The 72,089-nt window shown below is 38.4% G+C and overlaps 3 protein-coding genes and 2 pseudogenes across 9 annotated transcripts; 3 read left to right on the plus strand and 2 right to left on the minus strand.

The window, feature by feature from the left end:
• The first annotated feature begins 6,129 nt into the window (after positions 1 to 6,129).
• Positions 6,130 to 21,216, plus strand: LOC143635128 (UV-B-induced protein At3g17800, chloroplastic pseudogene; annotated as a pseudogene). The gene is made up of 3 exons (XR_013153997.1): positions 6,130 to 6,756; positions 20,046 to 20,300; positions 20,373 to 21,216. The product of XR_013153997.1 is annotated as a UV-B-induced protein At3g17800, chloroplastic pseudogene (transcript).
• Positions 21,217 to 21,535: 319 nt separating this feature from the next.
• On the minus strand, positions 21,536 to 23,854 carry LOC143635145 (syntaxin-22-like). Of its 5 annotated transcripts, none has more exons than XM_077103035.1 (7): positions 23,469 to 23,854; positions 23,276 to 23,369; positions 22,551 to 22,690; positions 22,393 to 22,455; positions 22,155 to 22,312; positions 21,981 to 22,065; positions 21,536 to 21,798 (listed from the first exon to the last, which is right to left on the minus strand). In XM_077103035.1, exons 1-7 carry the CDS (start codon positions 23,657 to 23,659, stop codon positions 21,780 to 21,782), a joined length of 750 nt encoding a protein of 249 aa, XP_076959150.1. In that variant the 5' UTR covers positions 23,660 to 23,854; the 3' UTR covers positions 21,536 to 21,779. The 5 variants fall into 5 exon arrangements, with proteins under 5 accessions (XP_076959150.1, XP_076959149.1, XP_076959146.1 ...); XM_077103034.1 differs by having other exon boundaries at positions 21,965 to 22,065; XM_077103031.1 differs by having other exon boundaries at positions 21,981 to 22,312.
• A 7,908-nt stretch (positions 23,855 to 31,762) lies between these two features.
• On the minus strand, positions 31,763 to 33,454 carry LOC143635129 (uncharacterized). The gene is made up of 2 exons (XM_077103016.1): positions 33,001 to 33,454; positions 31,763 to 31,902 (listed from the first exon to the last, which is right to left on the minus strand). The coding sequence occupies exons 1-2, from the start codon at positions 33,452 to 33,454 to the stop codon at positions 31,763 to 31,765; spliced, it is 594 nt and encodes a 197-aa protein (XP_076959131.1).
• Positions 33,455 to 52,507: 19,053 nt separating this feature from the next.
• On the plus strand, positions 52,508 to 54,876 carry LOC143635146 (binding partner of ACD11 1-like; annotated as a pseudogene). Its single transcript, XR_013153998.1, has 5 exons — positions 52,508 to 52,808; positions 53,332 to 53,435; positions 53,527 to 53,602; positions 53,699 to 53,782; positions 53,857 to 54,876. The product of XR_013153998.1 is annotated as a binding partner of ACD11 1-like (transcript).
• Positions 54,877 to 56,138: 1,262 nt separating this feature from the next.
• LOC143635147 (dolichol-phosphate mannose synthase subunit 2-like) lies at positions 56,139 to 57,232 on the plus strand. Its single transcript, XM_077103036.1, has 3 exons — positions 56,139 to 56,204; positions 56,621 to 56,732; positions 56,835 to 57,232. The coding sequence occupies exons 2-3, from the start codon at positions 56,643 to 56,645 to the stop codon at positions 56,985 to 56,987; spliced, it is 243 nt and encodes an 80-aa protein (XP_076959151.1). The 5' UTR covers positions 56,139 to 56,204; positions 56,621 to 56,642; the 3' UTR covers positions 56,988 to 57,232.
• Positions 57,233 to 72,089: the final 14,857 nt, after the last annotated feature.

Genomic DNA, 72,089 nt, shown 5'->3' on the forward strand with positions numbered 1-72,089 from the left:
ATGTTAAAATAATGACTAATTCTTGGTTATCCTTTGATGAAATATTGTGTTTAAACAATTGAAATTAATATACAAGAATTATAAATATTTTGTTAACACAACTATTTTGATATTACACTTGGGTTGAAAATTCATAAATTAAAGGAATACTTGAAGTTTGTCTAATTTAATCAATCATAGGTGGATTAGGTGTTTTTCATGTGATCTTTCCGAACGGTTGTTTGATTTGAGTTTCGTAATTGAATGATAATCTATATCCTTAAATTTCAACATAATGGTTCACTTACAAATGTGATTTGAGGTGATTAGTTTGTATAATTCATACTAGTTTTCCAAAAAATCAAAAGAATAGTTATCTATAACTAGTGACTACTCTTTTCCATAAATAAATTAAAAAAGTGAATTTATCATATATTTGAATTTACCATCATAAGAAGTCAAGTGGATTCTAAAGTTAAGGTGGTAGCTTTTAAATCTTGAATCTTTCCATTATCATATTTTTGCTTGCTTTGTATTATTGTTATAAGTCACTTTAAAAAAACTAAAACTTTTAAAATATGTCTTACGGTTATTTTAAAATGAAAAGATTTAATATTGAAATTTACGTGTCCACGGATTGATACTCGGTTCTTACCGCGACTATATTACTTATACGTTTGGTACACTTGCCATTTGTGAGTGTTTTATTAAGTTTAAGTGAAAACCCATTTTTTAAAACCCGACAAAGTGTGACAAATCTTTAATATATATATATATATATATAGGGGATGGATCTTGCGAGAAGTGATATTGCAGCGAGAAGTGCGAGAAGTGAAGGTGTAACTCCATTTAATCATAATTTCACTCAATTTCATATGATGTTACATACATATATGAATGCTGGTTGTATTTATGTCTTAATTACACATTCAAACCTACTTACAAACATATAAATATACCGAGCCACATTCAAACCTATGTACCTACACACATATAAAGATACATACACATATACAAACATACGTACACATATACAAACATACGTACCTACACACATACATATACACCTACACAACACACCTACACATAAGAAAGGGAGTGAAATTAGGGATTAATGGAGTTACACCTTCACTTCTCGCACTTCTCGCTATAAAAAAACTTCTGAAATGATCCAATACCTATATATATATATATATCTCACACCACATCAAGTTTTTGGCGCCGTTGCCGGGGACACGGTAAAATTTTAATACTAATCTAAGTCTTTATTTTAACCGTTGTTTATAATTGTTAAAAAAAAATTTTAAAAAAAATATATTTCATTTTAGTTTATTTATGTTTTAGTCTAAAAAAGGGTTTATTTATTTCCGCTTTACTTTTAGTTCACTTTTACTTGTTTAGTTTCTTTATATATTTTCTTAAGTAATGAATGTCCACCACGCTCGCACCTGAGCTTGTTTCACCGCTTTCGGAACCCGAACGTCACCTTCACCAAAGGTTACGCAACCACGTGTAGTAGCTGAGACAATAGAAAACGAGGCGTTTGCAGACGTGAAAACCGAAGAAAACATGGCGGAACAAAATAGGCCAGAAAACGAACCTAACATGAACCAATACGGCAAGCCGACCCTCGAAGGTTATGAAAGTGGCGTGGCACCACCGAAAATTACTGTAAACTTCGAAATCAAATCCAACATCATTCATATGGTGGAAAATTCTGTTCAATTTCATGGGCTTCTCGATGAAGATCCCTTGTCTCATATCGCTCGATTCTTACGAATCTGCGGTACTTTCAAAATCCAAAACTGATCTGATGACCAAATTAGGCTCAAGCTTTTTCCATTCTCTCTCCTAGGCCGTGCCTTGGATTGGCTAGAGTCACTGCCATCTAACACCATTACCAATTGGGACCAGATGGTAGAGCAGTTCCTCCTGAAATATTTTCCACCAGACAAAACCGCAAAGTACCGATCCAGCATCACCAGATTCAGAACCGACGAAGACGAGTCACTGGATGCAGCCTGGGAGAGATACAGGGGCTTGCTAAGAAGATGTCCACACCATGGGTTGAACAAATGGCTCCAAGTTCAAACGTTCTTCGATGCCTAATCTAGCCAAAACAAGCAGGCAATTGATCAAATCGCCGGTGGAGATCTCGGAACCAAATCTCCCAACGAAGCATTCGAGGTTCTAGAGAAAGCAGCTAAGAAAAGCTTCGCATACAACCCACCACGATCAACCCCATCACACAAGGGTATGCACCATGTTGACTCCAACACTCTTGTCACTGCACAACTCGAAGCGCTCTCAAAGAAGTTTGAGCAACTACAAACAGAGTTGTGAAAACAAAGATTAAATGCGGAACTTGTGGGGGCGAACACAAAATGAAATATTGCCACCAAAGCATGATGGTTGAAGATGTTGATTTTGTGAGCCGACAGAAAAACACCTTCGGGAACGCATATAACCCTGGTTAGAGGAATCATCCTAATTTTAGTTGGAAGGATGGAGCAAATAATCAAACACCACCTGGGTTTGACAAGCGTCCTTTTAACCAAACTCATCCAGCCCAGCCAAAACCTCAATACCACAGCCTAGGGCCAAGCACCAGTCAACACCCAAACAATGGGGATACTGTGGAGATTCTTTTAACACGACTCTTAGCCAGTACTGAAACTTCAAACAAATTGATCGAAGAAAGGTTCCAGAAGAATGAGGCGGAGTTAAGGAATCAAAAGGCGTCTTTACAAAACATCGAAAATCAAGTGGGTCAACTAGCCCATTTGCTTTCTGAAAGACAACCCAGTGGTCTTCCAAGCAACACAGTAACAAAACCAAATTCTCAAGCTAATGCCATAACATTAAGAAGTGGCAAGACCACTCAAGATGTGGTATCCCCATCATAGCCAGTTGATGATGAGACTGAGATTCCTGACAAGGTGCATGATCGACAAGTCCCAGCAAGTACCGCACAAGTCAGAGAACCAGTAAAACCATATGTCCCACCCATTCCTTACCAAAACCGGCTTAAGAAAGAAAAGATGGAAGCCCAGTATGGAAAATTCCTTGAACTCTTCAAACAATTGCACATCAATCTTCCTTTCATCGAAGCCATCTCACAAATGCCAAAGTATGAAAAGTTCCTGAAAGATGTGTTGACAAACAAGAGAAAGTTGGAAGATCTGTCACATGTAACTCTGAATGAAGAATGCTCTGCTATCCTTCAAAACAAGTTGCCGACAAAGAAGACCGATCCAGGGAGTTTTACCATCCCTTGCTTGATAGGAGATTTATTTGTCAGCAATGCCCTAGCTGATCTAGGAGCTAGCATTAACTTGATGCCTTATGCGGTGTTTCTAAATTAGGACTAGGAGAACCAAAACCAACCCGCATGAGCATCCAGCTAGCCGATCGATCAGTGATGTATCCTAGGGGCATAGTTGAAAACATGTTAGTCAAAATTGATAAATTTGTTTTTCCGGTAGACTTTGTAATCCTCGATGTGGAGGAGGAAAAATCTGTACACCTCATCTTAGGGAGACCATTTCTAGACACCGCTAGGGCTTTCAATGATGTTTGCACAGGCAAACTCACACTAAGGATTGAAGATGAGGAGGTAACATTCGATATAGGCAGATCCATTAAACACCTGCAACACACTGATGATTCAGTTTATTATATTGACGTGTGTAAGTCTATAGTAAGTTGTCATCTTCGCGAAACCATTGAAAAGGAAACATGCAACACTCAGCTGATTGAGAAAAAGGCATACTCCATCATCCATGAGGAGAAATCCACTGAGGATCAGGAGGCAAGTGAACATCAAGAAACGTACGAGACCGTTGACCGCAAATTGGAACCAAAGGCGAAACCCTCCGTTGAAGATCCACCAGTTCTTAAACTTAAGGAACCTCCCTCCCACCTCGAGTACGCCTTTCTAGATGGTGAATCTCAATTGTAGTCATCATCTCTTCCTGTTTATCAAATGAGGAAAAGAAAAGACTGATTGAAGTTATCAAACTCCACAAGAAAGCAATTGCTTGGAAAATCATGGACATCAAAGGAATCAGTCCATCATTTTGCACTCACAAAATCCTGATGGAAGAGGACTTCAAACCAGTCGTGCAGCATCAAAGACGTCTCAATCCAAACATGCAAGACGTTGTAAAGAAAGAAGTCATCAAGCTGCTCGATGTTGGATTGATATACCCAATCTCCGATTCCCCTTGGGTAAGCCCAGTACAGGTGGTACCAAAAAAAGGTGGTATGACTGTTGTAAAAAATGATAAGAATGAATTAATTCCTATGAGAACCGTCACAGGCTGGAGAGTTTGCATTGATTACCGCAAACTAAACGACGCCACAAGAAAAGATCACTTTCCCCTTCCTTTCATTGATCAGATGCTTGAGCGTCTATCAGGGAAGATGCATTATTGTTTTCTTGATGGTTTTTCTGGATACTTCCAAATTCCTATCTCCCCTGAAGATCAGGAGAAAACGACATTCACATGCCCATATGGCACATTTGCCTACCGGTGAATGCCCTTTGGACTGCGTAATGCCCCAGCCACTTTTCAACGTTGTATGGTGGCTATTTTTCATGACATGATCGAGGACTCCATGGAGGTATTTATGGATGATTTCTCTATTTTTGGAGATTCTTTTGATTATTGTCTCGAGAATTTGAGAAAAATGTTAACAAGATGTGAAGAAGCCAATCTTGTATTGAACTGGGAAAAATGTCACTTTATGGTAAAAGAGGGCATTGCCTTGGAACACAAGATATCCCAGGCAGGACTTGAAGTCGATAAAGCAAAAATCGAGACCATTTCAAAGCTCCCGCCACCCACAGCTGTCAAATCCATTCGAAGTTTTCTTGGCCATGCTGGTTTTTATCGTCGCTTCATAAAAGACTTTTCAAAAATAGCTCGGCCAATGACACAACTTCTAGAAAAAGATGCTCCCTTTGTGTTCTCAGAGGAATGTCTAAAATCATTCCAATTTTTAAAGGATAAGCTTGTTGATGCCCCAATCATGGTAGCTCCAGACTGGACACTCCTGTTTGAACTCATGTGTGATGCATGTGATTTCGTAGTTGGGGCAGTGTCGGGTCAAAGAAAAGATAAACACTTTCATCCTATTTACTACGCCAGCAAAACTCTTAATGATGCTCAAGAAAACTACACCACCACTGAGAAGGAGCTGTTAGCAGTAGTATTTGCATTTGATAAGTTTCGTTCTTATCTTATCCTTTCCAAAACTATTGTCTACACAGACCATGCAGCCATTAAATATCTTTTTAGCAAATAAGATGTTAAACCTCGATTAATCCGATGGATTCTGCTTCTTCAAGAATTCGATATTGAAATTAAAGATAAGAAAGGCGCCGAGAATGTAGCAGCCGACCACCTCTCCCGTTTGGAATGCCAAGCTTCACAGGAATTAGTGGGGTCCCATATAAATGACAATTTCCCCCACGAACTTCTTATGTATATCCAAACAAACGAAGAGGAATGTCCATGGCTTGCTGACATTGCCAACTATCTCGCAAGTGGGGTCATGATCAGAGGTTTGACACATCAACAAAGAAGGAAATTCTTTTCCGATGTCAAACATTATTTTTGGGAGGATCCACACTTGTTCAGGATCGGAGCCGATCAAGTCTTCGTCGATGTGTGTTCGGAGATGAAGCAACCAAAATCCTCCAACATTGTCATGAAGGACCCACAAGAGGACATCATGGGGTCACATCCACCGAAAAGAAGGTGTTTAATGTCGGTTTCTTCTGGCCCACCATCTTTCGAGATGCTCATGACCTTGTAAAATCTTCTGATGCTTGCCAACGGGCAAGCAACATTTATGCACGAGATGAAATGCCTCAAAAGGCCATACAAGTTTGTGAAGTGTTCGATGTTTGGGGGATTGACTTTATGGGACCATTCCCGACTTCGTTTGGAAATCGATATATCCTAGTTGCTGTCGATTATGTTTCAAAATGGGTGGAGGCTCAAGCCTTACCCACCAACGATGCTAGGGTAGTTGTCAAATTCCTAAAAAAATTGTTGTCACGCTTTGGTGTCCCAAAAGCACTCATTAGTGACCGTGGAACACATTTCTGCAATGCCAAAATGGAAAAGGTATTGTCTCACTATGGTGTCCACCACCGATTCTCAACATCATACCACCCACAAACCAGTGGGCAAGTTGAAGTCACTAAACGGGGGCATTAAGCGAATTCTTGAGAAAACAGTCGGGAAAAATCGTAAGAATTGGTCTGAAAAGTTAGATGACGCATTATGGGCTTTACGAACTACTCATAAAACTCCTATCGGTACCACACCGTTTAGGTTGATTTATGAAAAAGCTTGTCATCTTCCTGTGGAATTGGAACACCGAGCTTACTGGGCATTAAAAGCCATTAATCATGACTTGGTTTATGCGAGCGAGACTCGGTTCATGCAAATTCATGAGCTGGAAGAATTAAGAAATCAAGCTTATGCGAATTCCACACTCTACAAGGAACTCACTAAGTTGTTACACGATAAGCGGTTGAAAGAACACAAATATTTCAAAACAGGTGATCGTGTTTTGCTTTACAACTCTAGGTTGCGTTTATTTCCCGGAAAACTTAAATCTCGTTGGTCTGGCCCATACTTGGTAAAGAAGGTTTTTGATTATGGAACCGTGGAAATCAAAAATGGAGACAGTCAGTCATTTAAAGTCAATGGTCATCGTTTAAAACTCTACGTCGAAGGACAAATTGGAGCTGTCTCGGAGGTAATGCTCCTCCATTCCAAGAACCCTTGAAAGAAAGTCTCGGGTCTAGCCACGACCCTTAACCAAAAACTTGGCACTTGCACATAGTTTTTGCTTAAAAAAAAAATCTTTTTCAGGAAATGTCTAGAAAATTTTCAGCATATTTGGGGTACTAGTTGTTTCGTGCCCAGTCTAGACGTTATATTATCTTATTTTTTTGTTGTTTGTTTGGATGGTTGCTACTTCTTTCGTTGAAACATCTAGTTGGAAGAGTTGTGTGGATTTCAGATGCAGCCCTACGTCGACGGCATATAGGGGAGTCTCTTTTCATCCTTTCCCTACATTTTGTATTGAATTTTTATATTTCTTTTCACATTGAGGGCAATGTGAGATTCAAGTGTGGGGAGGGGTTTACTTGAACTTTGTTTGTCCAATAATATATTTTCGAAAAATCTCTCCAAATTTTAATTTTTGTGTCAAGTTTTTAAAAAATAGAAAAAGAAAAAAAAATAATTATAAATAAAAGATCGTTAAGCCTTTAATAAATTTTTGACAAAACCATGGGTTAAGGTTGTTTTTCGAAAAGTGCTCGTACAAACCAACCACCGAATCAACTTTATTTTAATGTGAATACTGAAGATATGGTTTGTATTTATTTAGAAAAACTTTATGCAAAATGTGGCGTTTAAACCCAATCCCTCCGTTTCCGTGAGCAAAGCTTCAAGCCTTATTACAATCTATCATCGGTTACGTTTTGGCGGATTGAGTGAGTCTTTGTTTCATGTGAATTAGAACTTGTTTGGGCATACCTTTCGAGATCCGAACAAAATGTTTGTATAAAGATGGAGGTAATATATGACTTACCCAAAAATTTCCTCAAACACCATCACAAACCACATTAACCCTACTCCAAAGAAACATTTCCTTTTACCCAACACAAAATCATCTAACCACATTAACCTCTTCAATTTCAAACACTTTTACGCCATTTTTACTTCAAGATCAAGTTTCAAGAAGACCAAAGGAAGTCAAGAAATATGTTTCAATTGTTGGTCACTATTTTTGTATATAGTTGTATTAAAAAAAAAGATCACCATACACAAAAGGTGATGAAAGGAGCAAATTTTGTGACCTCAAAAAGCATGGAAGATTTATCACAGCTCTCGACCAATTTACATTTGTTGATAAATTACTTTTCTTTTAAACCCATGAACCTTAAGCCAACAAACCTTCCACACTCTATCCAAACTAAACACCCACATATATTACCACCCTGTTTATGCAAACATTTCAATAAGTGGGTGGAGAATGGATCCCTCGACAAGCTTATTTTTCCAAGTTGCATTTTGACAAGAGTGTTCATATACATACAACATTACATGTATGATCAGATATAAAACCGAGTGTGAGTGAACATTGTGAGAACGTGTAATTTTGCATAAAAAGAAACTCATAAATACAAACCATGTTTTCCTATGTCACTACATATATTCATAAGATCTCCGTTGGTTGGGTTGTTCGTGTATCATTCTTCGGGGCCACCTTAAGTTTTTGGGGATGTTATAGCTACGGTCTCGTTATCCTTTGCCTTTTGGAAAATTTTCGTGTTTAGCTTGCTTGAGGATAAGCAAGGTTCAAGTGTGGGGATGTTTGATTTACACAAAATTATACATCTTTTATACATTAAATATGCTCCAATCTATGGTATTTCTTGGGAATTTTAGTTAAGAAATGACACTTAACTTGTTTAATTTGAATTTCCAGGGATAAACGAGCTAATAAAAGAAAAACGAGCAATCTTCTAGAAGAAATGGCGATGAAATGCACTTCTAGCGCTAAGCATACCCCATGCCCAGGAAGACACAACCCAATTCATAGTCAGGCACAGCCATGCGCTCATTCAAGCACAACCTGATGTCTACTATAACAAATAGAAAAGTACAATTTGTCATCTAGCAAGGTCAAGCACAGCCATGCGCCCACTTTGGCACAACCCGATGCCTAACATGATGGAAGCAAAAAAGGACAGTTGTCGGCCAATGAGGGTTCACACAGCCCATGATTGAATTGGCACACCCTATGGTCAAATGTGTGCACATGATTCAAGTACAAGAGATATCCTGTCAGAGATTTGGGGACCAGCATGGGCCGTGCCGAATTTGGCATACCCTGTGCCTCCTGCAGCAGTTTGCCTATAAATTGGCCTTTTGTGTTCTCTTCAAGACACAACGAATTACATACACAAAAACACTCCCTTATCACCATAATTCCAGAAGATTGAAGGCAAGAAGAAGCTCTTGAAGATCCATACAACATCAAGAAGGAGTTCTAGCATTCACATAATCATCTAGCTTGGTTCTTGGGTTAGATTATCTTAAAGTTAATTATGAATGTTATGTTCTTTTACTTTGATGTATATTTCATTATTATCATGAGCTAAACTCTTCATATCACCTTAACTTATGATGAAACTTGATAACTTTTGATGGTTTGAAATAATATATGGTAATTTTATGTTAAAGTAATGACTAATTCTTGGTTATCCTTTGATGAAATATTGTGTTTAAACAATTGAAATTAATATACAAGAATTATAAATGGTATATCTTGTTATGTTGAAAGACTCTTGATTTTATCATTTATTTATAAATGTTGTTCTTGCAACTTTATAACTTTTAATCTAGAAATAGTTAAAATAATTGTTGAATATTAACATGAAAATTGGTTAAACACATATCCTCATGTTTAGATTTGAAAAGATTGAACATTTGTTATGAATTGATATTCTTGTTAAGTAATATTATAAGTATTTTGTTAACACAACTATTTTGATATTACACTTGGGTTGAAAATTCATAAATTAAAGGAATACTTGAAGTTTGTCTAATTTAATCAATCATAGGTGGATTAGGTGTTTTTCATGTGATCTTTCCGAACGGTTGTTAGATTTGAGTTTCGTAATTGAATGATAATCTATATCCTTAAATTTCAACATAATGGTTCACTTACAAATGTGATTTGAGGTGATTAGTTTGTATAATTCATACTAGTTTTCCAAAAAATCAAAAGAATAGTTATCTATAACTAGTGACTACTCTTTTCCATAAATAAATTAAAAAAGTGAATTTATCATATATTTGAATTTACCATCATAAGAAGTCAAGTGGATTCTAAAGTTAAGGTGATAGCTTTTAAATCTTGAATCTTTCCATTATCATATTTTTGCTTGCTTTGTATTATTGTTATAAGTCACTTTAAAAAAAACTAAAACTTTTAAGATATGTCTTACGGTTATTTTAAAATGCAAAGATTTAATATTGAAATTTACGTGTCCACGGATTGATACTCGGTTCTTACCGCGACTAAAAATTACTTACACGATTGGTACACTTGCCATTTGTGTGTGTTTTATTAAGTTTAAGTGAAAACCCATTTTTTAAAACACGACAAAGTGTGACAAATCTTTAATAAAAAAAATATACATATATATATATATATATATATATATATATCTCACACCACATCACCACCGTAGCTTACGGTGGCTTCCAAATGTTCTACGGTAGGTTTAAACTGCCATACGATGGTGGTTTTCTTCAGATACCACTGTAGTTACGGTGGCTACCGTAAGCTACGGTGGCCTTTAACATGCCCTCTTTCTTTTCGTCATAACTTCTTCATTCCAAGTCTGTTTTCTTCACCGTTTTCGCCCACGTTCTCGTAGTTCCATCTTCTATCTTCTCATACCTGCCATTATATGAGTAAATGTAGTGATCTAATTCAACAATATCAACCGATTAAACGCATCAATATTAACGAACTTAAACCACTTAAGGGTTGTCCCATGGACCACCCGTCAATTACGTTAACGACACCTTGCTATAAGGGGATGCCTTATAGTTTCACCAACCAAAAGCGATAAACACATAAGCATATAATCATAGAACACCAAATCGAGCAATTATTCAAGTAAAGTATACAATAACGTTTGTGGTTTAAGATTCAAGTATAAAACATTTAGTTGAATAAGTATGAAATGTCACCCCCCAAAAAAAAGGATGGAAAACGGGGTATGAAAGTACTAACGTTCAAGTAATAAACTTGAAATATGATAATTTGGAGATTTGCCGGAACGACGGGTTTAACGAACAAAGCTTAAAAGAAAGGAAGATTCGAATTTAGAAAGGTTGTCTTGAAAGTCTTTAAGTAAAATAAATGTTGAGAAATGTAAACAATTAAAGTTTCAAGGTTTAAAATGTAACTATTTACAATTTATAATAATAACCCTTTAAAAATGTAAGTTTGCTCGAAACCGGGTTAAAGTATCTAACCTTAATATTTACTCAATTTATGTTAAGTAGTAAGGTGGGTAAATGCATAATGCAAGTCCCTTGGGATAAAGATACTAAAACGGGTTTTAATGAGTGTTCGGGTTGTTGGTTCGGGTCTTGACAATTGGTCAAACCCAAAGTCAACTTTCCAAAATATTAAATGTTATGAGATAACTCATAAAAATTAAGTAAGACTTAACCAAGTATGTAGATCTATTGTTTTAGAACTAACAACGTACGTTAAGCGAGTGTTCGGTTTTGTCAGTCCAAACTTTGTTATGAGATCAAGTTGGATCCAACATTTCCAAGTACTTAGAAAAATAATTAAAATCAGTTTGTAAACTAGTTTTCTAGTTTTAAAGAAATATACAAGTCTTGATAGCTAAAAACACACTTGTGTGTCTTAAGCGAGTAATAGTCGGTTTAGTTCATTTTGGTTCGGTTTCCATCTCACAATAAGTTCATAGATGGTTTCCACATGCCCAATTATCCAAGAACTTGTATAATAATGTACAAATGAAAATAATTAAGTTTTACAACCAAAAAGTTAACAATAAAGTCTTTAAACAAAAGTTCGGTTTATGGTTCGGATCTAGTTTCGGGTTAAGACCGAGTTTAGAGTCTACTAACCCATAACCATGGAACTCATAAAAATGGTTTTATAAACTGAGATCTAACATTAAACATGTTTAAAACAAGTATTTAACTAAAACTAGTAAACAAATTTCGGTTTACGGTATAGAGCTATTTACGGTTAAACCGAAACATAGACCCTCAAACCCATAACCATGGAACTTGTAAATAAATTAAAATGAGCAGAAGTTAAGCATGGTTAGTATGTATAAACAAGTTATATAAGTATATATATATATATATATATATATATATATATCAAGAACACGAAGTTCTTCATGAAGCCTTGCCTTACATGGTCCGAAACCTCACCGATCGGAGCCGGATAAGTAACTACCAAAGGTAACAAGGGGTGTATATTATATATATGTTGTACAACCATAAAAAAGTGTTAGTAAGACTACATAAGTTAATTAGAATGAAAGATTAAACTCAGTTTGACTTTTGGAAGTCAAACCTTCAAGAACACTAAGAAAACAACCTTAAGATCTTTGAATTTTAGAGAGAATTTGGAGTTGTAGCAGGGGAAAATGAAGGGAAATGGTGGTGTATATATAGAGTAAGTTGAAATGGTCAAGCACAAAAGGTTTTGCATGAAAATGAGTTGGTTTAAGTCACATGTTTGCATAAAAACAACAAAAAAACGATTTTGTGCAGACCTCCCTTAGCGCGGCGCTAAGGTCACAAAGGGAAAAATCTGAACTTTCAAAATTGGCAGTTTTGGCCCCCGGAGTTGTTTTTAATCGTTTTAAAGCCATTTTAGGGACCAAAAAGGGTGTTTTCAAGACCCAACAAGTATAAAACAATATTGTAACATAAAATCAATCATTTTGATTATATCATAAGCTTCGGTTTACAAAACGGGTCGGTTTACATAATAAAAGTTTACAAAACGAATACGGATCGAGACCCGGAATTGACGAATGTCACAGGTACCCTTTGAGTTGGAGCACCCTAGTTTAAAACAAAAGGAGGTGTGCCATATACAATTATGGAATACATTAAAATAAACCTTGTCATTTTAGGGATAGAAGATTAGAAGTAAAAGGTAGATTGTACCTCCCAACTTAAGGATCATGAAGACATATTTCCAGTTGCCTTTATAGCTATAGAGAATGAAAAAGTATTTGAGCCTTTGACATGTGAAGAAGCCATTATCTTTGTTGATACAGCCAAATGGTGCAAGGCTATGGACGAAGAGATGGTGTCTCCTTGTAAAAATGGCACTTGGGTGTTGGCTGATAAACGTAAAGAACATAAGTCGGTTTCTTGCAAATGGAACTACAGAGTTAAAGGTGTGAATAAAAGGAATTTCTTTGGAAGTGGGGTTTTTTCAAACATTTGATCACAGGGGGTGTTGGGTATTATCTTTATTTCAAGAGGGGATTTTGGGTTATTATTAGCTATTAAAAAATTAATAAGAGAACAAAAAAGTTTATGTCAAAGCAAAAGGTAATTGCTATTGCTAGTGGCGGATAAGAGTTAATTGCTATTGCTAGTGACGAATAAGAGTTAAATTGCCATTGCTGGTGACGAATAAAAGTAAATTGCCATTGCTGGTGGCGAATAAGAGGTAAATTGTAATTGCTAATGAGTAATGACGAATAAGTGGGTTACAATCTGATTCCTTTTACGCCCCTATTGTTCCCTTATTCGCCAATACTAACCCCGAAAACCCCTCTAATGATTAAAAATAATACTCAACACCTCATGTGATCAAATGTTTAAAATAAGCACCACTTTTAAAAAAAATTGAAGATCCAAAATATAAAACAAAACTAGTCACCAATGGAAGACTGAATTTGACAACAATGAGATTCTCTTGTAGTCAAACATATATCTCGAAGGGTAAATGTGTCTATAGTTTCTACATCGGATTTGGAGTTGGAGCAATTAGATGTAAAAAATGTTTTGTTACATGATAATTTAAAAAAATGGAATTTCTCGTGCAACTTAAGGAACATGAGGTGAAAGGGGGTGAAGATCAGGCTTGTTTGTTGACAAAATAATTGTATGGGTTGAAGCAATCACCAAGGCACTTGTATAATTGGTTTGATGATTATATATTGAGCCATTGGTTCACAAGAAGTGCCATGATATACCATTGGGATTACACTAGGGGTAGTTTTGTCTATTGTGACTTAGGTGGAGATTGGTAACTCACCTGAGAAGCTTCTAAGTAGAATAATCCTTCATCTCCTAAACAATGTGATGCCTTAGGGTGATGGCAGTTTTAAAGTTACATCACTTATCATGGAAGCATAGTTTTACATAATCAACATGAGTTTAAATTAATCCTTTAGTGTGCTTGCTAGCAAGGTAAAAATCACTTGACAATGATCATGAATTAATTCTAAATGAACTAGACTTGATTCAATATTTGTATCAAGTCATCATCCAACATTGTCGTTTTAGTTACTAGTTTTTTTCCCTATGTTTAGCTAAGTAAGCAAAATGAGGTTTTCATGACTGCAAACCATAGAATAATAATGATAAAAAATAGACAAAAGATTCTTCATGGTGGGCTCTAAGGACATACATAGAAAAATAGCGGTACATGCCCTCAATTTCTTTCCTGTGTTATTCACGTACCAAAAATTCCCGTTTACTCTAATAAAATTTTCGTCTAGCCCTCTATTGAAAGAAATCTTGGATTTGGATTTGGCATGGGCTACAAATTTTGGGCTTAGCCGGTTTAATTTCGTTAATTTTCCACTTTAATTAGTAGTTATGTTGGGTTGTAAAAAAATAAAAATATTAAAAATATTAAAAATCATTACAATTTTCTTTTTCCCCTACTCACAATCAATTAAACAAATATTAAAAAATAAGTAGGGATAAAGTTTTTCCAAATTTACAAAAAATTACTACATTTTCTCTCAGTTCACTCTATAATTTACACTTCCAACCATTCAAAACCTCAAGCTATAATTTACAAACTCTCATCATATAAATATAGGAGATTGGCTGTGAATGCTCTTTTTTAGACTCTTGTAAGTAGTTTTTTTTTTTTCGAATTAAATCAGCCTTAAAAAAGTAAAAAAATAAGTGGTACTCATATGTACTGTAGATGTCTGAAAGTGAACATATCAACTGAATCTTAAGTCGATCCATTCACGAAATTGATGAGTTGGTGACAAATCCTGTCTTGTAAATTATTATTATAGTTAAAAATAAAACAAAATAAAGCAAATAAGAAAATGAAATGGACATTTGTTTTGTTTTCACCAGAAGTCCAAAACATTCACCCAAAGGCCAAAACCCCTCCTCTCTCATTCACTTACCAGTATGCAAATGAGCGGCGGCGTACTGACCGACGTCACCACAGTCTTCCATCCGTCTTCATTCGCTAGGTCCCATGACTTCCGACACCTCCTCCGACTCTAGTAATAATAATAATAAACCCCTTCCCCCCTTGCTCACCTTTACCTTTATTAAAGTAAGTAACCAACCAACCAACCAACCAACCATTCTTCTCTATTACATTTACATTTTGTAATGTTTTCCATACGCCTCTCGTTATTAACTCCTACAATGCTACGCCAACTGCCTGTTAGTTAGGCTGAGGGGTGTGGGGGGCGTGAGTGGGGGCGCCAGCCAATAATATTGTGACGTGTGGCAGAGAGAGAAACTTGATAAGATGGGTGTTGGTTGTGGTGCTCGCGCCCCGGGACATGGTGTGGAGGGGCGCGAGAAGGGGCGCGAGCGGTTTTTTTTTTATTTTTTTATAAATGTATTAAAAAAACGTATTATTAAAAAAACTCATAAATTATTTAAAAAAACACACATTAATTAAAAAAACACATTAATATCTAAAAAAAAAATTAAAGTACTAAAAAAAAACATTATTCTTATTCTTCGGCTTGGTCTTCTTCGATCAACCTCTTCCGGATACGTTCCTTTTGTTTTTCCATCAGCATTTGGTCGACCGGATTTAGGTTACTGAAGTCTCTTGTAAGGAAGTCCAAATCTCTCATTCTTTTTTTTTCCTTTTTGTCATTAGAGACCACCTCCATGGTTTTGTTGAATTTATTGAGGGATTCAACAAGATCGTTGATGTTTACGGCTTCCCCCTCAGCCGGTTTTTTCCCCCTGGCGTCCTTTCCCAATGCCGCCTCCTCGGCGGTGAAGACGTTTCCTCCCCCGCAACGTTTAGGTCGAATCCAACCCGGCAATCCGACCCGGCGGAAGTGCTATACGCTCCAGACGAACTAGTTTTAGTCCGTTTCGGCCCTACTTCCGCATCAAGGTCCGGCGCCACCAGCTCAACCCACTTAGAACACCTTCTCAACCTCTCCCACACCTTTACACCGTCCCACGTCTTCACCGTCCCATACCTCCGCAGGCACTCCTGCTTCCACTCTTCGACAGTGAAATTATAAACCGCCAAATCGTCACTGCCACTTGGTCTCATACGACCGGCGTTCCTGTTGAACAGATTAGTAAACAAGCCGACAAATTTTCTGATTTCGGTCCACCGACCCGAAATCATATCGGCGTTCCGCTCTGTACTCCCAACGAGCGAATAGAACGTCTCCCTAACCTTTGTCCAAAAGACCTTGCTCTTTTGGTAGTCCGCTGCAAAATGCATAAATAAATTTGTAAGTCATTTAACTTTTTTATTTAACTTTTTTTTAAAATCATTTTTAAAAACGTTAAAACAATTACCGCAACGCCGATCCTCAGAAATGACTATCCAAGCCCGACACAGGGCTTCCTTCTCATCCGATGACCACGGAGTGGTTTTCCGTTTCGTCCTTCCAGTCGAAGCCGAACCCGACCCGTCCGTTGCAACTTGTTTTTTCCGGTGGACGCGTCTTCTTTGTCCCGCAGCTTCACCTTCTGGTTCTTGTGTCTCCGGAACAACAAAGTTAGGAGACGGTTGTATGTTGGATGGTTGAAAGCCGGATGATTGTTGCGACCCCGAATAAAACATCGGTTGGTCCGGTGCCGACCATAAATCGTCGTAACTGTAATCTGAATCTAGGTTTGGGTACCAATTTCCAGCCATGTTGTAAGGCCCCGTTACCGGTAACCCTACTTTCGTGTTGGATTTACTCATAAACACAGTTCTAAATATCAGAGTTAATTAAAAACTTTACGCGGAATATAAAACTTTCATAAAACATTACATATCAATTCATAATCATGTCTTTAAACATTCCTCTTGTCTTTCAAAATCAAAACGTAACTTATAAAACATATCGGATCTTCAGATGCCAAGCTTTAGTCTTCTGCCATGTGTCCTCCACTCAAGCCAGCTGTCTCATCCTACTCACCTGCGTGCATACTAAAAGTCAGCTACGCTGAGTGAGTTCTAGTTAATCATACACTACCATACAATACCTTGTTACATACATACGTACTTAACCTCATAACTTTCTTTCATACACACATAAGTACTCATACCTTCATTCTTACTTACATACTTTCTTTCTTACTTACATACTTTCTTTCTTACTTACATACTTTCTTTACATTCATAATCATACGTTTTAAAGAGCCTTTCGCCCTATAACCTCACAGATATTATAAGGGTCTGGTCCCTAACATCACAGATATTATAAGGGTCTGGTCCCTAACATCACAGATATTATAAGGGTCTGGTCCCTATCATCACAGATATTATGAGGGTCTGGTCCCTAACATCACAGATATTATTAGGGTCTGGTCCCTAACATCACAGATATTATTAGGGTCTGGTCCCATGTTTTCGAATATTAGTAGGGTTCGATTCCCTCTTCGTTACCATACAACCATACATCATACCTCGAGTATTATTAGGGCTCGGTACCCCTTTCGTAACCATACAACCATACACCCGTCATTTCCTTCTTTTATTAACTTTCTTACGTTCATACACATAAACATACATATCATACTTGCCATATTTATAACGTTACAACCTGACAGTACGTGCAATATCCGAAGATCGTTCACGAACCATCAAGCAATCATTCATACATATCACATATATCACCTACGGCATACACTTATCACTTTGGATAAATGTATTAACAACACATCAAGTATGCACACAGCCCCGAAAACATAACAAGGAATGGGGCTAGAAACTCACCTGGATCCTGTTACGCTCGCCGTTGATCGTAATTCCTTTCTTTAACTGGGCTCGGCTAACTGTATAATATTTACACATATCAATTAACTACTACTACTACTCGTTTTGTATTTCTATCTATATATGACCCACAACGAACGGGGGTCCGGGGGCAGCGCCCCTGGCAGCGGGGTTCTAGGGGCGGCAGCCCCTAGCGGGGTCCAAGGGGCAGAGCCCCTGGCTGGGGTTAAGCTGCCAGGTCAGCTTGGAAAAATTTTATTTTCGATAACTGCCTTAACACATTTTCCATTAGGTTTTTAATTTATTTTCTAAACGAACTTCACTTCAGGCGAAGTTAAACCTTAGGCGAACTTGGAAACAGCTTGGTTCGGGCTTGATTCGGTCGAATAGGGACATATTCGATCGAATCTGAGACACACTCGATCGAACTAGACACACACTCGATCGAACCAGTTGGAAAAACTCGTTCGGCTTGGTTCTGGCTTGATTCGGTCGAATAGGGACATATTCGATCGAATCTGAGGCACACTCGATCGAACTAGACACACACTCGATCGAACCAGTTGGGAAAACTCGTTCGGTCGGACATGGCACTTGTTCGATCGAATAGGAACTCGTTCGGTCGGATATGAAGCTCATTCGGTCGAATAAGATGGAGACCATTCGGTTGCTTCCCTATTCGATCGAATGGACTGATTCGGTTGACTCATTCGATCGAATAAGTCTGATTCGACGCCTTCAAGCTGGGCGACGGAGAAACCTACGGGTTTTCCAGATTTTCCAGATTTTTGACCCAAAATCGAAGTTTTTGACATGGAAATGTTCGGGATTGAAAGGGCTATCAATTCCTAGTGATTTTAAACACAAAGACCTGCATTTTGACACCAAAACAAGACGGTTTTTGACCCGAAAACTCAAGTTACGAAAATGGGAGTTTTTGCTCGATTTGAGGCCGAAAATGGTTATGAAAACGGATGATTTTCGAGAGGGACTTACCAAAAACGATTAGGAACAAGATTGTGGACTCGGATTTGTGATTTGAGAACTTTCTCTCTCTAGCTTCTCTCTCTAGAATTGAGAGTGTTTGGGTGCGGGAGTGAAAGGGAGTTAGTGAAATGGTATTTTGGGCTCGGGATGGGTATTTATATCTCTCGAGCCCACGGACCCAAGGCCCATTCTCATTTAACCCATCTTACGTAATCTAAGCCCATGACCCGTTCCTTTCTCGACATTAAATAACTAAAACGTGAAATTACTAAACATAACTTTCTTTTATTTATCATATAAAAATTTTAGGATGTTACACATGTTTTTAAAAAAAGGTTTGGAAGATGGGGTGATTTTGGGTTTTTTTGAGGTTGTGGTAAGTATTTTATGTGATTTTGGGTGTGGTATGTGATATTGGGTCGATATTGGTTTATATAGAGAAATTTTTTTTTTTTTTTTAATAAACTTAAAGAGCCAACGGCTCAATTTATAAGCCCCAACGGTCATGCACGCATTCCGAAGCCCACTTTACGCCCATTCCCAGCCGCTACTGGCCTTGCGCCTGCCTCTTTTTCCGCGCTCGCGCCCCTCTCGCGCCCCTCTCGCGCCTCGGTGGTGTGGTGCTCGCGCCCCGGGGCGCGAGCGGATGGGCTCACGCGCCCCCTCTAGCGCTCCACACCCCTCAGCCTTAGTTGTAGTCTGAAACCTATATTTTTATTGGACCACATTTATTTTATTATTTCAGATCCTCACCTGCAACCAAATTTACTATTATTCAAAATGCGTATTTATTGTTTATGTAACCAATTCTTATGTTAATTTACTACCTTTTCTTTCCAATGTGCACGGTTTGGTTATTAGCCTAAACTGAAAATGAAACCGAAATCATCATATAATATAATCTATTTTATGAACCAATCGGTTTTCGGTTACTTGGTTCAGTTTATTATATTAGTTTGTTGGTTTTTGCTTCGGTTAATAATCGAAACCAATCTTGGGCTAAATTTTATGCGTATAATTACATGAAATGGAGGTATAAATACTTCAAATTGAGGTATAAAAGCTAGAAATTTATGAATGGTTTGGTTAAGTTAAGCTAATTTCTAACCAAGGGAACAAAAAAAATAAAAAACGATAACCAATTTTCGGTTATTTTGGTTTCATTTTGTCAGTTTCAGTTAATGGTTCGGTTATTTTGTGGTTAATCACCTAATCAACAAAAACTTCAAGATGAAAATTCACATGATACAACTAGCAGGAATTGACCTAATGAATTATAGGGCTCGAGAGTCGATCCATCACGAACATGGAGTTGTATAGCCAAAGCATCATCCGGTTCAGGTTCTGGTGATAATCTGGTACCAGTAGCACCGCTAGAGCTCGAGTCACCCGTTGGTCAACTCCTGGAACAAATTCTGCAAACTCATCCTCATCTGCTCCCTGCAGCCATTGATCAACAGCTCGAAAACCTTCAAAATGAAAGAGATGCTCAAAAACAAGAACCCCGCTCCATCGTCCACAGATAGCCTTTACAAGTTAGGTTCTTTCTTTAACCTTATATAAATCACATTCAGATAATGTAATGTGTATCATTCATGAAATTTCAGGAGAATAGCCGAAGTGAAACGTAAAGATAGGCAAAAGATACTGCAAGAAATAATGTATTGTTGGATAGTTCAAAGTTTTATTGACAAAGAAATTACAATGATCCCAAAATTAAACGCCGCATCAGATCCTAATGAACGGGTCGATTTCTGGCCAAACCAAGAATTGAAGCTGGAATCCGTGCACTCGCCCGAAGCACTTGAAATGATACAGAACCATATAGCCCTAGTCCTTGGGGGCCGCCTCGTGGATCCGTTAGACTCACTCGTCCAGATCAGCAAAGTCAAACTTGGAAAACTTTATGCTGCTTCAATCATCTATGGATACTTTCTGAAACGCGTTGACGAAAGGTTTCAACTTGAGAGGTCCATGAACACGCTTCCGGAAGGTTTTAAGAAGGATCAGTCGAGTTTTCTGGAGCCACCACCAGGCCCACAAAGCCCGTTTTTGGATAAAGATTCGTTGATCCGGATCCAACCAGACTATGATGATGAAGGGTTAACGGGTTCGTATGGTGATGGTAAATCGTATAGATTAAGATCGTATGTTATGCATTTGGATGTAGAGACACTAAAGAGATATGCAACAATAAGATCAAAGGAAGCGGTTTCTTTAATAGAAAAGCAAACTCAGGCTCTGTTTGGAAGACCTGATATTAAAATATCTGATGAAGATGGTTTGTTAGGTGCCAACAGTGATGAAATGGTGTCTGTTACATTTTCTGGATTGACAATGTTGGTTCTTGAGGCGGTTGCCTTTGGATCTTTTTTGTGCGATGCTGAAAATTATGTGGAATCTAAGTACGAGTTTTTGAAAAGCTGAGAGTATTCATTTTGTTATAGCATGTAGTGATGTTTGCTTGTTCAATTTGTTGTAAAAAAACACTACAAACAATTTGTTAGTCTAGAATGTTTCCTTGTCTCATTCATTAGCCATTGCAGAATAACATCTAGATGCATACTTTTGATGTGTGAACTTAACACATGTTTGAGGTCACGATTCCCATTTGTTTTACCTATAAACGACTAAACGAGTCGGATGTTATGCAGTACCCTATCAATGATATATTCAAAAGGAGTACCATCTTTAAGATTTGAAGTACCATTGATTTATGCTCCTCTAGCGATCATATGTTTTAACCTGAATGTATCAATAGATTCTTTTTAGCTAAACAAAAAGTATAACAAACGTCTTCCAACAATGTTGAACAAGTACCAAAAACATATTAACAAAACAAAACGTATTATCGGATTTACAAAACGATTCACGGAAACAAACAAAAGAAAACAGGGGTTATTTCAAAGTTTCTAGCAAACCCGGAAACAAGTTTTGTTGGTTTTATTTATACGGCACGTGTTCGGGTCAAGCCAGAAGAACTATGACCACAATGAGAATCACAATTGCCATAATCACCAAAAGAAAGCAAGTCTGCACAAAAGGAAACGCATAAGTGTGAAGACAAAAGTAATAACATAACGTGTAATCGTGCATATATAGTGGTCAAATATCTAAATTACCCAAATGATCACACGAGTTATGATTTCTGTAGACGATATAAACCAAAATCATAAAACCAGTTCTAACAAAACTTTACCATGGAAGAGTTTGACCTTTGAGCCTTTGATGCTTTTGCAAGATGAGATTTTGCCTGTGCTGTAGCAGCATGTGAACTTTCAATGTTGGACCCAATATCATCTGAAAACAAGTTACTGAGGTGTAAATAATGTAATGCACCACCATCTTATACACATATAAGTAAAAACTAAAATTAAAGATAAACATACCGATCATAGTTCCTTGTTCGTGAACCAAAACAGCAAGATCTTTGAATATTTCATTCACTTCGCCGATTTGGTTCTGGATTTCTTCTATTCCCTGATCTCTTTCTTCAATAATGGCTTCATTGAATGCAATCTCGTTCTCCAACAGCAAAACCTCCTGCCTGCAGATCAAAAACAACCTTTACTACTTAAGATTGCAATTTGTAACACATGGATCTCAAATAAGTTTAAAAAAAGCTGCCTTTTAGAGTTCACAAGAAGAACTTGCTGTTCTTGACTTCCGTCTGCTTCACTAGCTGGATCACTAAATTACACAAATAAACAAAATTAGCTAAAAATGGTCTGCGGAAAACTGAAATTGGGTTGCAAATTGCAATTAAGCCGCTTATTAAAACTTACCGTGATGGAAGAGAAGATTGAGGAACAAAAGGTGTATAAGCTGTTTCCCTTTCAGCAGAAAGGCGCTGTGCCTTCTGATATTCTTTTAAAACTGTTTGAAAATCTTTTGCAAGTTTTGCATCTGTGATCTTTTTGCTGGCCTGAATAAAACAGAATCAAGAAACAAGAACACTTTATGATCAACTGATGGATCTGTGCATAGTCCTTTTTCATGTTTGTCCGTTAAGCTTTTATCGGACAAGAATACTTTATGATTCACAAACAGCTAACCAAACAAAATTTCTTGAATGTATTCGTTCACTAAGAAAAAGAACTTACTCGTGCGCGGTTCACATACACAAACAATGTTTTATCTGACTTGGCACCGATAATGGTTAGTGTCAACAGTTCGGTCTGGCTACCAAGTTTGTGTGTGTGCGTTTTTTTAACATATAAATTAATCATGTAATACTCATATGTATTTTGTTTTATCGTTAACTATTTTGCTTAAATCCATATGAAAAGTTTAAAAGGGTCATTAAAAAGTATTAAAAATCTTTAATGAATAAACATTAATTAACTTAAACAGACACATTATCGAACATTCACAAACATAATTAAATGAGCATGCCCTCGTTCATTAATTAAATGCACAAATGAGAAACACAAAGCTCGCGCCGAACCATTCACAAATGGTTTGGCGAACGTTTACATCAGAATTAGGGGATCAGGCCGGAGTGACTTACACTAACACCAGCAGTATGATCAGTTTCGCTAGCTTGTTTAAGTTTATCAGAAGTATCCTTCACCAATTGCCCAATATGCAGTCTGGTTTTATGTCTATAATAATTCTCATCATAAACAAACATGCATTAATTAATTGAATTCAATTTCAAGCCCTAGATATTAATAAGTGAATGAAAAGAAAAGCGTAGGTACAGTTTCTCTCGAAGCTCTGGTGTGTCCTTGGGAGAACCTAAGGAATTGACTAGCCTCTGAAAGGTAGCGACTGCGGTGTTAATCTGGAAGATTCCAGAAGCAACGGCTTGAGTGGGATCCTGTTTTCGTAAGACATTGTTGTTGCGTCTGGAATTCAGCGGACGACCAGCTTCAATGTCCTGAAAACTCATCACCAATAATAATAATAATAATATTGAACGATCGAAGAATAAGAAGAAGAAGAAGGTGAAAGAAATTGGAATTGGAGAATGAATTGAATTGAATTGAATTGATCGGAAAATACGAAAATGAAGGTGGACACGTGGAAAGCGGACACGTAGGTTATAGGTTTGAACTGCAAGTGGAGATGATTTTTATTTTATTTTATTTTATTATAACTTTGCATTGCATTTGCATGGATAGGAATCACGTTACTCACCGAATCTTTAATCCATTCAAACTATATATATATACAGTTTGGGTATAACAACTTATTGTTATACAAAACCCTGGTCTATGCAATGGCATAAGACTTTTAGTATCACAACTGCTACCAAAGAATGTCGAAGCACATATAATCATAGGAACATGCATTGGTCAACGAGTGTATATACCAAAAATAAATTTCATTCACAGAAGCAAAGAATTACCATTCGTCTTTACGAGACGTCAATTTCCAATTAAACCATGCCATGCAATGACAGTCAATAAAAGTCAAGGTCAATCTCTGAAAAAATTGGCGTCTACTTACCTGAACCTGTATTCACACACGGACAACTATACGTCGCTTTGTCAAGAGCAACTGTCAAATTCAAGGTCGTGGTACTCAATGTAATTATTTAATTGTTAAAAGGATCTATATCTAAGTGATTATGATGAAATTTGTAAATTTCTACTTCTTTTTAGGTCAGATTAATTGGCTAGAGATTCATCACCAGATAAACGTCATCTTCATTCAGTCTTAAGGGTAATGCATCAACCCTCAAGAAACTCCAATGATTGGTAAGTTGCCACCACCCCTCAGTGTGTAATAAGGGCAATTTTTCTAGGTATATGTTGCAAGTAATTTAGTTTTCACATTCCGTAAATTGTGAAAGTTTACTCATCAGACTTTCATGAAGGTATGTGACAAATAATTTGTTTTGGGCATTTGCGGTTCGGTTCGGGTTGCAACCGATTCAGGTTATTCAAGAAAAGTCAAAACGGTTGATGATCGTTTTCGGTTCGGGTTCGGGTTGAAACCGATTTTTTGACCAGGTACGATCGGTTTTGGTTCGGGTTTTGACCGATTTTGCTCGGTTTAGGCCGGGTTCGGATCGGTTAACCGGTTTTGGTGGAGAAAATTACAAAGTGGTTACGAACCTACAGTTTCAGTCAGTTCAAACCGGTTTCTATATAATCGGTTTCAAACAAATAGGTTTCTTTGTAATCAATTTTAAACCGGTTAGGATTCGGTTCGATTTTCGGGTCGGTTCGGTTAATTTGTTTATTTGCCAACTCTTTGCGGCTTTGATTTTTGCTTAAAGGCATATTTCCGTAATCGGGTACATGATCCACTTAATGCTGCAGTTAATGGTCCAACATTGTTTATTTTGGTAAATCTCATGACATTGAAAATACTAATATATTATCTTCAACATTGTTTATTTTGGTGTTTTGATCTTGAATGTAGCCTCCCACCATTTTAATGAGCTACTAGAAGAGATAATGGCAATTGTTAGTTCTCATGAGTCATGGATATGGCATCCATTAATTGATAGTAACTATGGTAAACAAGTGGGTGATCTATTCATGCATTTTTCCCAGGAACCTTTTATGTAATTAACTACCAATGGAACACCAATAGCAAATATTACCCAATAAATTACCAAAAAGTCATCAACTGGACAACTACCAAATATGTATTAATTTATAATACGTATGACAGCATTGTATTTGTGAAAACTTATCATGGCCCATAGGTTTTGATGATAACAACATGATCCCTAACCTTGATTCTTTTGATGTTGAAAGCATTTTGATTTATGAAAATGGTTAATGGTGTACTTACATATTATTATTTGTTTTATTGAACAGATTTGAAACAGCTAAGGGACACAGGAAACCAATGCCCTATCATGACGACATGTTTGTGCTCTCAATTTTTAATAATGATCAATATTTGTAATTTATTGGGGTCATCTCTTAGCGATGCTATAATCTGTTGAACCTATGGCCATGTTGACAAGCTTGGGCGCTAAACAAGACGACACATTGGCAGCCTCTAGGAGTCCAGTAGCGAGCGTCAAGAGTGTGTGATTTGTTTTTGACTTTTTTTTTGTATCTTCAAGAGTGTGTGATTTGTTTTTGACTTTTTTTTTGTATCTTCAGCTGAACTTGTTATCCTTGGTTTGAAAGTTGATTTAAAGTTGGTTGTTAAAGCATGATTTGTTTTTGACTTTTTTTTTTGTATCTTCAAGAGTGTGTGATTTGTTTTTGACTTTTTTTTTTGTATCTTCAATAGTTAATATGACAAATACAATACGCAGGTAGACGCCATCCAAGCAAATGTACACGCCCTAGACAAGGATTACTTTGAAAAAAAAAATTAATCTAATGTCATGCTATGAAATTAACAACTACATTTGCGAGCAAGCGCTACCAGAAATGAAATCTACTAATCACCCGGCAACAATAAGATTTGGCATGAATGTCATTCTCAACTCTGTAAATGATCCACCAGACTTCCCCAGTTCTACTTCCGCCTATGTGATTACAATCAGCTATGTGAAAACGCCCACAAAAAGGAACGCCTCACATGTAAAAATAACTCTACACTACACATTAATATTCACTACAAACCATGCGGTGATCCATATCCGCTTACAGATTATGCAGGAAGGTTAGACACAACAACCCCAGATACAACCTCAACTGGAACGCAATTGATAAGGCTCAATATGACAGATATAAGGTAACCTCAACTCTCCACTGATCAGATTCTTTAATATATGAACCTAACATTTACAAAAAACATCACATTCTAGCGGAAAGGCAATAGATGTCACAATCTGGGAAGAAATAATACTAAGATTTAGCTAGGAAACAATGCAAAAGACTGATGCACCGATCATTGTTGTTCTGACCTCCACAAAAGTTGGAAAATTCTTAAGTAATGTATTACTTTTATTATCTCTTTTAATTATTATTTAGAATACCTTTTTTTGTTTAAATACTTTGTGTTGTAGAAAAAAATACAGTTGTCATTAACTGCTGCAACACACATATACTTCAACCCACCAATAGACACAATAATAACCCTTAAATCAAGGTACAATCATTTTAACTTTAACTCAAAAAATGTCACCCCCTCACTAAACATCACTGTTCAACCAAAAGTTCCAACAACAACAGCCTCACACAATTGCCACAGAACTAAGACTTCAACATCAGTAGCAGCAAACAGAACCGATCAACACAATTTCTCAAATTCAGCAACACATAAGTATAAATCGAGAGGTAATGACCCAATAAAAAACCATATGAATTATGAAACTGATAAACTCAAACATTTTCTAAACTATTTTCTTTATTTTTATGTTTTTTTTTAAACTATATATAAAAGGCAATTACATGATTGCAGAAGCTTGATTTAAAAGAATGAGCTTAATTATTTGTCATTAGGCATGAGTCGGGATGGTACCGGTATCGAAAATCCCGATTCCAAATTTGAAATTTAGTTGTTACCGGTACAATACCAGTACCGTGTCACACTGTATCGGCACCGACAACTCAAAACTTGGAACCGCTTTTGTACAAAATCAGTACCGAATTAGGTGCCATTTCGGTTGCGGTAATGAAAACGCTCATCCCTATATGCCATCGTTTGACTATTATTTCTATTCTCATTTAAATATGATTTTGGATATTTAATTTTGGTGTATACATCAAACTTTAACAAAGTCATTTGTGAGATTTTGCAACCTTAAATAAATTCTATGCAATATCCTTCAACTTATCATATATGTGCAATTAGTATAAAATTTTTTTCCTCGTCTACAAATCTATATAGGAAGAAAAGAACTTCATATGCGAAGTAACAGTAACCGACGTTGCAACAAAAACATGGTTCTTCTGCCAATGCCCAGAATGTAGCCGCATAATGTTCTCCAAAAACAAAAAATGATCGTGCGGAAAACATAATGACATCAGTGACCTAAAACTTTTGTAAGAAACACTCACTCTCAAATTACAACATACACTTTTTCTATGACAAAACATAACTAAACAATATACACTACAGGTACACCATTGGAATAACAATTACGACACTGGCTCTGCAAAAGCCACAGTCTTCAACATTGCAGCAAACACTTTGCTTGGAATAACATGCAAAAGACTGGTCGTTGAAAAAGGTTAAGAATACCCAACAATAATACCCGATGAACTGCATGCATTAACATGAAAACGAGCCGTGATGCACATCCAATATAGCAAAGACTCATACAACCGAAAGATCAACAAAACCAAAACCGTCATCATGCAACTTTTACCCACCAACGAAACATTAACAGCAACAGAAACAGTCTACACACCAACAACTCAAGCGCTACCGACAACCAAAGGATTACCGAAACCGCAACCGCAAAAAGACATCTCACCTTTGAAGAAGCATGTGTGAACATATACAACACTTTCAACATTTTTACTTTACTGCCGGATTGATATAACTGACATGTTTATTTTAATATGCATAGGTGAAACCAAGAATTCAAAGTACCAAGACTAGGACAGTCAAGACATGTTGCTTTTGCAAAAGTGCAGCCAAACAGACCCATGAACACATGGAATTTTTGTAACCACCAAGAAAATTAGCCACAGAGGCATATGTAAATGTGTAACTATGCCTAACTTAAAAACAACATAACCATCTTTGTAAACATGCATGAATTATGTTGCCCTATAATCTATCGTTGAAGCTAACTTTTAATAGTACAAACCTAAACAAAGATCAGCGCAACGCGCCGTGGAAACACCTAGTAAATATAACTTGTGTACTTGACACTGGTCTTTAAGTAATCGTATTATTTTTATTATATTTATGTAACGAAACAACTTATTTCCTCAACTGTTTGTTGTATAATTAATAAAATCATAGTGAAATTAAGACATTTGAAAATATAATTGCCAACAATATTGTTTCTTTGTATATTTAATAACCAGCTTGGGATCATCTTCTATAAGGATCATGTACTTTTTTTCTGATTAGGTGTGGGACGACAACATTCTTGGTACATCTTATTTGATGAGTAAAGTTGGTTAAGAAGCTTTGGTAAAGGTCGTCAAAGGAGGCTATGCTTCTTGACGGAAGGGAATTAAACCAAAGCCTAGCAGGTCCTATCAAGGTCTATATGAACATGTGACAAGACTCGGCGTTGTTCCATCTTTCTACGGTAGTTTGCTCCCGTGAAGATCCGAAAATGATCTTCGGGATCCTCCGTTCCGTCATAAGTCTTTATATTAGCCGGCATCTTTATCTTTGTTTGGAATACAAAGTTAGCCAACTGTTCGGAGAAGCATGACAAGGTTTACGACTTCTAAGGTTGGTAAGGTTCCAAGTGTGTCAAGTCACTTGTGCTAGTAGTGATGATACTTGGAGTACCACAGGATCGCTCATGGTTGGGAAACCTTGAGAAACTTGCCATTATAGGCTTCTCGGCCACGGTTGAACATATTGAGACATCATCAAGGCGTCCATATGAGCATATGTCATACTGGGAAGCATAAGACCTGGTTGTAGGTAAGCTTGGTCCATGGAGCATGTAGTTTCTACCATTGGCGAGGTCACCATGCTTCTGGAAAGATGTAATTGTCACACCCCGACTTAGGGCCTAGGCATGTGACCACAAGTTGGTACCTGTTTTGTAAATATATCAGAGTTATGGGTAAATTTTAGCGGAAGACTTTAGGTTTGAATATAATATTAATTTCCATTGAAAATTTACTCGGGAATTAAATACCCAAGTATTAGTTTACAAAATATATGTTTCATATTACAAGGATTTTAGATATAAAAAACGGAGCCATCTTGTACGCGCTTCTATCTTCATTAAGACTCACATCCTTGTTAATGCTACTTATGCTTAATTACCTGCAATGGTTTGAAAAAATACATCAGCTATATGCTGGTGAATACGTATGACTCTATTAAACATTTGAATGACATTACAATACAAATATAGTTTTCTTGACAATCTCAGCGGAAGCATTCCTACTTCCGGTATATGTACCACTGGCCTACACATATAACGGTATTCTCCGAGCCATGGGGCCCTGAACAGAGAACTAGTCATGATTGTTTAGCATGCGGCTACCTAGCCTTTGACTGATTAGGCTTAACAGTTATGTTTGGATCCAGACACATGCATATTCGGTCTGAGTTGATTTTATTCTCTACTTTGTATTATAACGTTTTTGAGATCACATGATCTCATGAAATTTATTGACTGACTCGTTAAGACAAACAACCGTTCATCTTTGTCGAGTATAAATATGTTTTGATTGATTGATTGAAAAGGTTAATGTATTCACCTGTACCGTCGGTGTTGGAAAACCTTGACTGTGAATGATTGAGATTGATATTTAACTTATATATAAATAGGCTTGAATAAATACCTGAATGATGTTTTGATGAAGCTATGATTGCTAAGCTTAACCTTGAAATCGTTTATCTTTGATTGTGAATGAAAACACTTAGTTTTTATGTGACGTTTGATGTAGCATGCTTTGGCTTATAGGTTATAACACATTGGTAAGTTTCTCCAGGTAAGTAAACGGGTCCCTCGGTTGATTGGGATTTGTACGAATTACTTTTCCTTAGGCAAGAAACTTACTACTAGTGATATCACCCTTACACTTTACTACACGCCCGTCAAAATATATCTTTGGTTAACATTAATTTGCTATGAAGTAACGTTTATGAAAACTTGTTTATGAATGTGAATGTTTACAAAATACTTTCAAGGTTAAAGGCCATAGCCTTGATTGATTGACTAAGCTATGATTTGAATAACTTAAACGTAACTCCTACCTTAGATCGGATACTTTGGAATGATAATAAGAAAAAGGCAGGATCTTGATCTACTCGCTTATATGATTACTACTTGATTATGACTTCGTTAATTGCACGAACTTTGAGAAAATGGCACGTCGGCTTGTCTCGGGTATTGGGCACAATTCCCTATGCTTATGTGTTTGAGATTGAATTTGTTTTGGGAGGAAAATGGGTTATGCCCATCACCCCCTTTTATAGGCGAATTTTGGTACCCATCGCGATACGCGATGGGTTTTCTCTCACCCGTCGCGTATCGCGACGCCGCAATTTGACGCCGCCATACCGGCTCGTGACACGTGGCCTATCATATCGTGACACGTATTGACATGTAGTTGGACACGTGTCCACTGCCTCTACATCGCGCTACGCGATGATCCATTAGGGTGTGTCATCGCGCATCGCTACGCCGCCCAAAACTGGGTTTTTGTGCCACTCCATAGCGCTACGCGATGGGCTTCATGCCTGCCCCATCGCGTATTGCAATGGATAAAGATTTCAGATTACATTTTAGTCCATATACTTTATAAGTTAGTTATTTTATGTAAATTCTTATAGGGTTAAAGACGCGGTGTTACATCCTTCCCACCTTTTGAATAATCTCGTCCTCGAGATTTATTGGAATAGATAAGGATATTTCTTCTACAATTCTGACTCGAGCTCCCACGTATATTCGGGTCCTCGTCTTGAATCCCATTTGACTTTTACGAGCTTGAGTCGTTTGTGCTTGAGAAACTTGATCATGCTACCTACTATTTGAATCGGTTGTTCTACAAACTTAAGTTTCTCGTTGACTTTAACATCTTTTAATGGCATGGCAAGAGTTTCATCAGCTAATCACTTGCATAGATTGGATATGTGAAACACATCGTGAATGCCTTTCATTTCATCAGGATTTCCGGTTGTTTTAGTAATCCTAACGGTTTTTGATGTTCGGATTTTACTTTTGAACACGTCAGGCACTTACCAACATACAGAGCAATATATTTCTTCATTAGGATCCACCAGTAATCATCTTTTAGATTATGATACATCTTGTCACTTCCTTGATGCATCATATACTTTGATTTGTGTGCTTCTTCTAGAATCTTTTCTCTTAAATTCCGACCATTGGTACCCAAATCCTTGTACTGAGTCTAAGTATTTCATCACTTCCTTTAATCAATTGATCAATGGTACCGTTTTCTTTTTCGGCCTTAATGTTTCATTCTTCCAATGCCAATTTTTGAGCTTCTTTTATCTGACTGTCTAAATCTATTTTAAGTTCCAACCTAAGAGCTCGGACTCTCCTTGGTTTCTCATGTTCTTTCCTACTTAAGGCGCCAGCCACAACATTCGCCTTTCCTTCATGGTATATGATCTCACAGTCATAGTCATTAAGTGTTTCCATCCAACGCCTTTGTCTCATATTCAATTCCTTTTGATCGAATATATGCTTAAAACTTTTGTGGTCAGTGTATATAATGAACTTAACACCATATAAGTAATTTCATCATAATTTCAACGCGAAAATTATAGCGCCTAATTCAAGGTCATATGTGGTGTAATTCTTTTCGTGAATCTTTAATTGTCTCAAAGCATAAGCAATTACTTTCTTTCCTTGCATCAAAACACATCCCATTCTTGTGTGCGAAACATCACAGTAAATGGTAAAGTTTTCTAGTCCTTCTGGCAAAGCCAGGATAGGTGCATTGGTTAACTTTTGTTTGAGTGTTTCGAATGCTTCTTCTTGCTTCGGTCCCCATTCAAACTTAATTGTCTTTCTTATGAGTGAAGTTAATGGAACTGCTATTCGGGAGAAGTCTTGAATAAACCTTCGGTAATATCCGGCTAAGCCTATGAAACTTCTGACTTGTGTTGGTGTCTTGGGTTTCTCTCACTTGGTAATGGCTTCTATCTTAGCTGGATCTACTTGAATACCCTTCTCATTTATAACATGACCAAGAATTTGAACTTCGGACAACCAGAATTCACATTTGGAGAAATTGGCGTACAATTTCTCGTTTCTTAGGGTTTCAAGTATGATTTTGAGATGAACTTGATGATCGTCTTTGGATTTTGAGAAAACAAGAATGTCATCAATGAAGACGATAACAAACTTGTCAAGATATGGTTTACAAATACGATTCATCATGTCCATGAAAGCTGCCGGAGCATTAGTGAGTCCGAAAGGCATCACAGTGAACTCATAATGTCCGTATCGGGTTCTGAATGCTGTTTTGGGTATATCTTCTTGTACTTTCAACTGATGGTATCTCGATCTCAGATCAATTTTTGAAAAACTACTTGCTTTTTGAAGCTGGTCAAACAAATCGTCGATTCTTGGAAGTGGATACTTGTTTTTAATGGTGATCTTATTTAGTTCTCTATAATCTATACACATTCTCATCGATCCATCCTTCTTCTTTACGAACAGAACTGGAGCTCCCCATGGTGACGAACTCGGTCGTATAAACCCTTTTTCCAAAAGCTCAGCTAACTGCTTCTTTAATTCTTTCATTTCTGTGGGTGATAGTCTATAAGGAGACTTAGCTATTGGTGACGTTCCCGGCATGAGGTCGATCCTAAACTCTACCTCTCTATCTGGCGGGGCTCCCGGTAATTCGTCAGGGAATACATCTTGAAATTCGGACACGATTGGCACCTCTTCCATCTTCTTGGTTTCGGGTTCTTTAGTTACATAGGCCATGAATGCAAGGCATCCCTTACCTATGCAACAACTTTCTTTTATCTTAGAAATGATTCCTAATTTTCCCGCTTCTTTGTCTCCAGTGATACGAACGGTTTTATTGTTAGATGTTCGAATGCCAATGGCTCTATCATTACATAAGATATGGGCTTGAATAGTGGATAACCAGTCCATACCTAGAACTACATCAAAACCTTCTAACGTCATAGGTAAATGTGATCGGCTAACGAAATTGTGGCATTATTTAAAGCTTCAATTATTCTACTCACATTTCCGTCAGCAGTTTCGACTTCATAATGCTTATATAATTTAACTAAGGGTTCATTTAATAGACTACAAAATTTATAATCTATAAAACTTTGGTTTGCACCAGAATCAAATAAAACCCTAGCATAAATATTATTAATAGGAAACGTACTAGTGATCACGTCTGGTATATCAGCTGCCTTCTAGGTGTCTAGCATAAAGACACGTGCATTTCCTTTCTTGGCCTCGGTCTTGGTACCGCTGCCATTTGCACCAATTGCCGCTGTCGTCGGCTTTTTCTTCGGACACTCATTGCTAAAGTGTCCCTTCTCACCACATTCGAAACACACTACTGCCTTCTTCTTACAGTCTGCTTCCACATGACCTGGTCTCTTGCAAAAATTACATATAACAGTGTTGGTTGGTCGAAGACATCTACCGAAATGTCTCCTCCCGCAAGATTTGCACACAGGGCGACTATACACAAACGCCCCTTCACGTTTCTTCTCAACCTTCTTCATTTTTCCTCTCACCGTCATTTTTCTGTCATCCCTTCTCATCACGGTTTCTAATCATCCCATCCATCAGGTATCCGGCCAACTCCATAGCAAATTTCGTCGAAGACGGCATATGTGAACGAACCAAATCACGGATTTCTATTGGTAACCCGTAGATGTATCGTGTCACTTTGTTAATTTCAGGAGTGACCAAGTGAGGGACAATTCTGCAGTACTCAAGAAACTTGGTGTTATATTCCTTGAGGTTTGTTCCCACAACTTTGTGATTCCAGAGTTTAATATGAATTTGATCCATTTCATTAATTGGGCAAAACTTCTTTAATATCATGGCTTTAAACGTTGCCCAGACTAGATTGTATAAGTTTTCTCTACCCTTGATTCCGATTAGAGTAGTCCACCATTCTAATGCCTCCCCCTTGAACATCTGGGAGGTATATTGCACTTTCTCACTTTCCGTACACTTACTAATCAGTACAATCGATTCAATTTCCTCCAACCATCGGAGGGTATTTATCGCTCCCTTATCCCCATGGTACTCTTTGGGATTATAAACCTTGAATACTTTGAAATCACAACCTTCATGTATTTTAGGTTTCTTTGTTTTATCATGGAGGTCTTTTTCAGCGGTTGAGCTTTCATCACTTGCTTCTTTCTTTTTCTCACTTTCCTTTTTCTTACTCTCTTTCTTTTCTGTTTCCCTTTTTGATTCCTTCTTTGAATTAGCAGTTTCACTTTTGCTTCGACTTCCCCTTTTATTAGATTGGGAGGCAGTTCGACTTGGATCATTTTTCATTAATTCATAGAGTGGTGTTACAACTTCTTTTATTAGATCACGAAAACTGAGTACATAATCTTTCGGTATCGCTTGAATATTCTCTGCTACAGTCTTTTCTTTATTGTTGATTATGTTTACTTTAACGGTCTTTTCTTTATTATTTATTTGTACTTCTTGATTACTGTTGGCTTTAGACATGCTGTTACATGAATAAAACAAAATTTAGGGAAACGATACACTTTCTTTATCATACATTAGTTAGTTTACAAGAAAGAGATCATAACAGCTAACAACAACGATTCCTAATCCTTAATCCACTTTTAACAAGATTTTTCATCTTGTCACATTTCTTAACTATCTTCTTTCCTATTCTATTTTTATCCACTTTCTCATTTCTCAGCTCATCCATCACTGAATTTGGTGGGTTAGGATATCCCGTAGGTGCGGATGCAACTAGGAAGAGATAAGCGTTCTCCCTTGGATAGAGATGCGGGTTTGAAACGTATGCATGCATTTCTTCATCGGGGATATTGGTAGTATAGAATTCCTCGATGAGATTTGCTTCCTCGCGAATCTCATTAGCTTGTTGTGATATTGAAGGTCTCGGTCCAACATACGAAGGAAAATAAGGATTCTCGTTCTCCTCATTTTCTTCCTCGGGATCCTCCTCTTCCTCCGATTCATAAGGATTCTTGATTGGTGTTGAATTAAATCTCATTTTGTATGGTAAGGTGACCCTCATCCTTGGTTTATGACTTGGTTTAGCAACAGTCTGAGTAGCGGATATTGATAGTTAGGTGGTGGTGATCCAAACTGCCATATATTCTGATCAGAATGACAGTCCATCCAACTTGACGAATCAGTTTCCTTTTTGATCTTACTCTATACTTCCTGCTCCTCGGAAGGATGGTAAGTTGGAATTTCAGATGGATAATACTGGGGAATGTTGTCGGCAGTGTTGTCGGAAATTTTGATTGGCCATTGTCGACTCCCATATGGTAACGTCGGAATGATCGGTTGATTGTGATTGAAAAAGCTAGTATAATAACTATTGCTACTTTCCATATCGGATGGTTCGTAGTTGAATGTTGGTTTTGATCGGATTGCTACTCGGTGTCTATGACCAAGATAGTTAATGTAAGACATCTACACTTAATTAAGTTTTAGGGATATGAAATTTCCCAATCCTATCTTAGCCCTACAATAATAATAATAATAATAATAATAACTTTAAGGTTAAAGCTTAGGTACTAATGTTTAAATACCTAATTCGCAGAAACCGATGGCTCTGATGCCAACCTGTCTGTGACAATCGTCAATTTCAGGTTAACCTCGTTAACTCAACTCCGTAAATTCGAACTTTAAGATCGTTGAATCTATAACGCACACTTCATTACATTTAAACTAGGGTTTAAATGACGCTTAACACTTACTACATGTGTAGTCTTTCGGGATTTGCACCGAAACGCAAACGAGTTGACGCAAGCGATTGATAAATAAACGACAAACGTCAAAACACTAATTATGTGATTATTATGTGTTAGGTATATGTGTGTTACTTGATTGTTATGTGGAATGTTAAACAAGAAACAAGAACTAATTAGTTTAGGCTAGAGATGTAACACTTGAAAGATTAGGGACTAGAATGTAACTTGATTATCTATAAATATAACCTTAACACTAAACCCTAACTTATTATTATAAACCTACAACTCTAATCGGCCCTCCCCTTGCTCTTCTTGGCTGCCGTCCACTTTCACACACATATACACCATCAATTCAAGCCTTTGATTGAAGAACTAAGTGCTAGGAAGGTATATTTGATCATCCTTTACCTTCTTGTTGTTTAATTTTGATGTTTAATGGGTTAATTAAAAACCCTAGGCAGCCGATTTTCATGAGTATGTATGAGTTAACATGATGGTTGTTAAATTCATGATGATTGATAACTAGTATTGATGTTGTTGCTTGATTGATTGTTGTCCTTGATTTGAATTAGAACACAAACCCTAATCTTGTATGTATGGTGTGATTGATATGCATGGATAGTAGTTATAGTGTCTAGAGGGTTATATGGATGCATGATAGTTCATAGATTGTTATTATGTTGAGTTTTGATGTGAACAGATTCTGGACAGAATATATATACGATGTTTAACTGACTGTAACGAAGTGTAAACGTGAAAATTGATTGAGATTGTGGGTACTGCTGTAAACTAGGTTGAGTCTAGTTTCTATAAAGTATAAATTCGTAATTTTTGGATAAGTGGAAGTATACTTTTATGATTTTACAAAAATGTGATGCAAAGCTGAGCTGTTAGACCTGCTGTTAGGTTATGTTGTAAATATTATATCTCATGAACTACGAGACAAATTGGGTTGGTTCCACTTCTGGAAGTTGACTCACTGAGTTAGGAACCAAACCCAAGTGGTCTTGCATTTATTGGATTTTTCGTTTAACGGGAATTTCAAATAACATTCTGTTGCGCATGAATCTGACTGATATGAGTTTACTGTAGTGTTTTGATCATTATGAGCAATCTATATGGAATAAAAATAAGATAAAATATGTTCTGGAAACCTAAGATATGTATGCTTCTGTGGTAATTTTTGGTGAATTAATTGAGACGTTATAATCGGTGAACTAGTGCAATCTTTCAAGTAGAAATTCTGTCATAACGAAACTAGCTGCTGAGTTGTATAGGAATGCATGAAATATGATAGTTTTTATATAATTGTTGTATTTTGACCAAAATACCCTTGCGGGGAATAGTTGCTAGTTGATTGCCATGAATTGACCAAATTGCCCTTATGGGGAATAATTGCTAATAAGTATGTTATTAATACATGATACGAAAGTAATTGCTCACCCACGTATCGTATCACAATTGTACTTGTTTAAGTCACACACGATTCACAAACGAAACACGAAATCTGTTACGTGCATAGGTATTATGTGCCGAGTCTAGAGACTCGTTAAACGTTCCGATACTTAGAAAATCTCTTTGTTATTTTAGAACGCTAGAGAGTTTTCTACGACGCGCATCACTTGGTGATCTAGATCGGATATTCTTCGCAAACAGTGAGTTCACTTACCCCACTCTTAAACTGCTTTCAAACGTTTTTCAATTGGGGGAGATAACATACTCCGATAAACATATTTTCTGAGATAAACGCATATGAAAGATTTTGTTATAAATTATATATCACTTGTAAAGGCTAAGCGGCATACGTAACATTTGAAGTCCCACACATCGGACCGGTTAATATTTGGAATAGCGAGTCACTTTTGGGTAGTACTACTGGGTTTGACAAACCCCACCCGACGCTAAGCTCAACTGGAGGTTGAGTGGGTGTAAATTTTGGCTAACACTTACCATGGTCTGGAGGACCTGGTGACGGGCACTTGATAAACAGTCAGCTTCGGTCGCGAACCACTTAGCGATACTTGTTGTATAGATTAGCTACCTATCGATATATAATTTGACATAACACTATCTGGTAATGCAAAACACTTAAACGCTGTAACGTGGTTACACACTCAAACGTCGTAACGGGGTTACGCAACACTTAAACGTTGTAACGTGGTTACACACTCAAACGCTGTAACGTGGTTACACACTCAAACGTCGTAACGGGGTTACGCAACATTTAAACGTCGTAACGAGGTTACGCAAAACGCTAAACGATTTATCTTATTTTACTTGTGAACTCACCAACCTTGTGTTGACACTTTTAGTATGTTATTCTCAGGTAGCCGAGGCGGGCGCGCGGTTTAGGAGCATGCATTAATGAAAACACTTTTATTCTGCAAACTTAATTTTAACAGTTACATTTGGTTTTAAGTCGTCCTGCGTGACGCAACTTTTGAATTAAGGTTTTACGCTTCCGCACTTACTTTCATTTAAACGTTTTTCTTTGGTTTGGTTATAACTAATGATTCCGATCCTGCCAGTTCACACCCTCTGACGGTAAAACTCCGTTAGTGGATTTTGAGGGTGTGACAGATTTGTATCAGAGCCATTGGTTATAGCGAACTAGAAACTGCATGCATACTAGACTATAACCGCGACGACCCATTAGTTATAATGATACGCACTGCATAGGTTTGTGTAGTCTTGAAATCTTATTTCTTTACCTCCTTTACTCATACGCGCGCATATACCCGGCTTACCTGTAGAAATGTCGACGCCACCCTCATCATCATCCGATTCGATGACGCATGCTCACGGGAAGGAACCGCAGTTACCTACTGCCTCGCCACCCCGTGTAGTCCCGGAACTCGAAGCTCCTACACCGAAGAGGTACCGCCTATCCGGAGGCTAGTATGACAACGACGTTAGCTGGGAGTGGTACCCCAACATGATCAGACGTATGGTCTACCGTGAACAAGTTCCCCCATTGCCTCACCCGAACCACCCTGCTTACCCTAACACCCTACCACTTATAACCGAACCTGTAGAGCGAGTTCTCGCAGCTATCGTTTCTTGTTTGGAGCGTGATGTGGGTTACATGCGCTACATGAGAGAAAATGTTTCCAGACTGTTTAAAGACGGAACCGAGACTCAGGAGGAGATTGCCCGCATGGCAGCGGCAATGAAAGATATGCAAGGGGCTAGTGATCAACAAATGAAGGTTATGATGAAGAAGATCCCGAAGAGGAGCCTGAGGAGAAACCTGAGGAAGATCCCGAGGAGGAACCCTAAGAGGAACCGGAGGAAGAACCGGCTGAGCCAGAGGCACACTCGGATGTGTCCTCAGGCGACGACATCTCGGGATGATAATACCTAGATGGCTGGAAGAAACGCTGGACACGGACGTGGTAACATCAGCACGACTGCAGCTGAACTCCAAACTCTGCTGAATGACCATGTTGCTGCCGCTTTAGCTGCACACGTTCAAAATCAAACAGGAGGTCCGAATGGAGCATGTACCTTCAAGAACTACTTAGACTGCAAGCCCAGTACGTTTAAGGGCACTGAGGGAGCTATAGGCTTCCTGCGTTGGGCTGAGAAGGCCGAGTCGGCCTTTGAGATGTGTAATTGTCCCCCTGCCAGTAGGGTCAAATTCGCTGCTGGGACACTTGAGGATTCCGCCCTCACTTGGTGGAATTCGAACGTCCAGATCCTTGGATTGGAACTGGCTAACGCGATGAACCGGGAGGAGTTCAAAAACATGATGCGAGAGGAGTACTGTCCGAGGGAAGAAATTTCGAAGTTAGAGTCGGAGTTTTGGTCGTTGAAAATGGTGGGTTCAGAGATTGAAGCCTACACTACTCGTTCGCACGAGTTGGCAGTGATGTGTCCGCGGATGGTGGATCCGCCGAGCAAGAGAATAGAGATGTACATTGATGGGTTAGCACCACAGATTCAGGGTATGGTGACGTCTTCCAGACCAGCCACGATCCAACAAGCGATCCGTTTGGCTCACAAACTGACGGATCAGGCTGTGACCCAGGGTGCGTTACCACCGAGGGGTTCGACTGTTAAGCCCGTGACAACCCGAGTAATGACCACGTCAGCAACAGTAACAACAACAGTAACCCGAACAGCGGGAAGAGAAAGTTTGACAACACCAGAACTTCATCCTCAAACCTCCCACCGCAACACCACCACCGTAAGCCCGAATTTACTAGGAGTTTCAACACTCAGAATCACAACAACAACAACAACGGTAGCGGGCAGGTTTCGAGCGGATACGTTGGGAAATATCCAAAGTGCAACAGGTGCAACTTTCATCATGTTGGTCAGTGTGACCATGTCAAGTGTCAAAGATGCGGAAAGATAGGTCCCCAAGCGAAGGAATGTAGAGGAGACCTTGCGGCGAAGGGTGCTCCTAAGCCACCGATGACGACTAAGGGATGTTTTGAATGTGGACAGGAAGGTCATTTCCGGAAGGATTGCCCCAAGCTGAAACATAATGACAACAATGGGGGCAATGGAAGTGGCAGTAACGGTGGAGGAAATGGCAAAGGAAGAGCGTTTGTGATTGGATCGGGTCAAGCCCGCAGAGATCCGCATGTGGTGTCTGGTAAGTTCCCTGTAAACGATTGTTTTGCTTCTGTTTTGTTTGACACTGGAGCTGATAGGAGTTTTGTGTCAAAGGCCTTTAGCCAACTTTTAAACCTTACTCCAACCCCGTTAGATGCTAAGTTTCCTGTTGAATTAGCTAACGGTAAAACTATAATAACAACTCATATATTTGCGGGATGTAAGTTGAAACTGTCAGGTCATGTCTTTGACATCGACCTTATTCCTTTTACGCTTAGTAGTTTCGATGTCGTTGTCGGCATGGACTGGTTATCCGAGAACCGAGCGGAGATTATATGCCATGATAAGATAGTCCATATTACCACCCCTTCCGGCGAGATCATTTCGGTCCGAGGCGAGAGAAGCGGCATGACCACCAGCGTCATTACCCTTATGAAGGCACAGAAGTATTTACGAAAGGGTCATTCGGCAATTTTGGCGCAGATTGTTGAGAAACCCGCGGAGGAGAAACGAATTGAAGACACACCGGTTGTGCGAGACTTCCCGGAAGTTTTCCCGGAGGATTTGCCTGGACTCCCTCCTATTCGTCAAGTCGAATTCCAAATCGAGTTGACACCCGGTGCAGCACCCATAGCACGAGCCCCGTATCGGCTCGCACCGGCGGAACTTCAGGAGTTGTCCACTCAGTTGCAAGAATTGTTGGATAAAGGTTTTATCCGACCTAGCTCATCGCCATGGGGAGCCCCTGTCTTGTTTGTCCGAAAGAAAGACGGGACTTTCCGAATGTGCATCGACTACCGGGAGTTGAACAAGATGACAGTCAAGAACCGTTATCCTTTACCCCGAATTGATGATTTGTTTGACCAGCTTCAGGGATCGAGTTACTACTCGAAGATCGATCTACGATCCGGTTATCACCAGCTGAGAGTGCGCGAAGAAGATATTTCAAAAACGGCTTTCAGAACACGGTATGGTCACTACGAGTTTTCGGTTATGCCTTTTGGCCTAACCAACGCACCAGCCGTATTTATGGATCTCATGAATCGAGTATGCAAGGCGTACCTCGACAAGTTCGTGATTGTTTTCATTGATGATATTCTCGTCTACTCCAAGAACGAGACTGACCACGAAGAGCACTTAAGGATAATTCTGGAACTGCTGAAGAAGGAACAACTGTATGCTAAACTCTCGAAATGTGAATTTTGGCTTCGCGAGGTTCACTTTTTAGGACATGTGATCAACGAGAATGGTATCCATGTCGATCCCGGTAAGGTAGAGGCCATCAAAAACTGGGAAGCACCTAAGACTCCGACTGAGGTGCGACAATTCCTAGGACTGGCCGGCTACTATCGGCGTTTCATCGAGGGATTTTCAAAGATTGCTCAACCCCTCACCGCTTTGACTCACAAGGGCACTAAGTACAACTGGGGTGACGCGCAGGAATCCGCTTTTCAACTGTTGAAAACCAAGCTTTGTAGCGCCCCTATTTTAGCCCTCCCCGAGGGAACAGAAAATTTTGAGGTACACTGTGACGCATCTATACAAGGTCTCGGTTGTGTGCTGATGCAACTCGAGAAGGTTATAGCCTACGCCTCTAGACAACTACGGGTTCACGAGAAGAACTACACGACCCACGATTTGGAACTCGGAGCTGTAGTGTTTGCTCTTAAGATATGGAGGCATTACTTGTACGGTACCAAGTTTACCATTTACACCGACCACAAGAGTCTCCAACATATCTACGATCAGAAGGAGCTGAACATGCGACAGCGTCGTTGGGTCGAGCTGCTTAAAGATTATGATTGTGCCATCAAGTACCACCCTGGCAAGGCCAATGTGGTGGCCGACGCCCTCAGCAGAAAAGAAACGGATAAACCCAGACGGGTGAGAGCATTGCAACTCACGATTCATGCCAGCTTACCCCGATCAGATTCACGATGCGCAACTGGAAGCTTTGAAAGATGATAATCTTCCATCGGAACTCATGCGGGGCATGAGCGAGCAACTTGAAACCAGATCGGACGGGGTCCGATATTTTGAGAACCGGATTTGGGTTCCACGATACGGAGAGTTGAGAACTCTAGTGATGGACGAAGCTCACAAGTCCCGATATTCTATCCACCCTGGCTCAGATAAAATGTATCATGATTTAAAGGAACTTTACTGGTGGCCGAACATGAAAGCCGACATTGCCACCTACGTGAGCAAATGCTTGACTTGTGCCAGAGTCAAGATAGAATACCAGAAACCATCTGGTCTACTGCAACAACCGGAACTCCCAATGTGGAAATGGGAACACATCTCAATGGACTTTATTACGGGTTTGCCTAAGACACCGACGGGATGCGATACCATCTGGGTGATCGTTGACCGGTTGACTAAATCGGCGCACTTCCTAGCGATTAAGGAAACAGACAAAATGGAAAGACTGTCTCGTGTCTACATGAAGGAAGTAGTGTCGAGACACGGAGTGCCTGCCTCGATCATTTCCGATCGAGATTCTCGTTTCACTTCGCACTTTTGGAAGTCGCTGCAAAGCGCACTGGGCACCCGTCTCGATATGAGTACAGCATACCATCCTCAGACGGATGGGCAAAGTGAACGGACTATTCAGACCCTGGAGGATATGTTGCGTGCATGCGTCTTAGATTTCGGAAAAAGTTGGGAACCCCACTTACCCTTGGTAGAGTTTTCGTATAATAACAGCTACCACGCAAGTATTAAGGCAGCGCCGTTTGAAGCGCTGTACGGACGGAAGTGTCGATCACCACTCTGCTGGGCAGAGGTGGGTGACAGCCAAATCACTGGTCCGGAACTGGTACTCGAAACCTCGGAAAAGATTGTTCAAATCCGAAATCGCATGGCAGCAGCACGAGATCGCCAAAAGAGTTACGCCGACAAGCGCCGAAAACCTCTCGAATTTCAAGTAAACGATCGAGTGTTACTCAAAGTCTCACCTTGGAAAGGTGTGGTTCGCTTTGGTAAGCGAAACAAACTCAACCCACGGTATGTTGGTCCGTACCGGATAACTGAGCGCATTGGTCTGGTGGCGTACCGACTGGACCTACCAACAGAACTCAGTGGCGTACACGATGTATTCCACGTATCAAATTTGAAGAAATGCCTATCTGATGAAACCCAAGTAGTCCCTTTGGAGGAACTACAAGTTGATGAACAGTTATGGTTCATTGAGGAACCAGTCGAGGTTTTGGATTGGGAAACCAAAACGCTCAAACACAGCAAAATTCCAATCGTTAAGGTTCGTTGGAACTCGAGACGTGGACCGGAGTTCACGTGGGAACGCGAGGATCAAATGATGAAAAAGTATCCTCACCTTTTTGAAGGGCTAACCAAACACCGGAAACCGCGAAACCCGGCAAACCGTCAAACATCACCGGAGGTATGAACTAAATTTCGGGACGAAATTTCTTTCTACTAGGGGATGATATGACAAACTGAAAATTTTTCTTACTTTTTCAGACACTCATCACGACTTGACTCAAATTTTCGGGACGAAAATTCTTTAACATGGGAATGATGTGACAATCGTCAATTTCAGGTTAACCTCGTTAACTCAACTCCGTAAATTCGAACTTTAAGATCGTTGAATCTATAACGCACACTTCATTACATTTAAAATAGGGTTTAAATGACGCTTAACACTTACTACATGTGTAGTCTTTCGGGATTTGCACCGAAACGCAAACGAGTTGACGCAAGCGATTGATAAATAAACGACAAACGTCAAAACACTAATTATGTGATTATTATGTGTTAGGTATATGTGTGTTACTTGATTGTTATGTGGAATGTTAAACAAGAAACAAGAACTAATTAGTTTAGGCTAGAGATGTAACACTTGAAAGATTAGGGACTAGAATGTAACTTGATTATCTATAAATATAACCTTAACACTAAACCCTAACTTATTATTATAAACCTACAACTCTAATCGGCCCTCCCCTTGCTCTTCTTGGCTACCGTCCACTTTCACACACATATACACCATCAATTCAAGCCTTTGATTGAAGAACTAAGTGCTAGGAAGGTATATTTGATCATCCTTTACCTTCTTGTTGTTTGATTTTGATGTTTAATGGGTTAATTAAAAACCCTAGGCAGCCGATTTTCATGAGTATGTATGAGTTAACATGATGGTTGTTAAATTCATGATGATTGATAACTAGTATTGATGTTGTTGCTTGATTGATTGTTGTCCTTGATTTGAATTAGAACACAAACCCTAATCTTGTATGTATGGTGTGATTGATATGCATGGATAGTAGTTATAGTGTCTAGAGGGTTATATGGATGCATGATAGTTCATAGATTGTTATTATGTTGAGTTTTGATGTGAACAGATTCTGGACAGAATATATATACGATGTTTAACTGACTGTAACGAAGTGTAAACATGAAAATTGATTGAGATTGTGGGTACTGCAGTAAACTAGGTTGAGTCTAGTTTCTATAAAGTATAAATTCGTAATTTTTGGATAAGTGGAAGTATACTTTTATGATTTTACAAAAATGTGATGCAAAGCTGAGCTGTTAGACCTGCTGTTAGGTTATGTTGTAAATATTATATCTCATGAACTACGAGACCAATTGGGTTGGTTCCACTTCTGGAAGTTGACTCACTGAGTTAGGAACCAAACCCAAGTGGTCTTGCATTTATTGGATTTTTCGTTTAACGGGAATTTCAAATAACATTCTGTTGCGCATGAATCTGACTGATATGAGTTTACTGTAGTGTTTTGATCATTATGAGCAATCTATATGGAATAAAAATAAGATAAAATATGTTCTGGAAACCTAAGATATGTATGCTTCTGTGGTAATTTTTGGTGAATTAATTGAGACGTTATAATCGGTGAACTAGTGCAATCTTTCAAGTAGAAATTCTGTCATAACGAAACTAGCTGCTGAGTTGTATAGGAATGCATGAAATATGATAGTTTTTATATAATTGTTGTATTTTGACCAAAATACCCTTGCGGGGAATAGTTGCTAGTTGATTGCCATGAATTGACCAAATTGCCCTTATGGGGAATAATTGCTAATAAGTATGTTATTAATACATGATACGAAAGTAATTGCTCACCCACGTATCGTATCACAATTGTACTTGTTTAAGTCACACACGATTCACAAACGAAACACGAAATCTGTTACGTGCATAGGTATTATGTGCCGAGTCTAGAGACTCGTTAAACGTTCCGATACTTAGAAAATCTCTTTGTTATTTTAGAACGCTAGAGAGTTTTCTACGACGCGCATCACTTGGTGATCTAGATCGGATATTCTTCGCAAACAGTGAGTTCACTTACCCCACTCTTAAACTGCTTTCAAACGTTTTTCAATTGGGGGAGATAACATACTCCGATAAACATATTTTCTGAGATAAACGCATATGAAAGATTTTGTTATAAATTATATATCACTTGTAAAGGCTAAGCGGCATACGTAACATTTGAAGTCCCACACATCGGACCGGTTAATATTTGGAATAGCGAGTCACTTTTGGGTAGTACTACTGGGTTTGACAAACCCCACCCGACGCTAAGCTCAACTGGAGGTTGAGTGGGTGTAAATTTTGGCTAACACTTACCATGGTCTGGAGGACCTGGTGACGGGCACTTGATAAACAGTCAGCTTCGGTCGCGAACCACTTAGCGATACTTGTTGTATAGATTAGCTACCTATCGATATATAATTTGACATAACACTATCTGGTAATGCAAAACACTTAAACGCTGTAACGTGGTTACACACTCAAACGTCGTAACGGGGTTACGCAACACTTAAACGTTGTAACGTGGTTACACACTCAAACGTTGTAACGTGGTTACACACTCAAACGTCGTAACGGGGTTACGCAACATTTAAACGTCGTAACGAGGTTACGCAAAACGCTAAACGATTTATCTTATTTTACTTGTGAACTCACCAACCTTGTGTTGACACTTTTAGTATGTTATTCTCAGGTAGCCGAGGCGGGCGCGCGGTTTAGGAGCATGCATTAATGAAAACACTTTTATTCTGCAAACTTAATTTTAACAGTTACATTTGGTTTTAAGTCGTCCTGCGTGACGCAACTTTTGAATTAAGGTTTTACGCTTCCGCACTTACTTTCATTTAAACGTTTTTCTTTGGTTTGGTTATAACTAATGATTCCGATCCTGCCAGTTCACACCCTCTGACGGTAAAACTCCGTTAGTGGATTTTGAGGGTGTGACACTGTCATACCCCGACTTAGGGCCTAGGCGTGTGACCACAAGTCGGTACGTATTTTGTATACATATCAGAGTTATGGGTAAATTTTAGCGGAAGACTTTAGGTTTGAATATAATAATAGTTTCCATTGAAAATTTACTCGGGAATTAAATACCCAAGTATTAGTTTACAAAATATATGTTTCATATTACAAGGATTTTAGTTATAAGAAACGGAGCCATCTTGTACGCGCTTCTATCTTCATTAAGACTCCAATCCTTGCTAATGCTACTTACGCTTAATTACCTGCAATGGGTTGGAAAAATACGTCAGCTATATATTGGTGAACACATATGACTTTATAAAACATTTGAATGACATTACAATACAAGTATAGTTTTCTTGACAATCTCAGCGGAAGCATTCCTACTTCCAGTATATGTACCCTTGCCCTACACACATAACGGTATTCTCCGAGCCACGAGGACCTGAACAGAGAGCTAGTCATGACTGTTTAGCCTACGGCTACCTAGTCTTTGACTGATTAGGCTTAGCAGTTATGTTTGGATCCAGACACATGCATATTCAGTCTGAGTTGATTTTATTCTCTACTTTGTATTATAACGTTTTAGAGATCACATGATCTCATGAAATTTATTTACTGACTCGTTAAGACAAACACCCGTTCATCTTTGTCGGGTATAAATTTGTTTTAATTGATTGATTGAAAAGGTTACGTATTCACCTGTACCGTCGGTGTTGAAAAACCTTGACTGTGAATGATTGAGAATGATATTTAACCTATACATAAATAGGTTTGAATAAATACCTGAATGATGTTTTGATTATGCTATGATTGCTAAGCTTAACCTTGAAATCGTTTATCTTTGATTGTGAATGAAAACACTTAGTTTTTAGACGTTTGATGTAGCATGATTTGGCTTATAGGTTATAACAAGTTGGTAAGTTTCTCCAGGTAAGTAAACGGGTCCCTCGGTTGATTGGGATTTGTACGAATTACTTTTCCTTAGGCAAGAAACTTACTACTAGTGATATCACCCTTACACTTTACTACACGCTCGTCAAAATATATCTTTGGTTAACATTAATTTGCTATGAAGTAACATTTATGAAAACTTGTTTATGAATGTGAATGTTTACAAAATACTTTCAAGGTTAAAGGCCATAGCCTTGATTGATTGACTAAGCTATGATTTGAATAACTTAAACGTAACTCCTACCTTAGATCGGATACTTTGGAATGATAATAAGAAAAGGGCAGGATCTTGATCTACTCGCTTATATGATTACTACTTGATTATGACTTCGTTAATTGCACGAACTTTGAGAAAACGGCACGTCGGCTTGTCTCGGGTATTGGGCACAATTCCCTATGCTTATGTGTTTGAGATTGAATTTGTTTTGGGAGGAAAATGGGTTATGCCCATCACCCCCTTTTATAGGCGAATTTTGGTACCCATCGCGATACGCGATGGGTTTTCTCTCACCCGTCGCGTATCGCGACGCCGCAATTTGACGCCGCCATACCGGCTCGTGACACGTGGCCTGTCATATCGTGCCACGTATTGACATGTAGTTGGACACGTGTCCACTGCCTCTACATCGCGCTACGCGATGATCCATTAGGGTGCGTCATCGCGCATCGCTACGCCGCCCAAAACTGGGTTTTTGTGCCACTCCATAGCGCTACGCGATGGGCTTCATGCCTGCCCCATCGCGTATCGCGATGGATAAGGATTTCAGATTTTTACATTTTTAGTCCCTATACTTTATAAGTTAGTTATTTTATATAAATTCTTATAGGGTTAAAGACTCGGTGTTACAGTAATGACATCAGAGCTTCTACTAAGGATGTTCTTGTTGAGGAAGGCACCACAACGGGTGAGCTTTGGAAAAGCTGTTCCATGGTGCTCTTCTGTTCCGTTAGGGGTTATGGGTGAAGCTGTGAGGCTCACTGTTTATCGAGGAGAGCTTGTGTTCTCATATTCTCCTATCTGTGAGCTGTTGAGCCCCTGAACATTTCTTCTCCTTCGAGAAAGTGTGCTCATGCTTAAGGGACTATGCATGGGGAAGAGTGTGATCTCGGGTTCCTCGTTATAATCTAACCTTACTCTCACCCTTGGCTCGCTCCTCCTGAGCATAATTGTTCATCAACTCCCTAGCTGAAGGAAGTTCCGTTTAAAACCCTCTGGCGTCATATCTATTCTCTCCACCGGAAAAAGAAAATCACTCATTGGATAGAATGTCCCGCTTCTAGATGAGGGTGGTGTTAGGAACTCAAAAGTTTATGATGACGTGACCAACGACCTGCTCATTTCCCGCGAACTACAGCCAATAATTTCCTCAAAAGAGGAATTATTTTCCGGCCGATCATCGTTCATAGGAATACTTTGATTATGATTACTCTTTTTAGCCATAAGAGAACAATACTCGAATACAATTGAGCTAAAACTTCCCAAATCGTTGTTCTAAGTAGAGTAGCCCCACAGTGGGCGCCACTTGTCGCTACAATGGGATAGCCAACAATAATGATATGGTGATTTAAGAGTATGTGCCTAACCGGAGCTTCCTAACATGCTAAGAATACAAAAAAAAACACGACCGGTTAGTCTCACGTAGGAGGGGGTCTTCTACGATCAACCTCCGGCGTGAGAATCAATTATATGATACAAAGATTGATATGAGTAATGTGTATGAAGTGAGTAGAGAGAAAATAGAGTGAATGAGAATGAATATACCTTTGGTGAGATGTTCTATTTATAGGCAGTCGGAAGCTTATTTGGAGGAAACTTAAGCTTCTTAATGGGAAAATGACAACTCAGCTTTCAGCTTATGCAGACTGGGTGTATGCTATTTTCGTGTAACCTTTGCTCGATTTTTGTTTGTCTTGTTGTTAATTTTGCTTTATGGCAGACACCAACTTTTCATCAGGTATGACTTTTTCTGACATTACTATAGCAAGAGCTTCCTGGTCAACTTAGGAATCTTGCTAGGCAAATGTCGGACTTCCCCATCTGCTAGCTTATGCTTGCTGCTCTTTTATTCATAAGCTTCCCTAGCTTGTGAGCTTATGTTTGCTACTCCTTTATTCTTAAGCTTATCTAGCTTGTGAGTGGGTAAGAGTACCCACTAGGGATGAGCAAATTCGGTACCGGTATCGAAATCGGTACCAATTTGGTAACGTCGGTACCGAATCAGTTTCAAAGTTTTGAGTTTTGGGATCGGTACGGTACCGGTATTTCTCGAATTTTTACCTTCGGTACCGGTACCAAAAAAATTTGCGATTTTCGAAATCGGTATTATCGGTATCGGTCGGTACCGAGCTCATCTCTAGTACCCACATTATCACATAGCAAATTACAAATTAAAAACATATCACCTTGTCCACGTTAGGGCTGAGCACGGTTCAGTTCGGTTCGGTTTTTAGGTGAAACCGAAACCGAAAATTCGGTTTTTCATATATAAAAACCGTTCGGTTTCGGTTTTTCGGTTTTCGGTTTTCGGTATCGGTTCGGTTATATTCGGTTTTTTTTTTTATTTTTTCTTATTTTGTTTTTTTCGTCTATTAATTGTTTTATGCAACTAGTTCCTATGTACAAAAATAAATATTAACATTTACTATTCCTTTCAAAAACTCTAATTTCTCTTACAAATCTATTGAACCAACAAACTCCTAATTTGTTTCGGTTGTTGGCGCATATGGCTTAGTATAAATATATTTAACAATCCTTTAAATTATTTATTTTAATATACCAAGTTAATCGGTTCGGTTCGGTTTTTTCGGTATTTTTGAAATGGGTAACCGAACCGAAACCGAAATTTCGGTTTTCCGAAAAAACAAAAAAAAACCGTCGGTTAATGCTTCGGTTCGTTTTTTCGTTTCGGTTTTTTCGGTTCATTCGGTTTCGGTATTTTCGGTTTTCTGCTCACCCCTAGTCCACGTAAAGCCAGTGGCTTTGATCACCCCAACTACACGGCTCAAGAGGGCAGGCTTCAAATAAAAAAGTCATTGCATTTCCCAACTTCCAAATACACCAAATTGTCATAGAAATGATATAAAACATCTTTGCATTCTTTTTCTTTAATTCATGAATACTTATGCAACCTCAAAGCATCCCATATAGAGAAAGCAAACAATGCCGGCACCTTACACCAATGAGTGATAACATCACAGTCCAAATTGATTTGAGTAAGTTTACTATTATTTTGTTTTGGAACGACGACTGTGTGTTTAGGTCACCACACTCCCCAAATTAAAGAGTTTCATTGTTTCACTCTAGTCAGACTATGTTATCTTAACGGATCCACGTTGGCTTCAGAGTATGACTTGGATGTTCCCCAAGAAATCCTACCGCCGACTACCACTTGACAATCGTTGTGTCATCGCAAAAACATAACTTTTTAACATAACACACGGTGTGACGATATAATATTTAAACATATCATTTGTTATATATATATTTATTATACTTATAAATATTATTAATTTCAGGAAAAAAGAAAGTGATGGTATTCCGTAGAGGTGGCAAATGGGTTGGGTTGGGTTGGGTCGAACGAGTCATGTGTTGAAATGAGTCATGGGTCAAAACGAGTATGAGTCAAAATGAGTTTGGGTCAAAACGAGTCAATTAAAAAAAAGGTTGTTTTGGTTTGGGTCAAAATAGGTTAGGGTCAAACCGGGTTTTGAGTTTTTTTTTGAACGAGAATAACGGCGAAAACATTTTAGTTTTTTTAGATTTTTCGTTTTTTACTTATATTTTAAGTTATGATTTTTTTAATTATTTTTTTAAAATTTTTTTGAGGGGTTTCTATTATGATCAAAAACCCTTAAAAAATATTCAAAAATAATAATAAAAAAATTATAACTTAAAATATAAATCATAAGCAAAAAAAGTAAAAACACTAAAATGTTTCATACGTTGTCCTCGTTCCATAAAAAAAAAACCATCTAGAATCGAACCGAAACCGAAAGAATCGACGAAAATGAAACAAAGAAACAAAAAGCCAAAACCGGACCACATCAATCGAAATCGAAAAAATCAATCAAAACGAAACTAAAAGAATTCAAACCAAACAAAAACAAAACTGAAAAAACGAACAAAAACGAGCCCGGAATCGACCAGAAAGAAACAAAAGAAACCAAAACCCAACACATCACGAGTGAAAACTCGTGTTGACTTGAAACCTGAACCGAACCCGTTCCGATCTAAAACCCATTTCGTGCCGAAACCTGTCTAGTACGAAAACCCGAAAACCCGTTCCGATCCGAAACCTGTCACATTTCCTTAAGACACTAACCCACGTCGACCCATTTCTTTGAACTTGTCGACCCATTTTGACCCGAAAATAAAAGGATGAAATTTCAAATGCCTCATTTATTTAAAACATTTTACCCAAATCAACTCATTTAACTTTTAAAACAACTCAAATTGACTCATTTGAAAGGGTTTGAATCAAAATTATCATCCCAAGACTGTTCCCGTTTCTTGTCCAATTAGATCCACCGTATATCACGTCGTGTTGCAATAAGACGTCAGAACTTGCCTCCACGTCTTCTTCCTACGTACAAATACGTCAAAGCGTACCACGCATCGCCACTTGCACCCTTCGCATCAAAACTTATACCTTCCGTTTATATAAATTCTCCAATTCAATAAAAATCAAATCACAATTCACAACTCCGTCAAAGCGTGAAACCCTTCTTCTAACTTTCCAAAACCCCTCATCCTTGTCCGTCCGGCCGGCAAACTCGTCCGTCTTATCTCTGATCTTCTAATCAAGCAATCACAATGTCGGTAAGTATTAATCTGCTCAACAAATGTTTATTATTTGTTCTTCTTTGTTATTATCGCTGACTTCACCGACTTATTAGAGCTTGATTTATTGCATCATTCTGAAACAGTGTAGATCTGGTTTGTTAATTTGATTGATCCAGATTCATAACGAATTGAATCTTTGATCTGATATGTAGAGTATTCAAAATCACGGTTGATTTAATTATCTTCGGGATCTAATTTAAATGTAAATGTTTATTATTAGTCATATTACATGTTGCGGTTGAATAACTTTAATTAACTTAAGTTTGATGTGTAAAACTTGATGTTGTGGATTAAAGTTGTGAGAATGGGATCTGTTAAACATAACAGGTGGAAGTTTAGGGGTGTAAACAAGTTGAGCTTGGTTCGTTTATTATAATTTAGTTAGTTTATATATATTTTAATTGTTTGTATATATTTTGAGAATAAAGTAAATGAACCTAAGCTTAGCTCGAGCTCGGTTATGCAGCGCGAAATTAATACATGGAATTATCATTTGCAGATTAAAACTGTTAAAGTGAGCAATCTTTCACTAGGAGCTTCTGAACGAGACGTAAGGGAGTTCTTTTCGTTCTCTGGAGATATTGTTTATGTTGAGACGCAAAGGTTAGTATATAAAAATAGCCTTTATCTTCCTAGCTTTTATTGTTATTGCTATTATAGTTACAGTAACACTGTAATGATTATTTTGTTGCAGTCATAATGAGCGTTCCCAAATTGCTTATGTCACGTTTACAGATAGTCAAGGAGCTGAGACTGCCGTTCTTCTCTCGGTAATTTGCTCTTTTTTTCCTTTAGATCTATAGTCAACAGTTGATCTTCACATATGTTTCACATATTTATATTGTCATATATGTTTTCTTCTTTAGGGTGCAACAATAGTTGATACGACTGTGACTGTAACTCTAGACCCTGAGTACCAGCTTCCACCGGCTGCAACAGCTGCTTCTCACGTAAGCTCAGTTTATATGAACCTTGTAAATTGTAATGTTAAAAGCCAAGTAATAATATAATAATATCTTTGCAGCCAATTGGAAGCAATGCGCCAGCTGGAAACGACTCTGCCTTACGTAGGCAGAGGACGTTGTAACCAGCATGTTTGCAAAGGGTTTCGTGTTAGGTAAAGACGCGATTGGTAAAGCAAAAAATTTTGATGAAAAACATCGTTTAACTTCCACAGCATCTGCTAAAGTCGCTTCCTTTGACAAGAAAATCGGGTTCACTGAAAAAGTCAACGTGGGTACGTCAATCGTGAGTGATAAAGTCAAAAGAAGTTGACCAGAAACTCAAGTTTCTGAAAAGGCCAAGTCGGCTCTAACTGCTGCTGAGAATACGGTTGCCAATGCGGGGTCTGCTATTATGAAAAACCGTTATGTGTTCACGAGTGCTTCATGGGTGACGGGTGCGTTTAACAAAGTGGCAAAAGCAGCTGGTGAAGTTGGTCAACAGACTAAAGAGAAGGTCGAAAAGGCTGAAGATGAAAAAAGGAGGAAAATGGTTGATGATTATGCTGAAGTTCATTTGACCGAGTCCCCAACCGCTCCGGATGAGCAACATCACTCTTCCAAGCCTGCACCCGTGACAGGTTTGGTTATGTAGGGCTGGTTATGGTTCGGTTTACATATTTTTATTTGGGGAATTGGATTTGGTACGCGCGTGATGAAGTGGTGATTATAGAACTTTATATTTGTTAGACTGTTGCAAGACAGAATTTATCTTTCTTCATGAATTTGGCCTATGTGAAACTATTTGTTCCATATTTTTATTGGTTTATTAGTTGGTGTTTATGGAACATGATCTTCATGTTATTAGTTCATGATTCATGTGGTTCATGGGCTGCACTAAGGTGAACCAAACATATTCATGTGATTTTCTTAATTTGGACTAACATTTTATGCAGTTAAGACGTGACTTATTAATAATTATTTTATTAGATAAATTTAATGTTACAACTTTAGGTGCTTTAAAACAAATATCACATTTTTTATTTAGAAAAAAAAAAGAACATTTCATGTTACTTGTTTAAACTTTTCACGTTTGTTTTCGAACATTGCGAATTAGGGGTGTGCACAGTTCGATTTGGTTTGGTTAACGGCAATAACCGCAAATGCAAAATATTAAAACCAATGATTTCCATACATATTTTATTCAAGTTTGATTTGTCAACGCAGTTGAACTTTCGAGTTTGTCACGAGGGTTAGGCTTTGGCAATCCTTTTTCGTGAAAATAGATTCTGTATTCATTTCAGTTGTGACATATTCATAACATCATATAGGACTTTATTGCTGTTCAAAAGAAATTAAAAAAAAGAGAGAAAATATTCAAATAAGCGTTTTATACTTTATCTAATGCATAAATAATAAGTTAAAAAATAAAAAGAAGTAAAAGGAACTTTGAACAAGTAAGATGATCTCGTAATAAAAACTGCACAAATCTCTATTAATTCTTAAAAAATAGAAGTCAATCACGCAACTTACCAAAAATATTGTAAATTGCAATGCATCTTTAATCTTTTTAATGCCCGTGTCTTTCGCAAGGACTTGGTAAACTTTTTACGGACCATTGAATGTGAATTGACGAGAAATATTGGTGTGATTTCAGTTTTGGATTCCCGTACCCAAACAGTTACTCTTTACTTATCATGGTGTAAATGTAGTATCTCTATCTTCTCGCTAGCTTTGTTAATAAAATGTTTCATCGCCGTTTAAAAAAAAGGAAGTATAACGAAAGCGTCAGTCCCTCTGGCACATATGAGTTGGTTAGGAGCTTCTCTTGTTCGGGACTGGTGGTTTATCAAATGGGGTTTAATTTGCAGTAAAAAAATCAAAAATAAATAAAAAGAAATGTAAGTGTGTTCTTACATGCCATTGAATGTGGTTAATGCTGTTATATTTAATGTAATTGTGATGTGCGGAGTGCACACTTGTTTTAGAACCGAACCAGTTTAGGTTAAAACCGGTTTTAAACCCAACCGAACCGAGCTGGACTAGGTCAACCTCTCTTGTTCCTAAACGGTTTCTAAACCGAACAGGTTTGTATCAAACCAGTTTCGACCAAACCAGTTCGGTTTGAGAAAAAACCGGTTTTGGACACATCTACCAATGGACATGAATAATAGGAACTGTCACCTTGGTTTGGGCTCCATCATGATCCGCTAACGCATATGGACCGGGTCAAAATTTGTAATTTGTTAATACAAATGGGCCGGGTCAAAATTAATCCCCAAATTACAAGCGTAAATAAAACTTTTCGTCATATGAATTGTTGGCGTGTTTGTCTTCAATCTTCATTATTCAACAACTACGTGAACAAAGATCTGGAAGCCCGTGATCTGAACATTCAACAGAAACCCTAACTTTTATAATCGGCAAACAAGTAAGTTTCTATTGTTCCATTCGTTAATATATGCTCCATTATATTTTGTAAATTGATTTAAAAATTAGGGTTTTGTAATTCAAGTTACAGACATCACAATTGATTAATATGATATTGGGCTTCCTTTTGTGACAGTGTCATGGCAATAGAGATTTAAATAATTGGGCTAATTTACTTTACGTATGATATTGTAAACAGACTATAGAAAATTATTACTACAATTTTAGTTCTTAGTAAAGTATACTTGATTAGTTAAAAGTATTCTCTACAAACAACACTAGGGTTGTTAAATGTTAGCGGTTCGGGTTAGGCTGGTTTTGACAAGAATGGCAAACCAAACACGCCGGGCTAGTTGTATCAGCTGGATCTTTCTGCCCGGGCAATGCCTTGCTAACATTTTTGAATTTACCTTTCAGTTGACCTACAAGTGGAAGTACAATGGAATTGGCAGACAGGGCGGTTGGGTTCATTTTAGCGAGCATTAGCGTGACCATTTTCGCTTATTACACCTTTTGGGTGATCATATTGGTTAGTTGTGCTCATTTCTTAACTTCATTTTCTTGTTTACTTCGTTTTTATTTTCAAATTTCTAAGGTTGTGATTAACTAAGTTTTCCATCGGTTCTTTCAGCCCTTTGTTGATAAGGATCACTTTGTACACAGTTACTTTTTGCCTCAAGAATATGCGATCCTGCTACCTGTTTATGCTGGTGTCGCTTTGATTTGTTTCTTATCGGTCTTTATTGGATATGTGATGCTTAAATCCAAGAAGAAGAAAGCCTAATACAAGATTTTCACTGGATTTTGAGGTACTTAGGATATCTCTTTCTGTTTAACACAATGGTTTTTAATAGTGTGTTATATGACATAATGTTCACTGTTAGCATCTCTGTTTTTGTTACTTCAAACACATTTGAATTCTGAATGAGTTAACAGCATGTTTGACCATTGTACTTTGCATATGCTATCCAAACTTATATGTATGTAATCATGAGTTTATGTTTCATTGGGCCCAACCTTATCATGAAAGTGTTTTATTTTTAGGTATTAGAGCAAAATTTAGAAGAATCCTGTCGTGATGAAGCGATATCTTAACTTATTTGGCTTTAACATCGATCACCACATCACATTCAACCTATCAGTTTGGATTTGAACATGTTATTCGTATCAATTTGGCTATTACATGCATGTGGTCTATACTTTCAAGTTAGACGGTCAAATTGGTTGGTTACATGGTAACTACAATTTAGATTGTGCAAATATTACTTTGGTGGTTGTTGATTTGTAACTTGGAGGCCACTGGTTCAACCTCTGGCACTAAAGGTGTAGTGTAAGGTTGCGTACATTAGATCGCAACACCTTTAAGTTTGCATTGCTCTAGGAGTGATATGCACTCACCTTGACTACTTAAACCATAAGTTTTTATCCAAATATACTCGACTATAAAGTCAACCTAACCCGGTTGTCTGTTGACCAATTTTATAAATTTTAATGACCAGCTAAACTCTAAATGATCTAATTCAGTTTTGGGCATCCGTTATATTATTACATAATTACCCAAAGGAAGATTTTAGCCTTATTGACTTAATTTTAACTGGCTCCAATATGACATCCTCAAAATTTACCAAATTAAGTTTGAGCACCTCCCATATAATTTTAAACTCACATCTATGGAAATGTAGATGCTTATATGAAACCATCTTTTGGAGTAACAAAATCCTTCTATGCACAGAAAATGACTGTTTTTGCTGTAAAACTTGGATTATGGTGTAAATCAATTTCTAAAAGGTTTATACACCATTTCTGTTACTTAGAAATGGTCATATAACTTTTATATAAAGACTAAATTTGGTAAAAAAACCGTCAACACTTCACATAACCAATTGATGGTTAACATAAAGAATCAAAATCAATTGTATGTAACAACTTTTGATAATCGTATATGATTATTTTAAGTTTATGGATGCGTTAGATAGCTATAGTTTAAAGACAGCAGGACGTGTGTCCCTTAAAAGTAAAATATTTATAGATGTGTGGTAGCCACGTTAGGTATCCATATTCCATATTATGCAGCTCGATGTAAAGTCTTGTTGTAAACAGACATTAGAAAATTTATAAAGCTATTTTAAACGGGAACTGAAGTCTTAGGTACCCGGTGTGTACCCAACATACCCGAATGACACTTAAACCATTCATCTTCAGCTTCACACCCGGGTAATTGAATGCCGAATCCCCAAACCGAGCTAATTGTGCCAGTGTTACCTAACAAGCCGATGAAACTGATTGAGTACCGCGAGTGGTGCCCTGCACACCCTTATGCACTTATGACATGACAAAACAAATGACATATGATCACTTGTTATAAACATGAAAGCAACCACCTTCAAGAAACCCTTAAAATAACTACAAAATGAAAATGATAGCAACACCAGTTTTCTATCTCAAAACAACCAGGAAACCAAAAAAAGAAAAAAAAACATGAGCTTGCGCCTAAACATTCAGTCCAAAAGCGTGTTTATTCGCAAATTCGCAACACATCTTCAACTTCACCATATCTATCATCTCCACCGCAACAACCAGCCTTCAAATTCCACAACATAAGATAGGTGTGGGGAGATGCAAGCTCGTTTTTCAACCGCCTATAAACATCATCTACAAAATCATAAAAAATGTCTTTAACATCAAAACAGAAAGTAAACTGGCAACAACTTAATTCAAAAAGTTAAAACTTGAAACGTCCGCGAGAATAATATCATTTCACGAAAAACAATTATCAAACGCAGCGGAAGTAATGGCCCTGGAAAACTCTTGAAAATTAATCCGTCCATCTCCATCTGTATCGGCCTCCTTAATCATCCCAGTCAACTCCTCAGCCGTCAACGCATGTCCCAGCTTAGCCATGGAGTGAGCCAGCTCAGCCGCCGTAATAAACCCATTCCCATCTCTATCAAACATCTTAAACAGCTGCTTCAACTGCTCATCCGTGTACGGTGACTTCGCCGGCAGCAGCTCCGGCGCCACCAACGCCACAAACTCAGAAAACTCAATAAACCCGTTACTATTCGTATCGGCCTTCTGTATCAACGCATCCAGCTGGTCTGGGCTTGGTGTAAGGCCTAAGGATCGTAATAACGAGCCTAGTTCGAGTTGGATTAGGCTGCCACTCGTTTACCAATCACAAGACTTTATCTACCTTTGACTTCATAAGTCAGAACTTTTTGATAAATTGTTTTCAGTATTGTCAAAAATCAAAATGCATAAGTGACGTTTCTAGTTTGTTCCATTTTGTGTTCTAGCTTCTTTGCTAGATACATATGATAGTTAATTATTAAATAAAAGTTGAAAAAGAGAAATAGTTTTAAATGAATCAAATGAATAAAAACCTCATAAGCAAGGGTGTTTAGTGATTTGAAATACTTGTAAATAAATCCATGTTGGCAATCGTTAACTTGGTTTATATTCTGTTAATTTATTTACGTATGTACTTTTAATGTTTGTTTATGTTCGTTTGTTAAGGTTTGTATTTGTCTATCTGTTTATATATATATATATATATATATATATATATATATATATATATATATATATATATATAGGGTAAGGATCCTAAGAGAACCCTTTGCAAATTGAGAACTTTAAGAACCATTTTAGACCACTAAAAACACATTTGAAAAAAATATTTAAAAAAATCCTAAAACAAAAAATAACAAAAATTTTAAAAAAGTAAAAAAAACAAAATTCTTATATTTCATTCCGGTTTCATTAAAAAAAAATAAAAAAAAACGTCGTATTATACATATATGTATAATTTTATTTAATCTTTAGTTACGTAATATACACATTGTACAGTGTCATTTATCTTTAATTATACACATGTGTATAAAAAATCATGTAAATGTACATATATATATATATTATACATATGTGTATATAATTTGGCTAAACAAAGTTTTTTTTTTTTGAAACCAGGATGTTAAAATAAGAATTTTGGTTTTTATTACTTTTTCATTTTTGTGTTTTTTTTCATTTTATGATTATTTTTATTTTTTGGTTTTTTGGTCCAAAATGGTTTTCATGTTCTCAATTTCAAAAATGTTCTCTCATAATCCTAATCCTATATATATATATATATATATATATATATATATATATATATATATATATCCGTTTGCATACTCTTTAGTTAGTGTCCCTTTGTGTACATTTATGTTCGGTTTGAATTCATTTCAAATTTTTCAAATTCAAATATCCATATTGAAATATATGCAATAAATCACAAACCATGATATGAGTAATTATCACAAAGAATGTAGTTTACTGTCAATGATTCTTGGCTCAGTTGGTAAATACTAGCTGGGTTAAGTGTGAGGCAAAGCGGTAAAGGTTCGAAACATACATGTGGCAAGATTTTTGTATGAACCTCATGAGAGTGCCAGTTCGATTCCAACAAGTATATGTCACTAATAGAGAATAACATTATTATTTTAGGATTTGAACTTAGATAAGGTGTGTTGTATATAGGTGGTAAGCCTTTTTAAATCCCCTGGTAACCGATTACACTAAATGCGTTAAAAAAGGATGTATATGAGTGAACGATGTGAGGCATGATTGCTACTTTGAAACATTAGAAAATAATAATCCATGGGAATTAGGAAAACAACGAATAATAGTTTAACCTGGGTTCCTGCCAAAACGCAGTTGCCGTCCTGAACACTTTGTGGCCCACACGGTCTTTTGAAGTTACAAGATTACCCTTCAGTTTATACTCAATTTGTTGACAGCAGAACTGGTTTGACCAATTGGCATGTTGAGTGTCCTATCCATTTTCATTTACATTTTAAAGGGGACATCCCTATATAAAAAATATATGATTGCAATTGGCAAGTCTATAACCAACCCTAAAGTCCTAAAAGCAACTACTTTTAGGACGTTGACCACAAAACAAACCAGCCACATTCATACATATTTTATGATATCTAGTATATCTATCAGAGATAATTGCCTTTATTTTGTTGTTAAAACTTAAACGAGCAGGTTAATCGGACGAGGAACCGAACCCCTAGCTGGTACGGTTGGGCAATTGGCATGAGATGAGCCGACACTAGTTGGATCAGTTGGTTTTCAAATGAAAGGAAGTTGAACTACCGACCTGGTTAAGTTAAGTTTTTTTTTTATTTATTTTTGGAACGATCAACTAAGTAACGTCGGGTAATTTGTACGCGGTCCGTATTGGTTAAAGGTAGCAGGAGCCGGCCACGAGTCCGGACGGACGGAGCCCCTAGAGGTCCATCTATTGAGGAATTCCCCGGATAAAACCCGACCCCCACGCCCGCCAAACGGCACGACAACGAGGAGCCGGTAAAACCGGGTGAGATCAGGACTCGAATCCTGGCAAGCTGTTAGGATTGGTGAAGGCCTTTGGGCCGGGTTCGTTGGTTGACAATTAGAAGATAAAAGGGGTGGCCCGTTTAATTATGGTGGATGGCCCATTTGGAGTTTTCTTGGTCCATACTCTACTAAACCTAATTGTTATCTATATATATACCTAGTCATGTATTGTAATCTTTTGTACCGTGCTTAATAAAAATACCCTAGTTGCAGCCCGTTGACGTAGGTCGCGTTGACTGAACCACGTAAAATCTCGTGTCTCTTATTTATTGCTTCCGTTTGTGCTTGTGTGTTTGTGTTTCCGCTGCGTACCGACTCTGTTTAATACCTAACAAGTGGCATCAGAGCCGAAGGTTTATTGAACACGCGGGTGCACTGAGACGAGGGTTTAATTTTTCGGTTTCACCGTGATCGTAAAGTCTTGCATTTATTTTTGGTGTGGCACGACAATCAAGAAGGTATCTTTAGGTTAATTAATTTGGTGGTCAAAAGGAATTATATTTTTCTTTTGTTTCTGTCGTGGCTTTCAAGTAAAAAGGAAATAGCCACATAAATTTTTGTTTTGTTTTTGGTGTGTGGCCTGTTGACGCAAAACAATAAAACATAGAAGAGTATTTTGACTACTTGCAATTAGGCTTTGACCTTTTAACCCTCTTGGAGTTGTCGTTCGTTGTCTGTCACCAAAATAACATCGCCGCCGTTGTTTACAAGTTACCGCGTATTAGGTCGTGTTTTACGACTGTTAATCAAAGAAGAAGCAGTGTCGGTTGCTTCTTGTTGTCGGACTAGAATCGAAAGTTGGGTGCTCAAGATTCGGTTTGTTTTTCGGGTTTGCTTTGATTGTGCGGGTCGGGTATTTGTTGACACGAGTTTCAGTGTTGCAAGAAAGGTTTTGGGTTTTGGATTAGAGTTTTGTTTATTGGTCTTTTCTCTGTTTTCTCGTTTGCGATGTCTGAGGACGGGAAGGTTCGAATAGACAAGTTGGACGGGACTGATTTTGCATGGTGGAAGATGCAAATAGAGGTGTTACTTGGGGAACATGATTTGGATATGGTATTGGAGGAAAAGCCGGATAAAATGGATAAAGCCGAAGAAGCAATTTGGAACTCAAAGGACAAGAAGGCTAGAGGTAAAATTACATTGGCTTTGACGAGGAGCGTTGCATTTAATATTATGAAAGAAACCACGGCTCGTGGTATGATGACAGCTCTGTCAAATATGTATGAAAAACCGTCTGCAACCAATAAGGTGTTCTTGATGAGGGAATTGTTTATGACAAGGATGCACGAGGGAAGTTCAGTCACTGGTCACATTAATGATTTCAACTCAATTATGTCTAGGTTAGCTTCTGTGGGCATGAAGTTGGATAATGAGACTCAAGCTATTATATTGTTATCTTCTTTGCCTGAGAGTTGGTCTGGAACTGTAACGGCCATTACTAGTTCTGCGGGGGCCGATGGTCTGACATTTGAGGGGGTCCGAGATATTGTGTTGGGTGAAGACGTTCGCAGGAAAAGCACGAGTGGCGGATCATCTTCTGGTATGTTTTATGCTGGCAGGGGAAGGGAAAATAACAGGAGCAGTGGGAGTCGGGGGAGGAGTTCGTCTAGAACCGGGAAGAATGTGAGGTGCTGGAGGTGTAATGAAGTTGGACATGTTAAGAGTGATTGTCCAAACAAATTACAGGGAAAGGCTGCTGAGGTGAACAGTGCTGAACAAGTTAATGATGGCGTCAGTGATGACGAGGCATTATTTTGTAGTGTGGATAGCATGGTGGACTCTTGGGTCAAGGATTCCGGTTCTACGTTTCACGCTACACACAGCGGGGAGACGATGGTGAATCTAAAGATTGGTAACTTTGGGAAGGTACGTATTGCTAATGGTGATGTTCTTAATGTTACGGGCATGGGGGATGTTAATTTGGTAACTCCATTGGGAATCGTTTGGAACTTGAAGAATGTTAGGGTTATTCCATTGTTGATGAGAAGGCTTATCTCTGTTAGTCAATTGGATGAACTAGGCATGGAAGTAAAGTTTGGTGGAGGTAAATGGAAGGTAACTAAAGGTAATATGGTTATTGCTCGTGGAACAGGTATGGTTCATTATACATGGTGGAAGTGCCTATTGCGGGAAGTATGACCGTCCCTCAAAACAAAGTCGGGTTCGCTGAGTCAAAGGGGCAAAATAAGGTTCAATTTGCAAGAGTAGAGCCTGGTGCCAAGGTGATTCAAGCTGAGCGGGGTCGGAGGTCTAAGACATGTCAGGAGTTTGGTGACAGTGGGAGCGCGGGTTGTGTTCCGGAAATAGTTACAAAACAACGTTGGGTTTTGAAGACCATTATTCCAATTGATAAAATCTCTCATGGGGAACTCTTGCTGAAAGAGGAGAATGGTAGTGGTTCTCGGGTTATCTCTGGATCTGGTGGATCGTGCGTATCATTTGAGATAGAGGATGGATCAGTTTTGGTTGATGAGATGGGGCTCGGTGGAGCTTCAACTGGCCCTTCTGTTACTTGATGTTGAAGGGGGTGCTGCAACTATGTGGTAAGTCTTAGCTTGTTATAGGAACTGGAAGCTTGGAAGACTTGTTAATAAAGATTACTGATATTACTGATGACTGAGTTGCTTTGTACTTGATGATGTGTTGTAAAACACACCTATTTTCCGTTCCTTTTTGTCATCTTTTAATGGCTTAAGTATACAATAAATAATGTTTTTAACTCGTTTTAACTTGATCTTAAAAAGTTTATTATTTCGTGTAGGTTACGAGTTTTAAAGGAGAAAATGTTCGGGTTTTTAAAGATAAAAGAGTCTCGTATGATCAAGTTTGAAGAACCAAGTTTAAAGCCCGGCCCGACCCGACCCGACCCATTTATATGAAGCCTTACATGTGTTAATATATATTAATACACATAAAAAATAAAAAAACCCTAACTGGTATAATCTGCCGATCGAACTTGGAGAAAAAGAAAGGAAAAATAGTTTTGATTTTTTTTTGGTGTTGTACGGCTAGGAACAAAGGAGCAATAAGAAGATTTATTATTTTGGTTTTGTGGATGTATTTGAATCTCACGTGATCAGCAAAGATCACAAAGAAACAACAACAAAACAAATATACATCAACATCCACCAGTATTTTTCGATCGGGCAGAAGGGAAAGAAAGGGAAGAATAGTTGGCAAGTTACTCAATTATTTTATCCCTTTTGTCATGAATCATAATATATATTATATCTTTGTTTCATCGAATATTATGGTTGGTTAAATTATTAACTGCCTAGGTTTTGATGAATACTATGTTAGACTAATGGTTTGACGAACTACTATTGATTTTTGGTTGATTTAATATTATGGTAAAAGTTTTTTATTGGTTTGGTCATAATATTGTTGAGTAATAAATCTAGTTTATTGCTTTAATATTTATTCTACTTGTGTTTAATAGTTTTTGATGATTGTAAGACGCATGATTAGGTTGTCTACTTTGTGTTTTCAACTCGTTTGCGGTTTATGGTCGAAAAAATCGTAAGAATAAGTATTGAAAGTGGTTTAGATTTTATTGTTCTTTCACTAGAGAGGCCGGGAGGTAATTTAGTGTTGTGTCATTCTTGTCTTTTGCGGGGTTGGGTAATAATTACACGGGATCGAGTTATCCTAGGTCCCTAAGATTATTGTGATACAAGTTGTGTTCATGTTAATTAAAAATACCCCCTTTGTATTAATATATATTGTATCCGAAGAGACCGGGAGGTGATTTGAGTTGTGGGGTACCATAGTATTATTAGGTAAGATGAGACTCGGAGGTTATCCAACCCTTTAACAATTGAGCTTCACATGTCATTAGAGTTCTAGGGTGTCGTTGGTGAGGCCGGGAGGCGATCTAGCGTATTTTAGTGGTCTTTAGTGTCATATTTTTTAAGATATTGTTTTTCAACCAAGTCAAGTTCGTTAGCTATTAAGTTTAACTAGTAGGATTCCATTACCTAGGTAGTCGTTTCTCATATTTGTTTTAAAACCCGATTTTTATAAAGTTTTATTTTTAGTTTAAATTTTAATTAGTTAAGTTTTATTAGTTTAATTAATATAAAAAAAATTCTAAGAAATCAAATGAAAGTGTAGGTTAGTAATTTTTTAGGTTTAATAATTAGAGTTTACCCATAGTGTCCTAGGTTCGATATCCGTTCTTACTTGCTAACTACATTGCGACCGGTACACTTGCCGATTGTGTGTTTTTTATAGGTGAATTCGGTAAAACTTGGTTTTTAATATTATATACATTTTTCACACATCAAATTTTTGGCGCCGTTGCCGGGGACACTGGCAAATTCTTTGTTTAAACCGACTTGATTATCTGATCTGTTTAATTGTTTATTTGCTTTTTGGTTGTTATTTTTTTCCCTTTAGGTGTTTTTACTTGCTGTTTTTGCCTTAAGTATTAGTTAATTTAAAAACAAAAAAATTCTAAATTATTTTTTTATTTTAGTTTATGCATAATACCCGTTCTCAAGGCCCACCTTTCTTCATTGCATCAAAAGAGCCTGAGAGAGAGTTTCTAGAGCGACTTAAGGAGACTACTAATTGCGAGAGCGATTCACCCGACATCCAGGTTAGCGTCTCTACTCCTAGAATAGATATGGGCGACGCCGTTCCACCACCGAGACAAACTGTTCATGCTAGAGCCAGCGATGGCATCATGGGAGCCCGATATGCAATTGTTCGACCTGCTCCAACTAATAATCAAAACTGGCAAATTCCCTCCCACGTCATGAATTCCATCACTAATTCTGCTCAATTCCACGGCTTGGATGACGAAGATGCTCCGGGACACCTGTCCTGATTCGTGCGGATATGTGAAACTTTTAATATTAATAATATCTCGTCCGACATCATTCATCTTAAGTTATTCCCGTTCTCACTTTCTGGTCATGCTGCTACATGGTTTGACTCTCTTCCGAACGCCTCAATCGCCACATGGGCCGACTTGCAATCCAAGTTTCTTAGGAAGTATTTTCCTCCATCGAAGGCCGGGCGTCTATGCGAACAAATCCGTTCTTTTCATATGGACTCCGATGAGTCCTATTATTCCGCGTGGGAGCGTTTCCAAACTCTTATAAGTCGTTGTCCTCAGCATGGCCTAAACGATTGGGCTGTGGTTGAAAAATTATATAACGGTCTTACTCCCGAAACCCAACAGCGGTTCAATACCGCCGCCGGAGGAAACATGCTCGATTAACTCACTATAGAGGAGGCTGAAGAAATGTTCGAGAGCATTGCATTAGGGGATCAACATACACCGAGTAGAAGGTCCGTCTCGGCTGCTAAGGCCGCAGCCATCTCAGCATCACGTGGAGTGCATCATGTTGATCAGAATACGAGTGTGTCGGCAGATGTGGAGGCATTGAAAAGGGAAGTTAAAAAGCTTAGGTTGCAAGCTCGTAGGTGCGAGATATGCCGTGGAAATCACGAGATAGCCGATTGTCCCCGTTGATTCTCAGGAGGAGGTTGATTTTCTTGCTAATCAAAACCGTACCTTCAATTCTGGGTGGCGAAACAATAATTCTAACTGGAGGGCAGGTAACACCGGTTATCAGCAACGCCAGAATCTATTCCAAGAACCCGCCCCCGAACCTGCTCCTGTACCAAATAGTACTTCTAAGATCGAGGAGATGTTGGCTAACCAATCTCAATTATTAAATCAGCTCTTACAAAATGATGCCAACACCAAATCCACTCTTTTGCAGCATGAGACGTTCATGAAGGGACAACAGATCACGTTTCAGAATCTCGAGGCTAAGTTTGGTGAGTTGTCCGCAAAGATTGATCAACGACCCTCGGGGAGTCTTCCAAGTAACACCGTCCCTAATCCTGGCCCCACCTATTCTAAACCATTTTAAAATTCTCAGGCCAAGGCAGTGACCACCTGAAGTGGGAGAGGTGTAGTTAGAGATACACCAAGTGTGAAGGAAGTTGACGAGGAGTTAGAGATGGAGACACCGCCTGATAAGGTGAACCAAAGGCGAGGCCCAGCAAGTACCTCACGGTCAGGCGGTGCGTCAGTTGAGAAGGAGAAGCAGGTTGAACAGAAACCGGTGCGCGTCTATAAGCCAAAACCGCCATATCCCGGTCGTCTAGTGAAGAAGAATGATTCGGAGCTGTACTCTAGGTTTCTTGACATGCTTAAGAAGCTCCATGTGAACATTCCGTTTATTGAAGCTCTCGCGAACATGCCAAAACACGCCAAGTTTCTGAAAGATTTGCTCACTAATAAAAAGAAACTTGAGGAGCTTTCGACTGTTACTCTTAGTGCAGAGTGTTCTGCCGCCGTACAGCACAAGCTTCCTAGAAGATGACAGATCCGGGCAGCTTTACCATTCCTTGCTTGATTGGTAATCTTCATGTTAGCAATGCTTTGGCCGACCTCGGTGCAAGCATTAACCTCATGCCCAATTCCGTGTTTGCCAAACTTAACGTGGGAGAGCTGCTTCCCACCCGAATGAGTATCCAGCTGGCGGACCGATTCTTTAAGTTACCAAGGGGCATTGTGGAGAACATGTTGGTGCAGGTGGAAAAATCCATATTTCCGGTCGAATTTGTCATTCTCGATATGGATGAGGACTCGAATGTCCCGATCATCCTCTGTCGCCCATTCTTAGCCACCGCACACGCTCTTATTGATGTTGCCGATGGCAAATTGACTCTTCGAGTTAATGATGACACGGTCACATTCGACGTGCAGAAATCCATGAGACATACTCAGTAGCATGATGACACTCTCTACTTCATCGACAGTTTCATGATTCATGTAGGCGACTATCTTACGAAGGTCTGCCAGAGAGACACGTCCGACACCCAGATCATCGATGTGGAAAATCAGTGACCCGAGCCGATCATGAGTTCACAAATCTTTTCTAATGTCCTTGCGGTTGAAGAGCGAGAGTTTCCGATTGAAAAACCATCTATTGAGAACCCCCCATCTTTAGAGCTAAAAGATTTATCATCTCACCTCGAGTATGCGTTTTTAGGGGAGGGGTCTCAACTTCCCGTCATCATCTCTTCGAGTTTGGAGACGGAGGAGAAGGAGAAGTTTATGGTTGTTCTGAAATCTCATAAGCATGCCATCGCATGGAAGCTTATGGATATCAAAGGTATAAACCCGTCATTCTGCACGCATAAAATTTTTATGGAGGACGAGTTTAAACCTGTGGTACAGCCGCATAGGAGGCTTAACCCGAACATGCAGGAGGTTGTCAAGAAGGAGGTTATTAAGTTGCTCAATGCTGGTTTGATTTTTCCGATCTCCGACTCCGCGTGGGTTAGCCCAGTTCAGGTGGTCCCTAAAAAGGGCGGTTTGACAGTTATCACGAATGAAAAGAATGAGCTCATACCGACACGGACTGTAACAGGGTGGCGAGTTTTCATCGACTACTGCAGACTTAACGAGGCCACACGAAAGGACCACTTCCCGCTTCCATTCATCGATCAGATGCTTGAGCGATTGTCAGGACAGAAGTTCTACTGTTTCTTTGACGGCTTCTCCGGTTACTTCCAGATCCCCATCGCCCCGGGTGATCAAGAGAAGACCACATTTACATGTCCCTTTGGCACATTCGCGTACCGACGCATGCCATTTGGATTATGTAACGCTCCAGCCACATTTCAGCGGTGCATGGTGGTCATTTTTCATGAGTTAATCAAGGATTCCATGGAAGTCTTTATGGATGATTTTTCTGTCTTTGGGAATTCCTTTGATGATTGTTTGCGTAACTTAGGTCGAGTGCTCACTAGATGTGAAGAGACGAACTTTATGCTTAATTGGGAGAAATGTCACTTTATGGTTCGTGAGGGTATTGTTTTAGGTCATAATATTTCTAGTGTGGGGATTGAGGTAGATAGAGCTAAGGTAGACACCATTCCAAACTTCCACCGCCCACTTCCGTGAAGTCTATTCGTAGTTTTTTAGGTCATGCGGGATTCTATCGCCGATTTACTAAAGATTTCTCAAAAATATCCCGTCCGATGACCCAACTTCTAGAGAAAGACAGGCCGTTCGATTTTAGTGAGGAGTGTTTGAGGGCCTTTGAGTTGATTAAGGAGAGGTTAGTGAGTGATCCTATTCTAGTTGCCCCCGATTGGACTCTTCCATTTGAGATCATGTGTGATGCGAACGATTTTGCTGTTGGAGCCGTGTTAGGGAAGCGTCGAGAGAAACATTTTTATCCAATCTATTATGCTAGCAAAACCCTTAACGGTGCTCAGGAGAATTACACCACGACAGAGAAGGTGATTCTTGTGGTTGTTTTCGCGTGCGATAAATTCCGATCCTATCTCGTGCTTTCAAAGACTATCATTTTCTCGGATCATGCGGCTCTGCGTTACTTGTTCGCTAAGAAAGATGCGAAGCCTCGACTCCTTCGTTGGATCATTTTGCTTCAGGAGTTCGATTTAGAAATTAAAGATAAGAGAGGAGCTGAAAATGTCGCCGCCGACCAATTGTCACGACTGGAAAATTCCGACATGGACAAGACCCAGGAACAGGGAATTGGTGATGATTTCCTTGGTGAAACTCTACTGTATGTAAAGGCGAGTGATGAGGGGTTTCCATGGTCTGCTGATCTTGCTAATTATCTATCTTTTGGTGAGTTAGTGCCCGGACTGACATATCAGCAAAACAAGAAGTTCTTTGCAAATATTAAGTTCGACATTTGGGAGGATCCGTACTTATTCCGTATTGGCTCAGATCAGGTGATTCGAATATGTGTTTTTGGTGATGAAGCTCGTAGTATTCTTCGACATTGTCATGAGGGCCCGACTGGCGGTCATTTTGGTGCGACGTATACCGCCAAACGCATGTTTGACGCGGGATTCTATTGGACGACTATTTTTCGTGATGCGCATGAGTTTGTTCGTTCGTGTGACGCGTGTCAGAGAGCTGGTAACATCTCATCCCTTAATGAGATGCCCCAAAACCCCATCCAGGTGGTTGAGATATTCGATATATGGGGCATTGATTTTATGGGTCCGTATTGCTACGCACAGCGGGGAGACGATGGTGAATCTAAAGGTTGGTAACTTTGGGAAGGTACGTATTGCTAATGGTGATGTTCTTAATGTTACGGGCATGGGGGATGTTAATTTGGTAACTCCATTGGGAACCGTTTGGAACTTGAAGAATGTTAGGGTTATTCCATTGTTGATGAGAAGGCTTATCTCTGTTAGTCAACTGGATGAACTAGGCATGGAAGTAAAGTTTGGTGGAGGTAAATGGAAGGTAACTAAAGGTAATATGGTTATTGCTCGTGGAACAGGTATGGTTCATTATACATGGTGGAAGTGCCTACTGAGGGAAGTATGACCGTCCCTCAAAACAAAGTCGGGTTCGCTGAGTCAAAGGGGTAAAATAAGGTTCAATTTGCAAGAGTAGAGCCTGGTGCCAAGGTGATTAAAGCTGAGCGGGGTCGGAGGTCTAAGACAAGTCAGGAGTTTGGTGACAGTGGGAGCGCGGGTTGTGTTCCGGGAATAGTTACAAAACAACGTTGGGTTTTGAAAACCATTATTCCGATTGATAAAATCTCTCATGGGGAATTCTTGTAGAAAGAGGAGAGTGGTAGAGGTTCTCGGGTTATCTCTGGATCTGGTGGATCGTGTGTATCATTTGAGATAGAGGATGGATCAGTTTTGGTTGATGAGTTGGGGCTCGGTGGAGCTTCAACTGGCTCTTCTGGTACTTGTGTTGAAGGGGGTGCTGCAACTAGGTGGTAATTCTTAGCTTGTTTATAGGAACTGGAATCTTGGAAGACTTGTTAATAAAAATTACTGATATTACTGATGACTGGGTTGCTTTGTACTTGATGATGTGTTGTAAAACACACCTATTTTCCGTTCCTTTTTGTCATCTTTTAATGGCTTAAGTATACAATAAATAATGTTTTTAACTTGATCTTACAAAGTTTAATATTTCGTGTAGGTTACGAGTCTTAAAGGAGAAAATGTTCGGGTTTTTAAAGATAAAAGAGTCTCGTACGATCAAGTTTGAAGAACCAAGTTTAAAGCCCGGCCCGACCCGACCCGACCCATTTATATGAAGCCTTACATGTGTTAATATATATTAATACACATAAAAAATAAAAAAAACCCTAACTGGTATAATCTGCCGATCGAACTTGGAGAAAAAGAAAGGAAAAATAGTTTTGATTTTTTTTTGCTGTTGTCGGCTAGGAACAAAGGAGCAATAAGAAGATTTATTATTTTGGTTTTGTGGATGTATTTGAATCTCACGTGATCAGCAAAGATCACAAAGAAACAACAACAAAACAAATATATATCAACATCCACCAGTATTTTTCGATCGGGCAGAAGGGAAAGAAAGAGAAGAAAATTAGTTGGCAAGTTACTCAATTATTTTATCCCTTTTATCATGAATCATAATATATATTATATCTTTGTTTCATCGAATATTATGGTTGGCTAAATTGTTAACTGCCTAGGTTTTGATGAATACTATGTT

Source organism: Bidens hawaiensis, unplaced genomic scaffold (genome assembly GCF_021521415.1).
Source record: "Bidens hawaiensis isolate Kalapana, Puna unplaced genomic scaffold, B.hawaiensis_p1.1 tig00007412_1, whole genome shotgun sequence".
NCBI classification, from domain to species: domain Eukaryota; kingdom Viridiplantae; phylum Streptophyta; class Magnoliopsida; order Asterales; family Asteraceae; genus Bidens; species Bidens hawaiensis.

Bases quoted from the DNA above. Each gene is read 5' to 3' on its own strand.
- LOC143635147 (XM_077103036.1), top strand. From the start codon at position 56,643: ATGGAATTGGCAGACAGGGCGGTTGGGTTCATTTTAGCGAGCATTAGC. The intron at 56,733-56,834 runs GTTAGTTGTGCT...CGGTTCTTTCAG, and splicing joins CCTTTTGGGTGATCATATTG to CCCTTTGTTGATAAGGATCA.
- LOC143635129 (XM_077103016.1), bottom strand. From the start codon at position 33,454: ATGACGTTAGAAGGTTTTGATGTAGTTCTAGGTATGGACTGGTTATCC. The intron at 31,903-33,000 runs GTTCGTCACCAT...TATACCATGAAG, and splicing joins AAAAGGGTTTATACGACCGA to GAAAGGCGAATGTTGTGGCT.
- LOC143635145 (XM_077103031.1), bottom strand. From the start codon at position 23,659: ATGAGTTTTCAGGACATTGAAGCTGGTCGTCCGCTGAATTCCAGACGC. The intron at 23,370-23,468 runs GTACCTACGCTT...GAATTATTATAG, and splicing joins CCAGAGCTTCGAGAGAAACT to ACATAAAACCAGACTGCATA. The intron at 22,691-23,275 runs GTAAGTCACTCC...TGTTTTATTCAG, and splicing joins ATCATACTGCTGGTGTTAGT to GCCAGCAAAAAGATCACAGA.